Genomic DNA, 72,089 nt, shown 5'->3' on the forward strand with positions numbered 1-72,089 from the left:
AGTGAGTCAGTAATCCCAGTGGGAGGTTTAATCCATCACACGGACCAGTATTTCTACAGCCAGGCAAGGAACAGTGTTTAGTGACAGCCAAGGGTTTCTGTAAAGAATTTGTTGCCAAATCTCTGGTACACTAAAAGTCTCTGATTATCTGCAGCTGTTCTTCCATCATGGTGGCCCCTCCTTGGCCTGACACAGGATGGGGCAATGCATTAGATCTGTACAAACCCACGGAATTCAGGCAGAGATCATCAAAAGTGTTTTAATGATTAAACCATGTCAAACATTAACAATGAAGTATATTCAGACGAGCCAAGGGTTTATTTCTAGCACATTTAGACAGCCTATTTTGAACATTATAGCTGCTGTACTGAGCTATGTAAAGACTCTGCAAACCAGTACCTAGAAATGAAGACACACGCACAAGCTTTGATAATGTAAACATAAAAGACACTGTCTCCTTCAAAACAAGGAATGAAAATCCAAAAGGCTAGTAGGAGAACTTATTAATTCCTTAAGAGATGTGCAAAAATTTTAAAAAAGATTTAAAAACAATTAAACATGTTAAAACTGGCATTTATATAAATATCAAAAAAACAAATAGTTAAACTTGAGCAATGACCAGCAGAATGTCTTGCACAATTCAATTTTTAAGAGCTTAATGAATAAAATATTCATAAGCCAAACTCCACCATGGCAGATACCAGAATACCAGCAATACCAGATACCAGCAACAGATACTGGCTTTGCAACTGACTCCTCGAATGTGCAAGGCAAGATTTTGCAAGAAGGAGTAACTTTAACCAGCACTCAAACCAAATCCTCAGATAACAAGCCAAAACATTACCAGTGATATATACACAACTCACATTACAGAAACAGACATTTCCAGCACATTTCAGTAACATTTAGAAAACATTAGCTATGACAAACTGTTTAAACTTGCTTGTTTGGGAAAAAACCACCTTTGTGTTAGGCACATTTTAAAAGTGAACATATGCTACATGAAGAACAGTTCAAATACCAACTTAAATACAGTCAACTCCATCAGAAAAGCATCTTTCTGTCTCCACTTTCAAATACGCTTTTGGATATGTCACAGACTTAAACAGTAGCTGCTAAAATGTGGATATGGCTATGGTAATAACACTAGAAACTCTGCCAGTTTCATATTAAAAACCACTCTTCATTTAGCATTTAAGAATACTCAGAAATAAGAAAGAGAAAAAAAAGAAAAAAAAAGTGAAAAGATGGGTCCACCCTGTATATGCTCTAAAACCTTAGAGATAATATTTAAATCTTCCTGGACTGTGTAAGCGCCAATTACTTCTACATTAGTGACATACTTCAAATAAAAAAATAAGATCTATTAAAAAGGTAAAATAACTTTTCCATCTAGTTTGTGACTGTTTAGTCAAAGCCAAATATACAAAACTAAATGCGCCATTTCCAATTTCACTGTCTCGAGTAAGAGATACGTAACATTGTGTATCACATACAGAACAGTAAAATGATCAATGGATTCTTCTAAATGACTTTTTAATAAAAAGTCAGTCAACTGAAAAGTTGAAACATACCCTAATTTTTGAACTGGTAATAAGCTTTGGGCCCTGCTTTTCAATTTAAGGCATGTGTGTTTATCTACTGAAACCAGCATCATACAAATTACCTCTACAATCACATGCATGATCTATAGTAAAAAAAATGGAGGTTTAAATAACAGTGTTTTCAAATTGTGAATCATAATTCAGCACCTATCATATTGACTAGTAAGGCAACAGCAGTGTCAGATAATATGATAATACTCCCTTCCACAGTCTATAGCAGGGTCAGTGACAGCCCAGAATTACTTTTAAACTTTAACCTACTTTTATGTTCTGTATACAGTTTCTAGGGTGTTTGCACTGGTTAAGTCCTACATAAATCACACTATTCTAGGCAGGAATAGTTACAGTAGCCATTAGAGTATTAGTGCACAACTCTCATTGTGCTTTACAATCAGATGATTTTGTTGTTGGGGTTATCAAAATGGTTTTTCAGTTTGGTCTTCAATCCTTCCTTTGTTTCCTTTGTTTCACATTGTTCTCAAGGGAAGAAAAGCTGTTTGTGTACCCGTTTGCAGTGGCCGTAGAGCCATTCTGATACTCTTTCCTCCTCGAGGATGCCTTCTTGTTGTAAGTCTAGAATATAGGGGAACACACATGGTTTTGCTTAATTAGACATAAATAACCACTTCCTCACAGTAACTCTAGAAACACAAAAGTAAACCTGCATTCATCATTTTTAAAGACCTTGTGCTGGTGGTAGAGTCTAAGAAGCTCTACCACTTCTTGTGTATGAGACTATACTACGCCTTTCATTCATCACAGCAGAATTGGTTCACTTGAAAAGAAAAAGGCTTGGCAGTATGATGATAGTGTTATGTTAATTGTAAATCAGAGACAAAGGAAGCGAATTTATGAGTAGACTATGGTATAAGAATATACTTCAAATGACAAGTGAGGAAGGAGGTTTGAGGCACTGCAGGTGACAATAACAAAGCCAGAACAAGAAGTAGGTAAACAAGAACAGTGAGGGAAGTTCAGAGACAGAAATGTGAAACGAATTTCCACTGGCCAACATGAGAATCAAAAACTAATGGGATCAGGGGAACTCTGTCTAAAAAAAAAGTGGAAAAATATACATTAATAAGCTTTTTTCAAAGGGGCTCTGTTGCCTGTCAAGATCATGTTTACCAAAATTTCTGTGTGTGAAAGGAAGTTAAATGGTTAAAAGTTAAAATATGAGTAAAATGAATGAAAAAATTCAAGTAAATTTGGAATACACTATAATGTTTAATTAGCACCTTTGTATGCACAAAATTATAGAAAACCTGGGACTGATTTTAAGAAGTACTCAAGGATCAGGTGGGGAAGCCTGCAGTGTTTCCTGACACAAATCATTCTTACCAGAACCAAAATGCTCAAATCTCTCAAAACACATTTGAAACATGTAACAGAGTTTGCTTGTTTGGGGGCAGCAGGCTGTGCTGGTTTGATTTTCTGAAGGGTACAACTTCCTACAGAGCCCGATTATGAACTGCTCAGAACAACATATACCAAGTCTGGATCTGCTCAGGCACGAAATGAGCTTTGTAGAAACCCAACTCAAAACTCTAATTTGCTGTATGAAAATTCCAAAATACAAACAAATGCCTGTAAAGGGGAATCAGAACCAGATTCCCCTGCTTACTAAAACTACTGATCATTCTGAATTACAGATACAAAACACTGGAAGATTTGAAAATAGGGAGCAGGTCAACAAGTGTAGTACTTCATGAACCACATGCATGTTAGTGGAAGATAGCAAAAGGACATTTCAAGTGTATCTTTCTGATACATGAGATACAGCCAGAAGAATGCTAGAAAGAGTTGACAAATGTTAATTTTACCTGAATATAGAAATTTGTGAAGAGGATAATCAAAGAAATCATATAAGAAATCTGAAAATACAGCCACCCCTGAGGAAATGCACATGGCCAAACAACACCACAGCTGGTCTGGAAGATTGTCAGGACGAACTGAATCTGGGGAGAGGAAAAAAAAAAAGAGAAATGGAACATATCAATGGAAGGAAAAAAAAAAATTTGTGACCAAGATATCACCAGTTATTTCCAAAACAAGTAAAAAATACATAACATTATGCCTTTAACAAGTTTATCTTTTCTGTAAAGCTGAGTTAGCAGACATTCAGACTGTGGTATTCTGTCCTTTAAGCCTGTTTATTTGATTAATATTGTTACATTTTATAGCAGTAGAGTAAGTAATACAGAATTGACTTATAAATATCCTAAGAAGCATGACCACCTTATTCCTAGTGAGAGCTCAATGGGGTTTAACTCTACCATCCTAATGAAGTTGATCTGCACCTCCCTGCTTTAGTGGCAAAAGATTTGGGGTCACTTGGTCTACACATAGACCATGCAATCCTGTCCCACAGACAGGAACTGTCTGACATGCCTCCAGTGGAAGAATTTTTGGTAAGGGCTGCAGGGAAGATGGGGGGGAGTCAGAGAGGAGGACTGGGGTCCAGTTATCCTCAATTATCTCTTTTGGAAAAACAGAGTTTGGGCTTAAGTGCTGTGAAAGACCTTAAGCAAAATTCATTCTTACATGAAGGCTACCAGATTAGGGAATGTTTATTTAAAAAGGGAAAGACTGTTTGTTCTGCTCTGCTATTTTGCTGCCCCAACAGCTATGCATGAAGAGCAGGCAAGGAAGTGAAAGCAGCTATGACAATAGCCAGGGTAGCAACCAAAGCACTGAGACACTGCACTGTGTAGCACTTGAACAACCAGGATGAAGAACTGAGCCTAAATCTGGAAGGAAAAACAAAAACAAATCCCAAACCAAGGCAACTGCCCCACCCCTCCCAGGAAAAAAATGAGCCCACAGCTAAAACACTTAGCCATTCTTTAGAGAGGAGAGTGTTAAAAAAATGACGAGGTTGAGAATCAACACTTCTGAATTGCTGGCAGCAAATGATATTAATCATCACCAGAAAATGTTATTAAAAGAATTCACAACTCTGAGAGGATGCTAACGGAGGATGGGTGGGAGGGAGATAACAAAAAAGTCTATCCCTAGGCTTCAGCTTTCTCCCCTACAAAATGGGCAAGACACAACACTAATGCACATTTCTTTGTGGTGCTCTGATATGTTGCACACATGGAAACCTGCTTCTTGTGCAGTATCACTACAACATGTGCCATGTATCTGAATTTCACTGCTCTTTTCACATCCACTACATAGCATTCAGGCTTCATCACTGTATATGTGAGAAACAATGCAAATGGATACAAGGAGTCCAACACAGAACTGCAAGAGAAAAAAATCTGCCCATTTGAAGTGCAGAAAGAGAGCAGAAATATTGAATAGTTTTTAGTAAACCATTTGCTACTGCATGCAAAAGTGAGACAGAAAAGCATTGTCCCAAAGGACTAGAATAGGCCTTGGTAGTTGTGGACTGCATTGCACTTGATTTCTGGTCTGTCATGAGCCTGACCAACCAAGCACAGGGAACAGCATGTTAGCTCAAGTGGGCCTGGAAGAAAAACTTCTCCCCCATCCCTGGCTACTGAGTCCCAGAAAATCCAGCACTGCAACTCCCAAATACATCTAGCCATACAACATGGTGAAGTGAAGAAAGATCCCACAGATCTCAGCACTGATTCATGTACATCGTCAGTCCCCAGCTCCGATGGTCTTGAAAACAGGAGCAAACAGATGTGCAGAACTGCATTTCTAAGGTGATTTAAGCACTACAGGATGTAGAAGGTACTAACCCTCATTCTCCCTTCTACCCCCTGCCAAAATTTCCTAACTCAGTGAAGACCAAAGGACCTCATCACGAATACAAGAGCCTGCTGAAGCACTGAAGAGCAAATCACTCACCAGCTGCCCCTGAGTGATGTACTTCTTCCACCACAGATAAGGACGCATTGCTGGAACAGCAGACAATCCGTAGTAGGAGTACATGAGGACATGGATAAAGCTGTTCAGTGTGGCACCAAAGTAAGCTAAAAAAAGGGCAGGGGAAAAAGAAAGTACACTGCATTATCAGGAGGGAACATGCTGTTTCATGGAACTACAAAAATAACAAGTTCAAAATGTTACTATTTAAAATATGATTTCTCTTACAAGAAAAGCAAGAGGGGTTTTTTTCCACTTTGATTTTTATTCTGCTCACCCAGTAGAGTAGCTGAGCTACTTTACAGCTGCATACTTTATACCAGCTTTCTGGTTTATTTCCTTGAGTCAATCTTTCACATCTACATTATGGTTTCTCAAGGGAACTGAAGAAGCTGGTAAAAAGGAGGCACACACATACCCAACAACTGATAGCTTCACCCATCTACTTTTAGGCTTATTTCACTTCCTTCTATGCAGGAGCATATTTTGTTATTTATAACCAAAAACCATAGGTATCTTCACAAATGCAAGTTAGCTATTTTATTTGTCCTTGTTTACAGCACCTTTAATCATTAAAGAAACTTTTAGCTTAAACTGAACTGCATAGAACTGTGATGACCAAGCATAATAAAAAGCTTGGAAGAAGAAAAACACATGCCTAGAAAAGTAGCACAAAAGTATTTTCAAGACCACACAAACACAAAACAGACTCTTAAGTGTCTGCAGTTTTCACTGCTATATAAACAGGGACTGACTTCCTTGGAGAAGAATATGTTTCCAGATGCACACTTTTTATAAGTTCAGCATTACTCACTGTTGTGCTGACAACACAAAACAAATACGAGTTTCTATGTTGTTTGGCTCAGAGAGCAGACTTCTGAGGAACACAACCTCTTGGGCTGCACTGCCAGTAGTTCACATCCATTGATTTGAAAAGGTTTCTCTTTGAGGGAGTGTTCAACAAAGCCAGTATCTATAAACTGCACATCTGAACCACAACTAAGTCATGCTAATGCAGCTCGGAATCTGGATGCCTGCTCAGTGCAATGAAAGTAGAGAATCAAAGCCAGATTGCCAGAGGTTAGCAGAATTTAGACAGGAGAGACATGGAAATCTTTCACTGAAGATGCACTTGGTCATATTCATTAGTGCTCAGGGAACAAGATTTTAAGTGAAATAACTAGTTAGTGGTATAATGAGATTAAATTAAGAAAGTAACATCTCAAGTGAACTTGACAGATACAGGGACAAGAGTCACTAATAGCCATCCTGCAGCTGAAACAACCTTCCAGTCCTGACTTCCAAAAGAGTGACTTCATTAAGAGAGTCTGCAACTACCACAAAAACAGAGAGCGCAACATTAATGGCTATCTGACCTGGGCTACTGCAGCTGACAAATGCCACACAAATTCTTCAAACTATGTAAGACATTCATTTTCTAGATGCTGTGCTGGCAGTTTAATTCCTGCAACTGTCTGCAATAGTTGCAATTCAGCAAAGCAGCTTAATATGAGACAGAACAAATCCTGCAGCTGAAGGTACCAGAGATGCTTGGTTTGACCACAAGAAAACCAAAACAAAGCCTGTGTTGCAGACATTCCCCACCATAACACAGTACTTACAGTGACCACAAGGCACCCAGTTCATAACAAACCACCAGATGTTCAGCATCGTTGCATGGTGGTAGACATGCAGAACAGTGATTTGATGATTATTTTTCCTCAAAATGAAAAAGAAGGTATCCATGAACTCAATGAGTTTGGAGAAATAGTACCACCAGAGGACACGTATGATCTGGAAAGGAGAAAGTAAGTTTTAGAACCACTTCACATTGTGGGGGCTTTCAATCCTTCTGCTATCTAAGTAATTAAAATCCATATTCTGTCCAGCACTACACTGCTGGGATGTTCTGTAATGCTTCTACCTCAGGTCTCTCTGTAGGAGATCCAAGTACAACCCCATAGCTACAGCTGAACACAGGATGACAGATTGTTTTATCAGACTGTTGCTGTGCACCTGAGGTGTCCTGGGAGAAGCAAGAAAGTATTTAACCAGAGCTGGTGCTACAGTGCTCTCTGTAAAGGAGAGGGCAGAAGTATGACTTGAAGAAATTGTGACATCTCAGAAAGAAAAGGAAAGTCATAACACACCGTGGTTGGACACAGTCTGAAGACCAGGTCCTTGTTTTTTGACCTGGGAATACTTCAAAATTTACACATAATCACCCACAAAAATACCAGTCTTGAATATACTGTAGATTAATTATTATGTTTGGCAGTGCACTGTTCATTGTATTGCAAAAGGAGAAAAAAAAGCACATAGTTTAAGCAAAATCTGCATAATCAATGATGTTCTGCTCTTCAATTACACTCAAGTGGACAATTTGAAATGTTACCAGCTCTAAGTCTAGATTATGGTACCTTCATATCAGCTTCTCCTCCACTGTGTGTATCCTGACAGAAGAAATTGTATCCTCCTTCCAATACTCCTGTCACCAGCTGAGGAAATTAAAAAAATAAACTGTTATTTGGGGAGAAGGTTGAACCCCACAACACCTGTAAACCTCCACAGTGGCTCTACCCAGACATCTGGTGTTGAGAGATGCATGGGCACTAGAGTGTGGCACTAGGTTGAACTCAAGTTCCAAGCTGTGATCCAATCATAGTGGAGGGTGAATTAATAAATTCTTCCAATTGGGTTATACCAGAGTATAAACAGGAGGCAGCACCTTATGGCCACTTATCCCACACAGATTCTCAAGAAATCTTCTTGGCTGATGATCTCATTGTTGGAGAAAGTAAACTACCAAAGTAAAGTAAATATACTTTTCTTCTGATTATTTTTGGAAATAAAAAGCTATATTTTTAAGAAATTTTAAACACAGAGATGTGACTACAATTTTCTCAGCTATGTAACACAGCAAATCTTCACGTTTGCTATCCTTAACAACTAACAATGGATGTTTCACTGCACTGTGATTCTTCCAAGATCTTTTCCAGCAATTCACTCATCCCAAGCACATTACATCCTTCCCAGTATAAGTAACTTCCTCTGCAGGATATGCCACTGTCTGCCTGACTTCCTGGCATAACAAGTAACACCTCAAACATAATGGAATTACTTTTAATAAGAGTAACAACTAGCTATTAGTCATGAGAGGATGACAGGGTGCCTGTTGTGGAGGGGCTAGCTGAAATCTCCAGAGAAGCAAGATGCAAGTTGGATATTCACATCTCACCCTTTCATGCATAGGAGATGAAGGGAGAGGCTGAGGGTGGAATGGGAGGAGGGAGCACCTGCAAGGACATAAGCAAGTTCCCCTTTAATATCTCAGCCAAAGGGATCACTGGACATAGTTTATAAAGATATTTTTCCTCTTGAGAATAGAATGAAGAGAGGAGTAGCAACTTTAGAGAATTCCTAAGTGAAAAGAAGAATTTCTAGGTATCCAAAAAAAACAGGTGAAAGGCAGGAACAGATCCTGCACAAGCAGCCTGTCTGTTTTTCACCTCATCTATGCTCCTGCAGGATGAAAAACCAGCTTTGCAAAGCTACAGTGGAAACACCCTGTACCATAAGTCATTTAAAATGATCATTTGATTAAAGGACTACAAAAACTGGTATGACTAAATCTTGCTCAGAACCGTGAATAGGAAGCTAATTTTAAAAGGTACAATAAAGGTTATCACTCAAATGATCTACCTTTGCCTAATGTTATTTCTTTCATGCCTCATTTTCCCCCTAAATTAGCTTTTAAAATACCCAGTCAGCCTAAGTCATTATTTTTGACCTTCTGAGATAGAATTATTACCACTATTCAGGGGGGGAAAAAAAAGACATCCAATTGTATCATAACATACAGGCTTGGAATTACCTCCTGTATTAGGGATAAATCAGTAGCACCCAGCCACAGGGAGAGCAGGGCACACCAGGAGTAGACCCAGGCAGTTTCTTTACCCAAGCAGCAAAGGCAAGGGAGGCATGGAAGGACTCCTCTCCCAGCCACAGGGCAGGCATGTCTGTGCAAAGGACACCAGTTTAAGACTGCTACCTTTCTGAAGCACCAGCCACGTCCTGGAGGAAGCTTTGCACCAAGCAACTCTCAGGGCACTGAGGGAAAGATTGTGCCCTTGCAAGTGCCCACCAGTCCCTCAGACAGAAGACCACATTGTGCTGTCACATGTTGTCAAGAGCTTACACGTTTTCATACAGTTCTCGGAAGTGTTAGAAATAGAAGGATACTCACATTGTTTATATTGTAATTAATCCAAACAGCATCCATCACTAATGCTGCATTCCATCAACTTCTCTCTCTTCTTACAGTGAAACCAAAAGTGCTTTTCTTGCAAGCAATATAGGTTCACCACCCAAAGTATAACACAACCACAGGTGTCTGCACGGATCCCGCCTCTTTGAAGGGAATGGCACCAGAGTGGCTGTAAGCAGTAGCTTCAGCTAAACCTGAATACTCCCTTGTTTCCAAAAGAATGTATTACATGCTCGGAGCTGTAAACCTCTCATAGCCATGGGGGTTTAAAAGACAGAAGCAAAGCAACATTTGTAGAAAATGCTAACAATTTTTATCATATAAAGAGTCATTATAGTTACAAAAATAACTTAATCCCTCCCTTTCCAGAAGGCAACTGATAGAATTCTGATTGGTAAAAAGCTGCTACAGCTGCCCACAAACTTGGTTGGTGCAATATGCAAGTAATTATTTTCCTCTGTTACCCAGCTGCTCCTTTGCCTGGCTCCACTGTTTCTTGCACCCACAATACTTCCAGCACATGCTGGAAAGCTTTGGAAAACCAATCCAGTGGGTCACTCTGAGACATGACCATGAATGGCTCCCAAATAGCTCCATTATGCACATGTGTAGCAGCCACAGGGCGGTGCTCACCTGCCACCACAAAACCAATAAGGAGGGGTCAGACATTGCCAGCTAGTGCATTCAAGTTCTTGCTCATGCTTGTGGTGGGTCTGCTCCATCGATGGCCATAGTTTCCAATGCCATCTTATAGCCACTGTACAGCAGGTCTGAAACTTGCCCAACAACAGCCTGGTGGCTCCTCAGCCAACCCACCCTTGAGATAACCTTTTCCTGCCTGCTGTCCCGAGGAAGTCCTCCATCTCCAGGTTGGCAGGAGCCCAGGCTCGAGGTCACTTTTATGCTCAAGCAACTCACCTTTCTTCCCCTGCACTGAAATGTTCTTTTTTCATTATTATTTTCATTTTGCAATTCCATTGCTGAATTCTTTAAAACACTGCGGCATGATTTTTATCACCTCTGCTATCAAAATAAACCAGCACACTAACACCAGTCTGACTGGGCTGTAGGAGAGGTGCTACTGGGGAGGATTTTGTTTTTTCTCATGATAGGACTGAAGTATGAGCCTCACTGGAGACAGGCAGATAAGGGACCCAGCACTGCATCACTCTGTCAAGGCATGATGGGTTTATGAGCTTCAAAATAGAGCTAGATTAGAGTGAAGAGAAACAGAAGTTCACATGTCTGATCAGAGAAAGCAAATGCCTGCAGAGATATGAGTTTTATCTTTACATGAACGCAGTTGTTCCAGGACAGAGATAAGGTAGACAAAGAAAGCGGAGAGGAAAGAGCAGCCTAGCTGCCACCTGTGGCTCATGTGCCATGGCACCTCTTCACAGAGTCCCATCTTTCCTAAAACAGGGTGTGGATCTTCGGATGCTTTTCCTAGAGCATATGCAACACCTCCCTCCCTCATCAAGAAAACCCAAGACTTTTCTCAGACCAATTCAGTGGGGAATTAATTTTTCAGATGAAGAAAAAAGACAGTAAAGAGATCACTTAAGAGCTCATTCACCTGTTTTCCCTGATATAAGCCTTGGTGGTTCAGATCACTTGGTTAGTTTTACTGACAAAAATCCCCCAAATAACATAGGTCTCTGTGCCATGTAACTGGGTAGCTGGCACTCTGTGGCTAAATTACCCAGGTGAGACCTGAGCAGAGGCACAGGCTTTACTTACAGACTTGCAGGACAACTTGACTCGTGATCTCGACACAGAGCAGCGACACAGAGCAGCGACACAGGTGGAAGCAGCGTTACCTCTGCTGTTTCAGCTGCTCTCACGGCTCCTTGAGACACAGCCATGCCAGCCAGCAGGAGATCAGCCCATCATCTCCTGTAGCCCCTCTGCCAGCTGCCCTGCCACACACCTTCTCTGCCGCACAAGAGGCCACCTCTGCTGCCCCTGCCTGACACAGGAGTGTTATTTCTCCTCAACACCCAAGCACTGCAGATTTTTACATAATGAAACATGGTTTGTCCCTAAAGAACACTTCCTCCTCCTGAAGTATGGGGAGTGACAGATCAGCCTGGAGAAGACTCTCACACTGCCCTAGACCTGCCTTGCCTTTTATACTGCCTGGGACAAGTGCAGTCCACTACTTTGTTCTGCTAGTCCCAAAGCCTGGTCATTAAATACCCAAACAAGTTACAGCAAGTACACACAGAAACTATTAGGAATTCCAAATAAGTGGTCTATGTTTTCTAGTGATTTTAGTACAAGGTTGCATTATTTTTCATCGGTAGGCCAAATGGTGCAAGTATACAATACCTAGAATTATATAAATCCTACAATGCAAATTCTCCCCATGTTATTGTTTACAAACATTCAGATGTAATAATCAGAAAACCAAGCGGATCATCCTTTTAATCCTAGATGGGAGGATGCCTCACTAGAACATCTTGTTTTGGTCATATAATATGTAAACTAAGCTGTGATGCCATGAATCATGATCTGAATCACCACAGCTGTAACTCAGGAAAAACTCCAAAGCTGGGTTTCAGGTGTATTGTACAGAAGCTATTAAAGCAACCTCTTTTTAGACAGGCTACTAAACAAGTTCCTAAATGGTGATGTTTTATGACTTTCCTCAGTAGGACTGAAAAAAATTTAATCAAACTGAAACTCAAAATAACAAGAAAGAGAACAGGGAGATACATAAATTTTTTGAATGCTGCTCATCACCATTTTGTTTTAAAAGCAAGTAAGTGCCCAGTAAAGTGCTACTGATACATGGCTAATCCTTTAAATCTGAATTTCCAAGACGGAATAGATCAGAGTGAGGGCATCACATGCTGTGTGTGCACTAACAGAGGTAACTGTGTAGGCACTTCAGCTACAGAATACACCTGAAGGTTCAAGAACCTGATTTTTTCCCTATGCCCTTTGGCTCTCTCCCTGCAAACATCAAGCAACGTGGTGCTATGCCAGCACAAGACTCTGCTTTGCAGCATTTTTAGGGGATCAGTACCTTGTTGCAGAGCATTGATTGTCCTCATATCCAGCTGGTAAGTGCTGCCAACCACATTTCATTGCTACAATCATGAGTTTAATAATCTTCATAATGCTCTGGCTTCACATATGCCCATTTAAAAGAACAATACTAATGAACACATCCATGTGGATGTTAGATTAAGAGCAACACTCACTTTGATGTAAAGCATTTCATTATATAGGAAGAAGGAGCTTTAATATTCACTGTATTTTAGTTGTCTCACTGCTTCACATATAAAAGCTATTCATCTGGTTACAAGTATGAGGACTTCTTTGGCATATAATAGTAAACAGTTCTTTCTTGGTAACCAGCAGTTTAATGTTAGCAAAAAAAAGGCATTTATAAAATCAACAGTTCAGGTATTTCCTCTTATTTAAATTTATCAGAAGGTTTTGTAACATGGCAAAATGTTACAGTAATTTGGAAACTATGAGTGCTATTCCAAGTATTCAAAGAAAAAAGATTGGCTGTCCTGAGAGTTCTATCCACACTTGGTACAACTGAGGGAAAGTCTACACTTATAAACCCTAAGTAATATAACTGGAGGTTAAAACAATAGATTATTACATAATTGTAAATAATATCTGCATAAAATAATGCAAATGTACATTGAAGTCCACATTAACACTAAGTTTAGACAAGTTAAATACATTGACAAGTATTTTTTTCTGCATTTTAACATCCTGACAGGGAGGTTAGAAAGGTAAGCACACCAAGAAAACAAGTTGTTCCAAGTACCTACTGAATTCAAACCTGCTCCCAATGTAACAATGAGATATCAAAGTTCTTAATAACCCAACTCAGTAATTGCTGATTAGACAATTCACTACACAAGAGAAGTAACATCACATTTAAATCACTTCGTCTCTCAACACTCACCTTGCAAGCACTGTAGAATTAACTACAAACTTAAAGGAGAATTATAGCTTATATACACTTCTAGTTTTAGCACCAGCTTGTATTCGAAAGGAGCATATTGAAAGAATTGAACAGAGGATGTTGAAAATTAAATATCTCCTTACAGGAAGGAGAAACACTTTGGTTAAAAGCAGTCCAGAGTATTCTGTACATTAAAGCAACACAGTAATTTTCTGACCACATTGTTATTTAGACTACCATAGTTTTTCATTATCACTTGAATACGAACATACGGTTTTGAGTAAATGCAGCTAAAGGGCTCTCTGAGAAGTGGAAAACTTTACATTGCCTAAATCTTTGGGTTTTTATGAAAGAAAATAAGTCCACAGAAAGTTCAATTCATTTGTATGTTTAGATTTTAAGTTCCAAGAAACATGAATCACAACGAGGTCATTTCAGCAACTTTTTTTTCCCAGCAAGAGTATGCAAAACAAGCTATTGAGAGCTTACTTAAATAGATGTGAGGAGTGCATGATTAAACACAAGCAATAAAACACGTTTTCCTGTCCAGATCAAGCTACAGTTTTGCTATGAAGTACTTTGCACAGTCCACCAGCACAATCACATTGAACAAGACTTCTAAGACTGAGGGAGCAGCCAGATTCATGCTGAAGGATCAGGCCTTCACTTCCATTGAGGAAAATGCATTTCAAACATTGTAACCAAAGTCAGCAAGGACGTTTAAGGCAAGGTTTCACACCATCCTTACAGGAAACACTACGACTACAGTTTTCTCCCCAGAGAAGTGACACTGAAAACAGCTGCAATACTGCAAATGCTACACCAAGTTTAGGAGCACTGTCCTCAACAAGTCAATATAATTAAAACAGATACTGCAAAATAGCCCAACCCCTTCTCTTCTCTTACCTCATAAAACATATACAGAGAAAGCAGTGTAAGTCCAAGGTTGTAGACCACTAGAATACCCCTGCATGAGAATGGCTGCTTATTCCTCATGTATTTTGGTCCCAGCCAAACAATTAGTAAGTACAAGACTGAGAAGATAAAGGTAGGTGTGTAGTTTTCCAGAAGAGGCCATCCTTTTACTCTGGGGTCTGAAACGAACAAACAAAAACACACAAACACTTAAGATTTTGTAAGGGGAAGAATTCAAAGCATACAAAAAGAGCTGTAGCCAAAATGCTTCCAGCACTGCAATACCAGAGAAAGATGATGGAAGTACAGCAAGCCCTTTTGTTAAGGGCCACATTGCTAATTGCAAACAATAAGATTTTAGTTGTACAGTTGTTAAAGAAAGCAGAAATAATTCTCTTCCTAAGGCAGAAACATTCTGAAGTTATTATCACTATTATTTTTAAATACTCATTACCATTCAGAACTGTCATCCACTTGAATACTGCAGATGAGCTTAAACTACAAAGAAAAGCTTCAACAAATCTTTGCCCCAACCCTTCCCAGTGGTGCTCCCCTCATTTCCTACAGAATCAGCAAACCTAGGAGTGAAGCAGATACCTTTGTGGTTATCAGTGCATGATCCCAATTATTATTTTCTAATCATTACTAACACAATTAGACTTACTATGTGCTATTAGAAAGAATTAAGTTTAGGAGTCAGTGCATAAGCAACGAAGCACAGAGCAGTGGGTCCAGTCTGAGTACCCAGTCCAGCTAGCAACACATTGACCTGTCAGGGACAGCATGTAAACCACACAGAATGAGAGGGTTTCAAGGGAACACTTGGAACAACTGTGTGATTCTTTTGAACTACAACTGTGTTGTCCATATCCAGCAACAGCGCAGTATTTCACTCCTCTCACTGAAGTCAGCCCAAAGTACTGAAACAAAGTTCACCAAACTATAAATTAATGATTCAAGTATTGCTGGCATTCAGTCCTGACTTCATTTTAAAGCAGTCACACGTGGATCCTGAATGTAAGAAACAAGGCCTTAAAATGAAGGTTGGGTCTGGAAATTGTTTGGATTTGTCACCTTTATGGTTCATTATTTTTAACATACAGAAAATAGAGATATCAGAACACCCAGACTAATTTAAACAGGCTTAGTATGAAGAGAGGGGCAACAAGGGCACCAAAGATACTAACATAAGCAAATAGAAAACACACTTTGAAGAATTAGATGCTTGTTTCACCTCCTGTGGAGTTGTGTCCTGCAAACAAGAGGCACCACCACTGGAGCCTCACTGGGACAAAGAGCGAGCCAGGAAAGGCATTACTGCAGCAGAAGAAAGCACCAGGCTCTGTGCAGCACTGCCATGCACACTCCACATGAGATGCTGACACTTAATCCTCCCTGGTCAGGACCAAGAGGAAGGGAGCCATCCCTACCCAAGCCCTCAGCATGAAGCCTGTCCAGGTCCCACCACGTCTCCCTTTCTCATGCTGACCAGGATTGCTGTTCTCCACCTGTAGACTTTTTCCCAGTGAAAAACCTACCAAGCACATTGCCTCTTTGAAACAGAATGGTTTCAAAGCAGCAATGCTCTCCAAAAGCTACAGATACTTGTACTGAAAAATTTCGGAGCAGCTCTAGTTATGAGGGCAAGAGTATGTTTATTTAATTAAATGCAAATTGAAACGGTTTCTTTAATAAAAGCTATTATTAAAATCTAAAAAAAAAAGCAGCAAAGAACTGAGTGAGGTAATTCAGTCACTAAGAGGAACAACAGGATCTTAACTGATAGAAGAACAGCACCTCTAATGGACATAGCTGAAAAATTAGCAGGTCTTCAGGTCAAAAGATCAGAAGCACCGAATGGACTTTTGTTTATCACACTGACATGCATTTTGATGCTTTGCAATCTTAAAGTAGTCACCTGTCAATGTCAAGTTAGAGGGAAGATCTTTCTTATGTTCCAGTAAGATCAGTTTTATTTATGTGTTCATCCTCTGAGAAATCTTACCTCTGGGTCCAAGCCAAACATCAAAGTAACTATTGATTGTTTTATCCAGAACTTCCATTCTACAACCTATTGAAATGGAAAGAAGAGGACAAAGTTAGTTCTTCTGCTCTCGAAAATAGTTTAATTATCTGAACACCATCTGTTAGGGTTAACAAAGAAAATACTAGCATGCAAAAATTCCAGCAAACATGCTGGACTTTCTCAGCAGATACTAAGTACATAATGCTTATTTCAATCTCAGAGTCACTGGTGTGTGAGCTGTACTTCCCATAAAGTATTTAATTGTAGATCTAGATACACAGAAGCTTAAAATAATGAGTACAGATTGACCTGAAGTTCTTTTTAATTCTGTATTTTCTCAAATAAAAAATGGAATCTTGAAAAATCCCTCAGTGAAAAGGAGGATTGGACTTTGAGAAAGCCAGCAACATTGAAATTTTCAAATAAATACTATGAAACTTTTAACAACCTCAAATAGCTGGCAACACTAGCTGGGGAGAAGCAGGGAAGGGAAAAAAGTGAAAACTGGCTCCGTTATCACTTGCAGATAGGTGACTGATTACAGCCCTGATTAACAGCCCATAAAACCAAAGGATCAACAGTCACCGACCTACAGAGAGGGCTGAGAGGCGAGGGAGGAAACAATGTAGGTCGTGGCATGAGCACTTTCAGTTCCAGAAACTGCTTACTGGTAAAACACTACCAGATAAAACTCATCCAGCATTAGTAGAGTGAATTCAAATGTCATCTGTCAGCTTCTCACATGGCCAGTATCATACCCGACCAACACACCGGGGTACTTGAACTGCTGCAGCTCCCTAAGGGTAAAGAAGGAAAGCAGCAACACTTTCCACCAGCAGAGACAACTGTGCACGAAGCTGTTCTCAAGAGAACAGGAAGTAATTTTCTTCTTTATTAAGAAAAAAACAAAAAAATCCCAACCCTTTCAATTCCTCTTTTCTACCCAGAACTGCATTAAGCTTTCACTAATTAAATTTTATCCATTTTTAACAGGATGGTTTTCACTGATTCGTGTTTCTCCTTTCCTAAAGTAATAATATTAACAGCAACTTTTAGTTATGGGGAAGTAACATAAGCAATGCAAGCTGTCAGCATACTCACAGCTCAAACCAAAACAATTACACCAGTTAACCTCCAATTTTTTTCAGTTCTAGCTAAACAAACATCCCTCTTCCACCTGTGAAAACCCTGCCTCTAGGGCTTTTCTGAGTTATACAAGTCAAATTAATAGTATGTCCTCTGGTTTCAGTCAGCCAGGACTGAAAGCTCCATTTCTTCCAGGTCCACCAAGAAAAGCCAGTAAGAATGCAAAGAGTGGTCTCTCCCCAGTCCAAAGCAGGACCAGGAGCCTCCCAGCAACCACAGGGGCTTTGACCTCCCATGGGACCAAGAAAACACAAGGGGCTTAGACATATGCATTTATATCATGTGGGCTTCGATAGGGAAGTACATCCCTTCCACCGCAGGGCCCCAGGCAGGAGGCTGATCTGCTCCTAAGGACTTCTGGAGCACCACAACCCACGGTTCTTCCCTGCAGGGCTCTCAGGGGCACACAGAATAGACTTTCCACTCTGTGTTGAACCGCTCTGGACCACACAAAGCCACAGAAACATCCCCGGAATCTGGTCACCAGGCACAAACAAAAGAGCTAGATTAAAATAAGCAGAAGTGTTAAAACTATTTTGTAGTTCCAATTCATGCCGGTTTTATTCTCTGACTGAAGAAGTCCAGCCCAAGTAAGTAAACACTTTGCAAGAAAGTGCATTTTTGGGATTACCTCACCTCACCAGCTATGGTACACAAACTGTGAGCATTTGTGTGAATGGCCACAGCACTGGCACACTGGTGTCCCAGGATTAAGGAAATTTAAGTGAGACAGCCTATGCTGTGTTATCAGAAGCAGGAATATCAGAAAGGCTGTGAGAAATGAGTAATTCCGAGGAGAAGAAAGACAGCTAGAGAAAGAACCTTTTTCTTCTTTCACTCCACCTCTTTTTTTTCCTCTACAATCTGTCAGCTATTAAATATTGCCAGGAAAAGCACTCCATGGCGGATAACTAACTTGGTTGTTTGAAATCCCCACTTACTCTATTTGTCTGTTGCTCCTTTGATCCAGTACCCATTGATCTGGTTACTCAGCGCTGCATCAGCCAATAATCTGCATCTGACTTCAACTCCCCTTCTCACAGGGGAAGGCTTCAGACTGGGGAGTTTCAAAAACAAGGGCTCACTACATAAAAATGTATAAAACCTTCTCAATTCAGAACTGACTTGCTGCATACTGTTGTTTCCTTGACACTAAAAATGCATATAATGTAAATGAGACAAATAAGAAAGCAAAAACAAACTCTGCCTAGCTATAGCAAAGATAGGAAGAATGAAACTCCATGTTCAACCCTTCCATAAAATTGGAAATAAAACTCATTCTCCAACAGAATGAGTCTTTCTGCAGAGGTCTCAGCTTTTTTGGGCTGGTACCCCAAAGCGCCTTTTTGAGCCAGCATTATCAGACAGCATACTGTAAAAGGCACAGCAAAGGAAAAATTACTCCTGGTGTCGATTTCCAGAATTTGCAGAAATTGTTTCAAAAGGAACTCATTTGTGTAACAGAAAAACAGAAGGAAACAATCTGCTTTTGTTCCAGAGGGGGTCATGTGAAAATGCATCAAGTCTCCTGCCAACAGCCACACAACATTAAACACTGCTTCAACGGCAGCAACTACAAGGGTTCTTTTTTAATTGGAATAGTTAACCAATTCAGAGGAACATCGACTCCCAGAAAAATTAAACCACTGGCCATTTGAAACACTGCAATCGACATGTTTCCTAATACTGAAAGTAAAGCAAATTCTGCAGCCGATCACATGTACAAGCAGATCAGCAGCAATGCCCCTTTACCTGGGAGTCATCCCATAGCAAGGCACACTATTCACAGACTCACAGAATTGTTTGTGTTGGACAGGAGCTTTAGAGGTCATCTAGTCCAACCACCCCAACCACAGGTGGGACATCTACTCAATGAGGTTGCTCAGAGCCCCACCCAACCTGAGCTTGAATGTTTTCAGGAATGGGCATTTACCACTTCTCTGGGCAGCCTGTTCCAGTGGTTCAACACTCTCACTGTAAAAACCTTCTTTACATCTAGTCTAAATCTGCCCTCTTTTAGTCTAAAACCATTGCCCCTTGTCCTATCACTACAGTCTCTATCAAAAAGTTTGTCCCCATTTTTCTTGTAGGCCCCCTTCAGGTACTGGAATGCCACAATAAGGTCTCCCTAGAGCCTTCTCTTCTCCAGGCTGATCAGCCCCAACTCTCTCAGCCTGTCTCCATAGGAGAGGTGCTCCAGCCCTATGATCTCCTCTAGACTCACTCTTGTAAGTCCCTTTCTTTCTTGTCTTGGGATCTCCAGAGCTGAATGCAGTACCCCTGGCGGGGGTCTTACAAGAGCAGAGTAGAGGGGGAGAATCACATCCCTTGACTTGCTGGCTTTGTTCCTTTTGATGCAGCCCAGGATACAATTGGCACTCTGGGTTGTGAGCACACATTGCCAGCTCATGTCCAGCCCCTCATCCACCAGCAGCCAAAGTTCTTCTCAGCAGGGCTGCTTTCAATCTTCATGCTGTGGATTGCCCCTACCCAGGTGCAGGACCTTATACTTGGTCTTGTCGAACCTCATGAGGTTCCCATGGGCCTATTTCTTGAGCTTCTCCAGGTCCCTTGGGACACCAACCCGGGCATGTCAACCACCCCACTCAGCTGGTGATGCTGCCAAAATTGCTGCAGGTGCACTTGATCCTGCTGTCTGTGTCACTGAGGGAGACACTAAACAGTACTGGTCCTGTATGGACCTCTGAGGGACACCACTTGTCCATCAGGGCTCTGAGCTGCTGACCACTACCCTCTGGATGTGATCATCCAACCAATTCCTTATCCACCAAACAGCCCACCCATCAAACCCGTATCTCTCCAACTCAGAAGAAGGATGTTGTTGGGGGACCATGTCAAAGGCCTTACAGGAGAGCAGACAGAGGATGTCTGTAGTCTTATTCAGTGCCTACAGTCAGAAAGAAAAGATGACCCAATTATGACAGACAGTACTTTTTAAAACATGTACCTCTATATGCACCAGTATTTTTTTCTTACCTGAGTTTCTACAGTGCACAGGAAAAAAATCATTCTCTCTGCTCCCAAATTTTACCAGTGCAGTAAGGCCTCTGAAACCAAGTTGGATCAGAGTCTGGAAGCACTCGGGCTTACCACCTAAAGATTTCACTCCTCCAACCCAGAAAAAAACACCTATCTGATGTTTTAAACAAAACAAGATTACTGGACTTCAGTTCTGCAACACAAACATAACAAAGGCTAAAACTTGCACCTTGCCCCAACAAAGTCAAGCCCCACCATTAAAGTTATTACTTTTTCAATAATCCTCTGGACTTTGACAGACAGTATTTTTTGGACATCCATAGGTCATTTTGCATCCTTGCTTCACTTCTGGCTTTATGGGCTGGGACAAGCCTCATGCTCCAGCAGCCAGCCATGTGTCTGGGCAGAAGATGCGAGCTCTGCCCTGGCTGCTCAGTCCAGGCACGGATGGCTCTGGTGCTTTTTGGTGTGACAATCAAAAATACACTACAAAGCCTTTTCTTGCAATATATGTTTTTTAAAGTTCATTTATAAAAAGCATTTCCTACAGGCTACAAGTATTGACAACTCGCTCTTCTAATGCATACCAATACTGTTTGAGGAGAGGGCTACCAAATACTGAAGGATGTCAATCAGCTCCTGCCCTCCAAAAGGAAAGTCTCTCCTATACTTTCCATAGAAAACACATCCTGGGGAGTTTATGCCAAAATGGAACTTAAGAATTCTTGGTCACATTTTAATGTTGTTTCTTGAGTTTCTTCTTGGAGTAACAGGTGCAAAGATGATGCACAAAAATATAAATGTTTGCCCTTTGCTCCATGGCCCACTTTTTAAGCAAATCAAACAGCAGCAAAACCCCATTTTGAGCTGAAAGTTCAAAGCAGCACTAGGAGCTTGCTCCCTTTAAGCAGGATCCTCCAGCTCTCCCCCTGCTGCTCAAGAACTCCCTGAAACAGATCCCAGCTTTCACATCTAAGTGCCTGAACTTGAGTTCCAAAAAAAAATCCCCAAAATAGGCATCTAAATAATTGTGCTGGCTTCTGAGAGCAACCCGCTGTCAGGCCTGGCTGCTCAACCTTCTTGGAAAACAGCCACTTTCACCGTTCTTAAATTAGGACTTTCAAAGCTAATTTTAGGCACTTGTTTTTGGAAATTTGGTTTGTGTTTTCTTGTTTAAGTGATGTTTCCCAGCCCCTGACACTGCAGAGGTGACTCCTCTTTTTCCTCCTCCAAACGCACAAAGCTCTTCTAAAAAAACCCAATGATCACTCTGCTGTTTGCTTTTGTAGATGTACTGGAATTGAAAATGCTCAGCTGCTTGAGAGCTGGAAGACAGCACTGATAATCAAAGCTGTCAACCATTTTCTGTCCATTTGCCAAAGCTGTCCAGTTTCTCCTTTCTATTCCCAAAGTGTTAACCACCCCTTGTATGTATTCCCTTTGCCTTTCAACTTCCTGCCAACCCCAGATTATCCTTTTTTCCCCTTTCTGAATACCCTCTTAGGTCCCAAGCACGATAAATGTTAGCAATAAAAAAGCAGATCAGAATAAATTATAGTGCATGTTGATCTGAAAGTGTAGGTACATTTCTTTTATGGGAAACCAGGTGAAGTGTATGTGCTGTGGGTTTTGCACTTTAGTTTTCTTAAAATACAAGAAACTATTTTTAAACTTTATTTTGCATCTGCATCTCTAGCAAAGGGATGCAGATTTTTGGCCCCCTTGCATCAGCAGCAAACCCTCCAGCTTGCTGCTGACACATCGGGACCCGCAGTGCTGAGCTTTCACACTGCCTTGCAGCACCAGCATAAGGAAGTTGAGAAATAAATCATTTGTATAAAATTCAGGTAAGCATAAAAACTGCAGGACAAAGGAGAGAAGCAAGTTTTGAACAGTTTAACCTCAATGGGATTTCAAACCATTTGGAAATGCAGAGGGTAAAGAAGACTTGGACAGTTAACTACAGGGAGGCAATTTCATGCCATTACTTTTCCTATCATTCCACCCCCCAACAAATCCTTCAGTAACAGTTCCCTTCATACATAAAGACAGTTGTAATTACTTTACAGAATAGAAACAAATACAAGAAAGAATACTGCAAAACAGAGTAACTAGTTGTGCTCCATACCCAGTAACTCATTAAATCAGAATCTAATGATCTTTACATAGAAGAGTTAAGAAAAATTGTAGGTCCTTGCAGTTTTATTCACACTTTCAGCAGATCTAAACTAGCTTGAGCATCCTACAATTGGGATGTTCACACAAAATTCATTCCCTTGCAGTAAACAGCACTTGATACGGCAAGGGATTATTTCAAGCAGTGGGAAAAGACCAAAGGCAATGGCCAAGCAGGAAGAGCAAGCTGGAACCAATCACACAAAGACATCCACGGACGTACTAAGAATCAGTGGAAAATCACAGAATCATAGAATTGATTGGGTTGGAAAAGACCTCCGAGATCATCGAGTACAACCCTTGGTCCAACTCCAGTCCATTTACTAGATCATGGCACTCGGTGCCACGTCCAATCTCAGTTTAAAAACCTTCAGGGATGGTGAATCCACCACCTCTCTGGGCAGCCCATTCCAATGCCTGATTTTACTCTCTCTGGGAAGAATTTTTTTCTAATATCCAACTTAAATTTCCCCTGGTAGAGCTTAAGCCCGTGCCCCTTGTCCTATTGCTGAGTGCCTGGGAGAAGAGACCAACCCCCACCTGGCTAGAACTTCCCTTCAGGTAGCTCTAGACAGTGATGAGGTCACCTCTGAGCCTCCTCTTCTCCAGGCTAAACATCCCCAGCTCCCTCAGCCTCTCCCCATAGGACTTGTGCTCCAGTCCCTTCACCAGCCTTGTTGCTCTTCTCTGGACTTGCTCCAGAACCTCAATATCTTTCCTGAACTGAAGGGCCCAGAACTGAACACAATACTCAAGGTGTGGCCTCACCAACACAGAGTACAGGGGAAGGATCACTTCCCTGGTCCTGCTGGCCACGCTATTTTTGATACAGGACAGGATCCCATTGGCCTTCTTGGCCACCTGGGCACACTGTTGGCTCATGTTGAGCTTCCTGTCAATTAGTACCCCAAGGTCCCTTTCTGCCTGGCTGCTCTCCAGCCACTCTGTGCCCAGCCTGTATCGCTGCAGGGGGTTGTTGTGGCCAAAGTGCAGGATCCGGGTCATCACTGTCTCTCCATCCCAGAAGGATGCATCCAGCATCCACCTACAAATAAGGATCTTCCATTATTGCAAAGCCCACCCTGGCAGCAGTAGAACTGGCAACCCTCAGCACTACAGTTTTCTCAACACATACATTTTCCTGGAATAAAGTGTTCATTGGTGTATTCTGTGCCCAGACACTGCACCCACATCCCAGCACCGCGACAGCGTAAACTTCCCTGGTGCTGCCACCTTATACCCCGGTACTGTTAGAGCAACACCGTGCAGATTGCAGAAGTATTTACAGAAATAAAACATGGAGGGAGAAAAGTCAAAGCATGCAGGTTTTTTCAACTGCTGTGTTTGTAACAGCTTGAAACTGTAAAATGTGCAAGGATGCTGCACAGACAACTCCTGTGTGTAGTTAAAGAACTGCTTCCATTCTTTTTATTTGTTGTTTTTTTTTAAATGGGAAAGAAACAGAAGAGAGGCTCTGTAGCAAACTAGGTTAGATGGAAACAGGGAGAATATGTACATGGCACAAGAGTGACAAGTTGACTCTTTTGTAAGGAAAGCCAAAGCAGAGCATTTGCTACATAGTTTTGCCCCACAGCTAGGCTCCCAAGCAGGATGGCAGTGTTTATTAACAGCTACTCAGAATCTGAAACTCACTCCTTTTAGTGCAACTCACAATGGAAAATCAGCCTCAGGAAGCCTGGGAAGCTAAAGAGAGCTCAGAAGGTGAAGGAGTGAAAAGCTAAGTCCAAAGGGCCATAAGGACCTCAGCTTTCATTTCTGGTCTCATTTCTCTTATTCAAGTGCCACCTGCAAGATGGTCTGAAAAACTCTTCTCCCCTTAAATAACAGGACACCTGTAATCTCTGTCTGTGTACGTCACTGAAATCAGCTTTCTACTTCCACAGGAGAAAAATAAAGTTACAGTCCCAAAGCCTACTTTAATGAGCTTTCTTGATCAAAAGACTGCATTTTTTAACAACAGAGCTGATGAGACCACAGCCAGCAAGATCAAAGGATAGGGAAGCCCAGCCTTGAATGATCATTACCAATAGCAGAGCTCAAGAGCACTGCGTACCTTCAAGACAGTAAGCGTCAATTTACCTTTCCTTTAAATGCCCACATCTCACAATTGAACAAAATTTAGAAAGCAAGAAGGAGAGAAAAAAAAAGTTACAAGTGGGACTGTTCCTTCACATGAACCCTCATTTCCTCCAACATGGTGCAGCTCTGGCACTGAATCTGAGCACTGAGAGAGCCTTTGCCACCAGCTTGCCCCTTCCTCCTGCCAAAATCCTGCTGCATTGAGCTCTGAACCCAGGGGACATCTCGAGAATAAAACTGGAAGTATAGGACAGATCTACAATTCCTGGTTATCTTTTTGCATTTAATAGCTTGACACATGAAATTTACTATCTAACCCAAAGAAGTACTTTACATTCTTCTGCATATGTGAAACACTGTACAAAGCAGAAAATGCCTGCATGCAGCTACCCAGGAAACAAGGTTTAGCCATAAAAAGGTTATCTCAGGGTCACATGCTGACCAGACAGAGCAATCAAATAGAAAGTGGAGAAATTTAAAAAATATCACGAAGCTGAGGGTGACAGTCACAAAGGTAATGCTACACCATGCAAATCTGACCAGTACAGGGATAAACACACACAAAACCTGAATTAAGATGCCCTGCTAAGATGTGAAACTACAACCCCTGTGTTCAGGTAGGTAACCGATACCTTTCGGAGAACCACTCGTGTTTTGGAAACCAGATCACATTGAAACAGCACACAAGTCACCCTTAGGTAAGTTACAGTATGTTAAGTATTTACACATAAAATTACAAGTAATACACTGAATTAGTTACATTCTTCAACAGAAGTGAAGTGAATTTCTACACTTTTACCTAAAGGAAGAAAAGATACAAACTGACAAATGTAAATGCACTCACTTGCTTTGCTGCTATTTCTTCATATGGCCAGCCATGCTAAGCTAAGGCAACCTTAAGACTTTTCTATTTTCCTGCTGTACTCCCGTGAGACATGAGTTGCAGCTGTACTAATACCTGGTGCCATCATTTTAAGATGCTGAACATCATGCCAGACAGTACCATCATCCACAATTAACAATAATAACAAAAGTCAGGCAAGTATGAAACACAGAATCACAAAATTGGAAGGGTTAGAATCGGTCTCTGGAGTTCATCCAGTCCAACTCCCCTGCCAAGGCAGGTCACCTAGAGCAGGTGACATAGGAACGCAACCAGGTGGGGTTGGAATGTTTCCAGAGGGAGACTCCTTGACCTCCCTGGGCAGTCAGTTTCAGTGCTCTGCCACCCTCAGTGGAAAGAAGATCTTCCTCACTGAGGTGAAACTTCTTGTGGTTTAGTTTATGGCCACTGTTCCTTGTCTCATCACTGGGCACCACCAAAAAGAGTATGGCATCATCCTCTTGGCACTCGCCTTTGAGATACTTACATGCATTAACGAGACCCCCTCTCAGTCTAGGATAAACAGGTCCAGCTCCTCCAATCTCTCCTCATAAGGGAGGTGGCTCCAGACGCCTCATCATCTTTGTGGCCTCTGCTGGACCCTCTCCAGCAGTTCCTTGTCCTCCTTGTACAGAGGAGCCCAGAACTGGACAAGGTACTACTGATATGACCTCACTAGAGCAGAATAGAGGGGAAGGATCACCTCTGTCGACCAGCTGGCCACACTCTTCCCAAGGCACCCCAGGATACCATTTGCCCTCCTGGCCACAAGGGCACAATGCCAGCTCATGAGCAATGTCTCATCCACCAGAATTCCCAGATCCTTCTGTACAGAGCTGCTTTCCAGTAGGTCAGCCCCCAACCCATACTAGTACTTGGCGTTATTCTTCACCAGGTGCAGTACGCTACGTTCTGGGGAACACCACGAACTACAAGCCTCCAGCTGGATTCTACTGCACTCATCATGACCCTCTGAGCTCTGCTATTCAGCCAGTTCTTGATCCACCTCACTATCCATTCCTCTAACCCATATTTCCTGGTTTTACTACACTTGCTTCATACATTCAAAAGCACTGCAGCAAGGGCATGGTCAATACTCGAATTTGAAGTAATGTATCTGCTTTCAATACAGGGACAAACCAATATCCACACCAACAGCAGGCAACAGGTTTCCTGCCCAACCCTGCAGCTATCCTGTCCTCTGCAGGGCAGCAGTCTCCTGGGAAAGGGAGCACCAGATATGCATCCTCTGCCTCACTGCTTGTGCAAAGTCTGTCTTGAACATCTTCAGCAACTTCCTCATTCCTAAAGATAAGCATCTCTGTTCACATGGCATTTTTGCTACTCACTCCAGTTGTGGTGTTGGCTCGTGCCCATCAGGAACCATCAGGCTAACAGCCACCACCACATCATCTGTGCCCCTCAGTTCAGGAAAGATATTGAGGTGCTGGAGCGAGTCCAGAGAAGAGCAACGAGACTGATGAAGGGACTGGAGCATAAGTTCTATGGGGAGAGGCTAAGGAAGCTGGGATTGGTTAGCCTGGAGAAGAGGAGGCTCAGAGGTGACCTCATCACTGTCTAGAGCTACCTGAAGGGAAGTTCTAGCCAGGTGGGGGTTGGTCCCTTCTCCCAGGCACTCAGCAGTAGGACAAGGGGCACAGGCTTAAGCTCTGCCAGGGGAAATTTAAGTTGGATATCAGGAAAAAATTCTTTCCAGAGAGAGTGCTCAGGCATTGGAATGGCATGCCCAGAAAGGGGGTGGATTCACCATCCCTGAAGGTTTTTAAACTGAGATTGGACGTGGCGCTGAGTGCCATGATCTAGTAAATGGACTGGAGTTGGACCAAGGGTTGGACTTGATGATCTCGGAGGTCTTTTCCAACCCAATCGATTCTATGATCTCATCCTTCCTCTAACTTCTCCATTCATCCAGGTCCATAGCTATAAACCCATACCTAAGGCATGTGAGGTGTCAACGAGCAACGAAGAACAGATCTGACACCGCTGCAAAGGCTGCTTTCATTCCTTCCCTACTCTCCATCCTGTTTGAGTGAAGAGAACCTGGAAAAATTGAGGTAGACCCAAAGAAACCAACCAAGATCAGCTTTCAGCTGGGTCCATCCCACTGCCTGATCCACTGCAGGAGAAGCACAAGGCAGGCAGGTGGGTGACAAAAGAGGTTTTGCCCGACTGCAGAGCCATCACATTGCACCCAGCAAGGACCCGTAGCAAAAAGAAAGGCAAATAAAACAGACAGACAAAATGTTTAAACCAGAATTCTGAAAAGCTACTAAGAAAAGGCCAGAATAAAACACAAGAATTGAAGAAAAAATAAAAATAACAAAAGATCATACAGGAAAGGTTATGAAAAGCTGACTTACAGAGATTTCTTAAATATAATTGTAGTAGCATGAACTGATAGATTATTGCACTGTAAAGGGCAAACAATGAAAAAAGCCCCCAACCCTTAAATGTTCAAGGCAGGTCAGATGGAAAAAGGCAAGGGGGATATGGGACAGGAGACCATCAAGAGACCCAACAGACAGATCAGCAATAGGGGTGTTTTCAAAACAAGGCAACCCGAATGTTTTATTACGTTTAAACACAGCAAAATTATTCCAACAGAAACAGAGCTAATGAAAATTGATACACAGAAAAAGATTGAACTAAAAAGCTAAACAGACAGTGAGTATGACCAAAACCTCCTGCTACATACTGGCCAGCCTGCAGCTGAGGGCTGTGAGGATAGAGAGGAAGAACTCCCTTTGATTCTCAGCCTTAAAGCATGTTATACGGTGAGATATAACACACAACTTACTAGTGATTTGAGACACATCTTGAGCACAGTAGCGCAAGACTAAATTTCAATGCAAAGTTTGATTCTCTGATAATATCAAGCATTTTTTACTTAATGCTCAGAGCTTATAATTAAATTTGTTATATGAGAAAAATATGCTGCTATATAATTTGTGATTTACATATGGAAAACCAAACTTTTTTCATTACGCTGCTCATTTCCGGAAAGTGAAAACCTGCCTTGAAGTGCATTTTTAAATGCTCATGTTTTTTCAGAAGTGAAAGATAGGACAGAATTAAGTTGTGATTCACCAGCCACACTTGTAAAGCAACTCTTTACCCTCTATAGCAAGACTCTGTGCACAATAATTATAAAGATGACAACACATTAAAAGTTGCTCAGCAGGTAAATCCAAACTTTTACGTTCTGAGTGCACCTATTTCACACATGTTTTGTACAGATTGTGTAGGATACAGAATAATGATTCAGGCAATGAAATTGCTTATTCATGTTGGCAGCTCTCTGAATGCTTTCCCCTCTGGAATCTCAGCACCACCACAACTCTGTTTTTACTGTATGCTAAAAGCAAAACATGCTTTTGTGCAAAAAACTGTTCCATGAACCAATTTTTCAAGTATCAAAGACAATTCCAGTGGCTGCAGGTTATTCTTCCACTATGTTTTTATTTCCCTGTAATATAAGCCCTCCACACTGATGTGTCATCTCTAAACAAACAGCTGCAAAGGGACTCTTCATTTAAATAGATGTGCTATTCTGGACCAGGGAAGGTAAATGCTCGAGTTCATATCCCCATGCAGGAACTGGTGCATGGTGGAAGAATAGGGTATGAAAACTAAAATCCCACCAAACTCCCAGATTTTGCTAACATTCTTCTCTCAGCTTAGGTGGGAACTGGGTAAGAGTCAGAACAGCGATGATGCTGCAAGGGAGGAAGTGTCAAAAGCCACTGATGGCTGATTAGGGTTTCTTCATTGGCTCAGCACAAAACCCAGCCCTGCTCCTCTGTTCTGCAAAACAACCTCTCAGGGCATTGGATGAATTAGATTTTTAAAAAGCAAAGCCTGAAAAATAGATAGAAACAGAAATATGGAAGTGTGAAAAGGCACAGCAAGGAAAAACAAAGTGAGGGGAAGGGTGAAAACCCCCTTAACTTCATTGCTAAGCTCTTTCACAGATGCAACTGGCAACTCACAGTCCCTCACTGCAGGTTCAAAGACGGTCACCTTCTCCAAAGGCCACGCATCTCCTTTGGAGGCAACACAGCCCGAAAGGATGTAAATAAAGCACTTACTCTGAAATGATCATTTTTCATACACTGTAAGCAGTGGTTAAAACTTGGATACAGCCCTGTGTTCTCATGAAGTGCATACTTCGGGACTCAAATCTGTATTTTACCAGCTTCATAAATGTGTATTTTAATACACAAAGCCAAATCCCATGAACACATAGAAACTGCACTGTGCGATAGGCAATTGATACTTGCTTTGGTGCATTGTGTGAGCCTGACATGTTTTGTGAAACCAATAAGTATTCAGTCTGCACAACCTGAAATCATGATAGCTTTGCAATTGTTCAACCAGAGTTTATATCTGAATATTTGAACTAAACAAGTTCAGCACTGAATTCAGAAGGAATGAGCCAATCAAGATGGACTTAAAAAAAAAAGCGAGAAAAACCCCTGAAAACAACATTAGCAGTCTCTTCCTGTACCATAATGCAAACCACTTAGCACTGGTGATAGAATAAGAAATCAATACAACAAAGTACCAAAGGATATTATTTTTGTTCTGCAAGGCACAGCCAGACTTGCAGCCTTCTTTCTTGTGCTTCCAAGGGAGATGATGGCAGTTTGAAAGAGCAACAGAAAAGGTAGGGAAGTTACAGGTTCTGGGAACCTGTCAAGTAAAAGAGGAGGATCAAGTATGGCCTCTGGAGAATTGCCTGGGAACCTAATGAAGGCTGCAAAAGCTGAGGACAGAGGGTCACGGTTTGACCCTGGCTGGCAACTGCTGCTGCTTGCTCACCCCTGGTGGGATGGGGGAGAGAATCGGAAAAAAGTAAAGCCTGTGGGTCCAGGTAAGAACAGTTTAATAAATGAACTAAAGTTAATCATCATCATCAATACAACAACAAAACCACAGTAACAAAACAACCACAACCACAACACCACCACCTTGCTCTCTGCCTCTGTCTAAGGGTTCTGTCACCCTCTATATTGCTGGGGTTGTTCCCTTGCACTTGTGTTTTCCTCTAGCCCTTACACTGCATTTCAACCTCTGCAGACGGTGATAGGGATGCTCATCCCAAATTTCCCAGCCCACAGCTTAGGCTGATTGCTAGGGCCAGGCAAGCCCAGCCATCCCTTCTAGAGCTGGAGCAAACAAGGGGCCTGCAGTGGAGACCATGGTCTAACCTGCACCTTCTGAGTGGCACACAAGTCAGAATTCAATAAAATATGAAAAAACCTGCTTAAATCTTTTGCAAGAGGCTTTTCTGCTTAGACCTGTTAAAGAGGCAGAGAAAACCCCTAAGTAGCCAGGCCTGGTGGACTGGCAGCTTATTTTGTGACACTACATCACCTATGTTAATAAAAAAGAACATTCTGCACTGCATAACAAGTGCAGGTATTTCCCCATTAGTGAGGCTTCATGCCTGCAATAAGTCAAGCTCACAAGACTAATGTAAACCTTAACAACACACCAAAAGGCCACTGTACATGCAAGAACAGAGAGGATAAACTACAACGGATCAATGCACGACTGCAACTAGGACAGCCAGCCGAGAGTCTGCACCAATTCACAGGGTCTGTGAGCAGCTAAGACCAACCTCTCCATGCCACTACAGCAAGAGAGAAGTGAACCACCAAACTGCAATCAGACACTCACCATAGCCATCTACTACCCCACAATCCACAAGACACATACACACAAAAATGCAAGCACAACTATCACTGTGTCCTTCAAAGCCAAATCCTGAACTGTGTACCTCTACCAACACTGTCCTGGAGCCATAACATGAGTTCTTGCTCAAAAGCACACAAGCAGCCACATGAAAGAACTGAACCTGTAGATGCTTTCTGGTAAGCACACGTGCCATGCACCCGAAGTAGCATATCACTTGAACTTCAACATGCAAAAAGGTTTCTCAGGTTTCTTTCTCTAAAGGGCAGGGCGATGTTAAACATTGGAGAATGTCATCCTTCTAACTGGTTAAAGGTTTAATTATTGTTATTTAAGTCAAAGGTTCTTCCTACTGTTTGGCAAGGATATGATTCTCAAAATGATCATTCAAAACACTAGTATTTTTAGAAGGAACGCGAGAGCAGGAAATACTCCTTCAGGAAAAGGTTAACAGAACCTTTCTGCTTCAATTATCTGCATAGAAATAGCATATCTAAGGGGAAGCCTGTATAGATTAAGGTATAAAGGCCTATAGTTCCTCAAGTCTTCATCAGCTCAAGTGAACCAACCTGAGGACACAAGACCAGCTCAAGAACTAGGCCCCCACATTCCAACAATTAGTTGACAATTGATACAGTAATGGCAAACATAAGACTAGGTTTCCTTTTTTCCACTTCTAACAGCTTCAAGATCTCTATTTGAATATGGATGCCATGGTTTTCACTCAGCTGCTCCTCCATGAAGTTATGGTCTGCTCCAGGGAAGAAGGCATTTTCCCGTAACTAGCACTTGCTAAGGGCTCCTTAGTCAGCATGGGCACAGCAGAAATATTGCTTTAATCCAAAATTATTTCCAGCAGGTTTATAACAGCATGAAGGTAAGGGGAGGGGGAAACAAAAGGGAGCAATCCAAACTAGCTTAAGAATTAACTAACTAAACATATGGATCAAGACCATAGGACACTTTGAGGTGTATGATGTGGTTTAATAAGCTAAACCACATTATTCTGCAAATTAACACTTGTTAGTTTTTGTCTAACACTGGTAGCATCCTTAAGATGACATAACAAAAACGTCCATCAACAGGCATAAAAGCTGAAGTGTTACCTGAAACAAGGACATCGTCCTTTGTGAACTCAAGTATATGTTTTACAGCAGGGAGCCTGGACAGGCGCATACAAAGAAAGCAATTACCCTCCAGTCACTGCAGAGACAACTGGCAAGAGGAGAATCAGTTTTCTCAAGGTCACAGAGGGAGAGGAGCACTTTTAGGTGATAACAGAAGAACGGTCACTGTTCATATCACTAACCCAGTGTCTCAAAGGGGAGGGTTATGTGAGGATCAAAGAGCAGGGCAGAATTTGAGAAAGTAGCAAAAGTTTTCTTCCATATTTGCTGTAGCTATGAACAAGCAAGTTTTATCTCCTGTAAATATTAGTGCAACTCATCGTATTTAGTCATCGCCCAAAGCATCTCACCTGGCAGGCAAATGTTCAGTACAAAGTTTTGACATGGAGGTCAATCAAATCCAGACAACTTTAGCATAAATACAAGTTCATGAAATGTTTTTATATTTCTACCTGCTCTATAGGGTACTAGTCATTAACAAAGTTATCATAAACGAAGCACAACCCCCATAGCTAATGCATCTGTAAAATCTCTACACCTGGTAAGGGAGTTTATTTGACTAGCACTGTGCTTTCTAAATGCACACTGGTTTGTGTTTCACAGGAGTCAATCATTTCACCAAGGAATTGAAATAATTCTCCAACACATCCAATACAGCAGGAAAACATTTACTGACAACATCCTTCAGGCAAGTTTGCTCTTGTGCTCTTATTTACCCTGTAAGATAATGTGTCCTAAATGCCAAAACACAAAGAGAAAACAAGGCAATAAATTTCAGGAGATTAATTTCAATTGACACATCTAAGGAGAGCCACTCTGTACACAACAACTCTGCGAGTTATTTTCCCTAGTTAGTTCAGAGGCAGCATTTCCTTGTCAATCAAAAAATCGATTCATGTCACTGTTTGCATTATCTTTATCAAACAGATATAACTGCTGTCCTGTTGGATGATGGGGACAGGTTTCAGTGCCTTCAGGAATCCAGATATAAATCACTTCTGCGAGTCAGCATTTAGGAACTGCAGGGATGTCAGCCTAGGCAATGCCCTCTTAACCGTATTGCTGCAATATCAAATTGAAACAGCCTTAGGAAAGGTCACAGCAAAGCAATCTGACCTGGAAATGAGTTTTTAAACAGACCAATTTGTATGTAATTCATTGATTACCCTTTTTATTTGTCCCTGTATTTGTTCTTCCATTTAAGGAAAAAAGCATTTCCAATGCAAGGTGTTTGTATTGCAGGATTCTTCTGATTTTAACACATTTAAGAATCACAAATTAGCAACTATATTACATATGACAAACAGCTACAGATTACAAGGATTATTGTCAGTTTTGTGAAGTGTCTGGATGCACATGGAGCAGCGAGCTCCGACTGTCATGCAGAAAGCATCAACTTCAGTCTATTATGTAGTCAAACAGCTTAGAAAAGCTTATGCTGCATCCTGGAAGAACATGATTTTGTACATTATAAAAACAGGAAAACAAAAGCATGACTGCAAAGAGCTGAGGCAAACAGCACCCAAAGTATTCCTATGGCTGAACAGTTTCATAGATCTCACCCCTACACAAGTAATTCGAGACAGGGCAATGAAAGAGGATTGGGATTAAGAGGACAAAACAAATGATTTGTTCAGTTATACAGTGGAGGTTACAGTAAACAGCATCATTACCTATACATGCCTTCACAAACTATAAGAGCTGCCTAATCTAAGCGGACCTTAGCTGTGAAGAGTCAACATTTCCCTTGTGATCCATTTTAAGACAGCATGCCACACACAGAAGTGAAACAACATGCCAAGAAATAACAAGCAGAGGTTTTTGAGGCTCTGCTCTTCATCAATGAAAGAACACCCCTGCCTCTCTTTCTCCGAAGTCAGAAAACCCTCCCGTCTGGAATTAAAAAACACATGCCACTGTGAACCCATTTCCTTCAAAAGGCTTTCCCAGTCCAAAAGGGCCTTTCTGGCATGACTTGTCCCAAGGGATGGCTCTGTGCACAGGACAGGAGCTCTGGCTTCCTGCTGCTGTGAGAGGAACTCCAGATCCAGAGAGCTGACTAGGCCACCTCCTGTGTCAGTTGGAAGGTGACACCTGACATGTCACTGAGCCCACCCTCCCACTCAGTCACTGCCCTACAACCACCACACCGCTCCTGCCCTGCCTGTTGAGCAGGAGCAAGGACAAACACCCCTTGGTGACAGTCTTTTAGTGCTGGCTCCAAGAGGGACAGAAGGACAACAGTACACAGAGGCACAACACCATGTTAACAGGGCACTGTAGCCAATTGCTGTTTCTCTCCCAAAAATTTGTCTCAGGTGGGATGCAGACAGTGTTAACTGGGAGATTTGCTTTGTGTGCCACGGATGAGGGCTGCTGAGAGTACCAGAAGGCAGAAGACATTTTAACCTTGTGCTCTGTATGGGTGGTTTTTTTCTCCTGAGCTCAGCAGAAACAGGAGATTTTGATGTTGCAATGTTTACTGCCCAAAAATGAGGAAGGTAAAGGAGTGAGGTCAGCTCAGTACTTGAGAGCATTTAACCAATTACCAACCGAATGTCACTTACAAGGAATATGCTTTCCCAAGGGGATAGTTCTGGATCAGGCTCAGCACTGGGGCTTTCCATCTATGGCTGCCAGACTCAAGCACCAGGTCAGCCTGAAATCCTCAAATATTGTCAGTTCGCCCATCATTCCCAAAAGTCTGAATCTTCAAACACATTTCCAAAATTCTGTTCCTAACAAGTTGCAAAAGAATGAGCAATTAAAGGAATTGTCTGGAGGCCTGATGGACTTACAGTATTATTTCCATTTTTTTGTTCTGTTAATCTTACCTTCTTTAATGCCTCTTGTAAACAACAAAAAACAAAGGTCAAAAAGCAAATAAGAGATTAGACCAGAGAATTCAAAACATTTTATTTCAATTCTGGCTGTACAAAAGGCAAGGAAAACAACATGAAAAATTCTTGCTCAGAAATGTAAGAACAATATCAACTTACTAAAAATATTGCAATACATAAACCCAGGTCAGATAGCACATAAACTAAGTATCATTAATGATGCTATATTTAAGTACCAAGTATGCATGAGCTTTAATCAAAGATACTCCATCTGATCAGCTACTGCTCTATAAAAGGCACTAACTCACAAAAAGTGTCACTGCTTTTTAAAAAGCAGAGTGAGGCACGCAGACTATCAGCCAGACCCCTTCCCAGCTTGCAAGACAAAGCCACACTGCATATGCATTTCACTGCTGCTCTCTCTGGTTTCATTTGAATGCTAAAACACAAGAGATTTAAGGTAGATGACTTATCATAGTACTTACTGATAAACCCCAAAAGTAGGGTGTCCAGCGCACATTAAGTACACAACGTGTACCTTGTAATAAGTTCAGTAAAATCAAGCAAAATTTTGGCATGTCTTTTAGGGCTCTTGACCCATGTCAGCTGGCAACAGCATCCTCGAAGGCAAATCCACTCTTAACTTCAGCAAACTCAGCACAGTGGTCCTTTTCATTTGCTCCTCAGTTCACATAAAGCTGGCAAGGGATCTCCATCCAGCTAACCCCAGCCATCTCCAGGTACCACAAGTTTGCTGGTGAAATACTCCCTCTGTGCATACAAATACAGCTTCCCCCCAGGCAGCGTAGATGCCTTGGCTACTTGCTGTTCTGAAAACAGACTACGTTTAGTGCACCCTAAATACATGAATACTTTTATAAAAAACTCTAGCTTTTATAAGCAGGATCAGACCATCACGTGTGCCACAGGCTTACTCTCCCTGACACAGCTTCCACTGCTGTTAGCAGCGGTAAGAATGCACCAGTACTTATCTCTAGCAATGGAGTATTTTAACAGCAGAGAAAAATCTCAGGCTGCAACTGCACGGAAGGAACAAAAGTTCAGAGTGAAATATACTGCAAAACTCCTCAGTGTTCTTCACAAGTTCTTATTAAAACTAACTAAATCCCCTCTTTTTACACTAGCAGCTTAATACTGATGCAGCAGCACCGTCTACCCACATCGACAAAAACTTCGCGGCTGCAAACCCTCCACCCAGCCACGGCCACCGGCGATAATTTAAATCGGAGGCTTAAGGCAGGCCCGCAGCTGCCAGGTCCTGGCAGGGAGCTGCTCTGGCAGAGATATCCTCACCCCGGAATCAACCTGGCCCAAAACTCTGGCGAAAGGCTGTGCCGCCCCGGGAGCCGCCTGCACGCCTGTCCTCCTATGGTTTCAGCTGCAGGGCGTGTTTCCATTTGCACTGAGCGGTTTCGCAGACTTCCTGATCGGAAGCATCCCAACTGCAGCCATGCCCCTGCCTTGTTTTCGCTCACCATCGCTGGCAGCCGGCTGAACTCTTGGCTGGCGTTTTTCCTCACTACCCCGAGTACTCTGCCATGGCACTGAATCCCAGAGCATCAGAGATCACCCAAGCACTGAGAATACAAATGAGCCGTACGGGGCACTGCCGTTCAGCTGTGGCTGAGCCATGCATGGAGCAGGCGGTGCACCCACCCAGCTGCCGGAGCGAGAAACGCCTCGTGTCCCCTGCCAGGAGCCCTTCTTGCTGAGCAAGCCAAGGCGCTGCTATTCCTGCTCAGGTCTGCAAAACTGGCCTTTTGTCTGCAGACTCACAGCACAGACTGGTGCCGGAAAACTCTCTGGGGTCAGACCCTCAGCTGCTTCATCCCTGGGAATCAGGGCAAGGGAATGAGGGCAGAAAAACAGCACGCGCAGGCAGGGAAGGAGAAAACGCTTATCAACTGCCCAAGACAATACTTCGCATAATCCCGAGCACTGCCGACTTCTAATGCTGCTCGTGCTCAAGGGCTTCCAGGAGATGGAAGAGATAAAAGCAGTCAAAGTTTTTAAGAAAGTCTCTGCACAGGCATCTGACATACTGACACATTTCTATCGCATGCCCTGCTCATTCCCTAATGCTTGTACCCTTTAAGCACCTGGATTTAAAAACGGGCCGGCACCTTTCAGAAGCACCGCACATCTCCATGGCGCTGCTTTAACGCGGCGCCTGCCCCATCCCACACACAGACCCGGGAATTACCCGTGCCAGTGCCTCCAGCTCCAAACCAACAACGCGGTCAGGGGCTCTGGGCAAGAGCTCAGGGAGAGAGAAGGAGTCTTCCCTCCCGCGCCCGACAAGTCGCTGCGCTGCCCCGTGCCGGGCTGTTCCGCTGCCCCCGCCGGCAGTGGCTCCTCTGCGGGGCCGGGCTGGCGGGATGCGCACCCCGCACGGCCGCCACGGCGGGGAAAGCGAGTCAGAGGTTCTGTCCGGAACCGTGGCCGCGCTCAGCCCTCCCCAAGCTCCCCGGGGAAGCAGCCCACGCCGAGGATAGAGGCTGAGGTGCGGGTCTCCTCCCTTCCTGCCCGTTACTTCTCCCCACCCCATGCCCCGCCACGGCGGAAGGCGCTGCCGCCGCCCGGGATGCAGTATCCATGGCAATGCGGGATTGCATCATGCTCTCGAACTGCACCGGGGGAAAGACGCTCCCGGCGAGAGCCCCGGCCCTTCCGCCGCCCCGTCCCCTCCCTCCCCCGGCCTCCCCGCCACTGCCGGCCCCGGCCCTGGCCCCAGCCCGGTCGCTCCCTGCCGGATGCCGAGCCCTCCGCTCCGCCGGCGCTGCCCCGCACTTGTTGCGCGCCCCGCGGAGCGGCGCCCCCCGCCCGCCGCGGCCCCCGCCCGGTACCGACCCCCCCCTGTACCCCGCATCCCCCTGCGGGCCCGGGCGGCCGCGCCGCATCCCGCCGCGGGGCGGGGGGCGCCGGCACTGCCCTGGCTGCCACCCGGGGACGCGGCCCTACCTGGCGGCGGCGGCGGTGGCGCTGGGGGCGGCGGGCGGCACCGGCCGGTCTGTCCCGCTGCGGCGCCGCGGGGCGGGGCCGGGGGCGGGCGCGGGGCGGGGGGTCCCGCCCCACTGCCGGCCGTGGGCTGACCGTGACGTCAGAGTGGTGCGGGGGGCTCACGGGCAGCGGCCGAGGGGCGCTATGACGTCACGGGGTGTCGGGAGCCAATGCGGTGGCGGGGGAAGGCCCGGGAGCGGCCGCGCGCGCCGTTCCCGCCGCCCCGCGAGCGGCTCCGAGCGCGTCCCGCGGGTCGGACCCGCGCCCGGGCCGGGACAGCAGCGGCGCCGCGGGCGGGCGGGCAGCGGACCCCGTGAAACACAATAGGGCCATGTAATTAAAGACTGCCGTAATGAGCGGAGCCACGGGCCCACATTAAAGGTCCCGGGCAGGTACAGCTGATTTGTTCCCTGTGTTTTGAAGTAGTGGGCTTTGCAACGATACAGCGTTGCTGAATACAACCTCTTGCTGCAATAAATATGATTTTAACTTGGTCGTATAACAAAACCACTGGTTTTGTTGTGTAATTTACATGTGTATGTTGAGCCCATCCCCAGTGTCGGGTGTCTGAGGAAGGAATGTCAAAGCATCCTCTTTGACTTCTCTCCAAGGGTCTGGATGCTCCAGAGTGGAAGAAAAGTCCTGTTCACCGTCTCCATACACTTCATTACCTCCACAAGGGCCTAACAGGGCAATAGCAAGGGTGCCTTGGCATTGGTGTGGCCAACAGCAAGAAAGTAGTCTGTTACTTTCCCTCCATCACATACTCCCCAATGGTGGAAGGTGACCTTTTAATTTCCACCCCTAAGAGTTTGTACCATCTCTTTGCTAATTAAATGAAAATGTTACATAAATAAAGAGCAGCTTTGCTTTGCAAAGGAGAGGAGTCAAACAGCAATTTGCATGGGGTTTATTTAAGATCAAGTATCTGCACTCCATGGGAAGCAGTTAGCAATTTTAGAAAGCTGGAGTAAAAAAAGGGTTTCCTGGAGCTTTCTCTTGGCTGTAGAAGGCAGCCATATAGGTGAAGCCATTAAGACTAGCTATGCCAATCCAGTGTCCAGTAGCTTCTTTGAGGCAGTAATACACTGGTCCCACATCCATGGTCATTTAGCTGAAGCAGCATGTTGCGGCCTCACCTCACCTCACCTGGTTGAAGCTCAGTGTGCAGAGTCCCCAGAGGTGATGCTGTGCAACATGATAACACAGCATGTTTCCTAGTGGGATCAGAAATGATCTTCCTTAAGCTCTTACTGGGACAAGAAAAAGATCTCTCTCCGAAGCACACATCGAAGCTATGCCATAGTTGTTTAATCTTATTTCTTTATTAGAGTAAGATGGTAATAGGAATGCCGTTTGATTTGTTGGAGCTTTTTCATAGAATCACAGAATATGCCAAGTTGGAAGGCACTGACAAGGATCATTGCCCTGCACAGGACCATTCCCAAGAGTCACACCATGTGTCTGAGAGTATCATCCAAATACTTCTTGAACTCTGTCAGCCTTGGTGCTGTGACCACTTCCCTGGGGAGTCTGTTCCAGCAACAACAACCCTCTGGGTGAAGAACTTTTTTCCAATATCCAACCCAAACCTCCTCTGACACAACTTCAGGCTCTTCCCTGGGGTCCTATTATTGATCACCACAGAGAAGAGATCAGTGCCTGCCCCACCTCTGCCCCTCACAAGGAAGTTGTAACTGCAATGAGGTCTCCCCTCGGTGTCCTCTTCTCCAGGCTGAACACACCAAGTACCTTCAGCTGCTCCCCATATGACTTCCCCTCAAGGATCTTCATCATCTTCACTGCCCTTTTTTGGTCACTCTCTAAGAGCTTAATATCTTTCTTATATTGCAGTGACCCAAACTGCACACAATATTCAAGAGGCCACACCAGTGCAGAGCAGAAAGGGGCCATCAACTCCCTTGACCAGCTGGTGATGTTTTGTCTCCTTTTTTCAGCCTCTTTTTGTTTAAAAGCCCAAATCTCAATTTCCCTGAGGAATCAAACCCCTGTATGATTTGTGTGTGTGTGTGATTTGAGGCTTTCTTGCAGGTTTCAGTAAGGTGTGAGCACTCACAACTGTTCTTGCCTCAACATTTTGAGGATTAAAAAAAAAAAACAACAGAACCCCCCCCCCAAAAAAAAAAAAAGAAAAAACCCCACTCTCAAGTGAGTGTGCCTTTCTGAAAGCCCTTTGCCAAGATTATTTTGGATATTTCCAAGGTATCCATTCTTTCTTGAGGGAAGTCAAGCCATCTTGCTTATAGTAAAATTAGTGGAATAAGGCGCAAATTCCCTTTTTTCTCACTTGAGCTAAAATGTTCTGAGGTCACTGAAACCTGATCAGCATTAGGTCTTTTCACATCTTTCACACTTTATTTAAAGCTCTTTTCAATGTGCTCTAAATAAAGTTCCTTCCCAACACTTTTGTTGAGTACACATTTGTTTCCATGGTTTATTGATGAGAGATGATTGCACTGAGTGTTACTTTCACAGCCAAAACAGCTTTCTGAATCTGGAAGGTGCTTAAATAATTAAGACTCAATCTGGCTGTTTAAACATAAAAAATAAGACTTGAGATGCAAGGGATGGAGCAGGGCATAGGAAGTGTAAGCAGAGAGGCTGGTGGTAGCTGGGGAATGAGTAGCACCCTGTGCAGGGGAGGGATGTGCTGCTTCCTGGTCCCAGTGCTGTGTCCCACTGGCTGGGGAGTGTGCCCCAAGCCCACTAGAGGCTGGCACATACCTGCAGCAGCTCCCTTTACTGTGAAGATTCCTTTTCGTGCTTGGTGGTGGGTTTTAGTGAGGCTCTGTATGCCTGTGGTGTCAAGCAGCTGACACTGGAGAGGGAAGACACAGGTGCCGATGGGGGAAGGGATGAGGCTGGGGTGGAATTTTGGCCTTGCCAGCCTGTCTCCAGCATGAGACTTTCTGCCTGCCTGCTGGGCTGCTGGTTCTTCCATCTCCTGGCCTCTCCAAAGTGCTCATGCTGTTACTAGTCAGAGAACAAAGGCAAGGTCACAGCATGGGAAATGTAATTTCAGAATTATACATCTGGGACAACTAAGCAAACAATGCCAAATGTTTTGGCACTAAACTTTTGGCATTTAATGAGGGGTAGGAGCTGGCTAGTGTCATTCTGAGCTGCAGATGTGCTGAGTCCCAGCATCACCCCCATTCTCTTAGAGCATTTGCAGGTTTGTTAGGAGTAAAGGCAAAGCCATTGACCTATTCACTGAACACTGATGAAATTGCTGCTGGTGTATTTGCTCAGGATGGGCTTCAGAGACCTCATTATCAGAGTGGAATCAAGGAGGCTGGAGTTCAGAGAAGGGCAAATTAAACATTATCAGGGATTTAGACAGAAGGGTTGCTAGGGCAGATATAAGTTATACCTTGCATTTAATTTTTACCTATGTCTCATGGCTGTTATATTCCTGCCTTTGGAGAGAGAAGAGGCAGAATCTGAGCACTGGGGAAAGCCAAGTCCTAAGTGACCCAGCCGAGGCAGCAGCAGCGGAGGTGACAGAGGCCTCAGCAGATATGGTTGTCCTTGCTAAATTGATGGTAATCAAAGGAAAGAGGTTAAATGGTGCTAGTGTTGAGAGTATGGTAGGAAGTGAACAGCTGGAACACCTGAAAGTAGAGAGGAAAGTCAGTAAGGGCTACAACACTGGGAAGATGAAAGAGCTTAGAGTAGAAGGCCTATCAGCATGGTGTTTGAAATCAGCCTGGATAAATGGGTAGAAGTGCGTGTTCCAGGGAAATTATCCCAAATGATCTTCTTTTGGGGGAGTGAGCTACCAAATCTGTATTCTTTTTAAAGAAATCTATTTGAAATCCTAGCTATGCCTATTTAGTAGTGGTTTGTCATACACACTGTAATGAATAGGTCCTTCTTTTGATGAGAAACAAATTAATTGGAATAAATAACCATAATTTGCCACTCAGTCGTCTTATTGGGATTTTTCAGTTCTGCCTGGGTTTGCCTTGGCATCCATCCAAGTGGGCTGTGGCAGTTCCATGTTCTTTATCAAAGAGATAAGTGGGATGAGATTACTGTTCTTAATCAAACAGTGGACTAAAGAATCAGCCTTGAAATTTCAGCATCTGCCTCTTCTGAATATGGTGTTTTCTTCTGTTGTGCAGACCACAAATGCTTCATGCTGTTTGTACAGCTTTGTCTAAATTTAAGTACTTCATCTTCATAGAAAAACTTCTAACTGAGGTTTTCTTTGCAATTTTGTACGTGACAGGTCTCATAATCAAGTGGCTGGATGAAGCTGCTATTTTGAGATTCCAACACAGAACTGGTGTGAACATTCTCACCCTCCGTTCTGAGGTATGATCACGTTACAGACTGGTGTTAACTTTTGAGGGTGCTTTTTTTGCTTTCTGTCATTGAGGGCAAGCTAGATGGAAGCAAATTTTTGGCTCTATGTTTTTAATCCAATTTCATGCATATTAGATTAACAGCAGTTACTTTCCTGCATTTCCTCTTCCTCTCGCATCTCCTTGCAGCATGCAGTGCTGTAGGGAAATAATTAAATAGAATTGAAGACCCACACTGAATCTCCAAACTTGCAGTGTATCTTAAGAGCCAGATTTACCTCAGTGTCCCACAAGATCAAAATATTTTGTTTCTTGCCAAATAATTATGGAATTTTCTCTGTCATTGCTGTTTATAATCTCAGAGAGAGAAAATGTGATTAAAGTTCACTCTTGTCAATGCTGCTAAAGATTTAATTACCATGAGCTGAGAAAATAACAAGCCTAGGAATCTTGTGGCTATATGCCAGCTGATTTACCCCTATGGCTTTGCTGGGGCTGCTAGTAGGAGACACGTGGAGGATAACATGATGTTTCTGAAGAGGAAGTAGTAAAGGAGATAGCTGGTTTCAAAATGGCCATGAAGAAAATGGTCACTTAACTCAGAGGTACCCAGAGGCTAGTTCAGGTAACCCATGTGGGTAGTGCCCATGTGTCCTCCTCAGTCTGTGTTCTCTTTTTCAGTGTCTGCAGTAGGAGTGGCAATCAGTAGTGTCTTGTTTATAACCCTGTAGTCAAATCATACCCCTCTGTCTGGAGAGGCTTTGACAAGGCACAATCCACCTTAGCCCTGGGCTTTTGCTGATGGCTGTAGTGTGCCAGGGAGGGAGCAGGTTGTCAGGGTCACCATGGTACACCTCTGTCCCACTGCTCTAGTGTGACCCAGAGAGTTCTGTGAGCCCAGACCTGCTCTCTCCTTCCCTGCCTACTTTTGGGTATTCCCCTCATGATTTGAGGCATATCTGCAGTTAAGAGCAGAAGCTGTTTTGGAGGAAAGTGTATTGTCACTTCAAGCAGCTTCTGCTGCAGTACAGTGATTTTATAAAAGGTAATGGTAATCACAGTAGGTGAACAGAGTATGAACTGCATTATTTTGCATTATTAATTGAGTGCTTGCTCCTTGCCTGTTCCTACTATAACAACTTTTTTTGACTTACTATACATGTTACATCTAATCCTTGAAAACAATGTGTTCTTCCAAAGCATCATGGATCCGTCATTGTCCACGGCAGCCTGTCACCAGTTTTCTACTTTATCTCAAACCTAGTGGGACTGGGATTTGGAGCTGTCATGTTACACAGTATAAGCTGGTAGGGGTACAACTCTGTATTTCTATTAAAAGTATTAGATGTTCTGCTTTGAGAAGCTGTTAAGGGCAGCATTTGCAGTCCCTCTTTATGTGTCATGCTCCCTATCCTTTTCTCTTTAATCACAGACCGTGTAAACTGTTTGAGATAATCCTGCTGTTGAGAGAAAACATTGTCTTACAGCTTAGAGCACACAGTAAATCATGCTGTCTTAAAACAAAATAGGGGCCTGGTGGTCTTGAGACCTCCACTCACATGGTCTGAGCAAAAAAAGAGAAGGTTGGGAATATATTTTACAGGCAATTGGTAAAAAAAATGCCAAGGCAAAGATTAAACATTCAAAATAACTGTCTTTTTAGGGTTTTTTACCTTCTCACTGACCATCTTCAGAGAGCCCTCTGCAGATGTGCAGCTGGAAAGCAAGCAACCCAAAGCAGGGACTGCTGTTGATGTTCCAGCCCTGCTTCTGTGCTCGTATGAGGGAGCCCTGTGTTGGTTCCTCTGATGCCGAAAGGGTTTTTGTTCTGATTTTCACATTTTGTAGATTTTAGGAACACAGTAGTTGTAGATTTTTAGAGGGTTAATATTTCTAACAGTTTAATGCCTTTCTATCACTACCCCTGTCCCAGAACAGGGAGCTCAAATTCCTTTAGTTAATTAATCTTGTTTAGACTCCTTTCCAAGGTAAAGAGCTGAAGGATATCAGAAGGCCTACAGAATGAAACATAAACATAGGTCAGAGTGACCCAAAAGCCAGAATTGGATGAGCTCCAAGAGACCTTTGTGTGCCTGAGGAAGAAGAGCTGATGAAGACAGAGGGTCCTGATGACCCCAGACCCAATTCCAGGGGGTTGGACCAGGGGTGGGACTGGGGCTGGACTGAGTAATGTGTAAAGCAATGATTGGAGGGATCTTATTATAAAAGCCATGGAAAGAAGAACTAAGACACATGCATGTCATCCTGTATTCCTGTGGGCTGTAGGCCCTGTGTTATTAAAGGACCTTTACTTTTTATCTTACCCTACACTAACGTGGCTCGAAGTCCTGTTTTTGGGGGGAAGGGTCATTCACGGCATCACCTCAAATGTAAACTACCAGCAGCACACCACCATATATTGAAAAAAATCTTTGGTGAGTGATATAGCACCTAATCCAGGTCAGGTTTTGTGTAGGAGGCATTTTAACATCAGCTTGCTTCTTGTTAGAGGAAAAGTATTTTTTTTTCCTTGAGAACGAGGAGTGATTTGGGTTTTTTTTTTCCCAAGGAATATATTTTTTTCCCAGCTATGAACAACGTTGAATTTAGGTAGACACTAAAATAAATGGTGGTGGATATTCCTCTCTTGCTCTCTCATTCTTTGCTTGTTTTGACCACTTAGGCTGTAAACTCAGGGCAGGGACTCTTTCCCACTATGTGCATGAAGAGTATACCCCAAATATTTAGGAGATATAGAAGGGTATGGAAATGTAACACCCCTCTGGAGTAATTTTAATAATGACCCAAGGAGCTCTAAGGGAAGACTGGGTACATTCCTGATCACTTTTCAGAGAAGCCTCATGGGCTCATCACATAATTAAGTGAAAGTCTTAAAGGCAAATGAATCCATTCCCTCACCCTTAGACATAGTGAGATTTTCTTAGGAATATCTAAAGATACTAAACTATTCCTGCTGTGCAAGGTTAGCAGCCAAAAAGAACATCTCCAGCCATGCAGATCACCATGTCCCAAGTGTATAGGTTGAGATTGTGCCTGCCAACCAAAGCCATGTTAAAGTCCACAGGAGGTCGTGATGGGGTCCTGGGAAAGAAAAGGAGTTCTTGCTTCGAGCAGAGGCTGCTGTCTCTGGGGACCGGGTACTGCTGATCTTCAAAGGAACAAGCCTGATTTACACTTTAGAAAATAAATTATATTAAAAACACTGCTCTGGTCAGTCTTATTCCTTTCTTCTTGAACTCCTTGCCTTTCACCAACTCTTTCTAAACAAAGTATCTACTTGTGATTTCAGCATGAAAATAATATTTAATATACTTGGGTTTGCTTCCAAAACTATTTTTTTCATGCTGCTGGGGTGACATTTCTCCAAAGGCTCTTATGAATAAATGAACGTGAGTTTACAGTCCTGTCTTCTGGCTTTACTGTTTTTTTTAGCCTTACACCTATTTTGATGACACAACATTTTTCTTGTGCCTCTGCTAAATAATTTGGTCTATACTCTTAATTCCAACTTCTTGCTTTCATAATTTAATAATTCATACCATTTCCAAGCTGCAGTCTGCTAAAACCTGTTTATTTGTCTGCCGTACTTTTTGTTTCCAGTCCTTTGACACAAATTTTCATGACTAACAATTATTAGGGTTCCTTGCATGTACTGGCCTATTGGAAAAGGAGGATGGCATGATTACAGTATTGTCAGAAACCAGGTGTTGGCCTTTTCCATCCATATCCACCCTACTCAGCTGCAGGATGCTGATAATGTGGTGTGGGTTGTATTGACTGTTTGCCTGAGTAGTACATCCATTCCTGTAAGCAGCCACTTTTAGGAAAGTATTAAAATTATGAGATCCAGTCCTTGTTTTTTGTCTGTTCTTGTTTCTCTCACATAACTCCATTTTAAATGAGGCAAGTTCCTCTTTTTGAGTCGTGTTACAGTTTTGTCTCCTGCATTTAAGGTTTGTTTTTTGGTGATTTCTGTTTTTGAACTTGATCTCATTTTCTGTTTTGGCCGCATCACTGTCTAATAGATGTACTGTTATGATTTGATAACTTTAAATACTAAGTTTCTATCAAATTTAGGGGCATCCTGTATTCTTGTAATTGTCTTTTTCTCTTTTAAAAGGAAGATATTTGTGATGGTTGGATGAGAGACTTTTTATTTTATGGTTGGAGTAATTTTATGCACTGATGTTTTCTAAAATTGAAAGTTGCTGTGGCTTGTTCACTGCTGCCCCCAGCCTCTGTGTGGGAATGGCTGTTGTGGGATGTCCCCGAACCCTTTTATTTTCAAGATGACTTCTCTGTGCCAGGACAAAACAGCTGTAACTCAGAAATGCCAAGTGAATTACCACTTCAATCAGAGAATCAAGTTGATTGTGCTCTTACTTCCTGTTGGAAATGAGAAATGAGGTGCATTGGCCTAAACCTTTCAGATCAAAGATATTATGCTCTACTTTTCCTGGGGATTGAGAGCTTTTAGCTCCTGCTCCTGCCAGGCCCTTGGTCAGCTACAGGTATCTCAGACCTTACATATATTTTAACAAGAAGTAAATAAGTTCAGTGTATATTGAGGACATGTAGTGCTGCTACCAAGCTCTCTTGGCACCAACAGCTCTTCTAGGCATATACATGAGGGTGCTTCTGTCCTCATAATTATAGTATCACTACCAACATGCTATAATTAGACATGTTAAAAATTGTCTGAGCTCCTACTTACTGTTGAAACATGCTAAATTCCAGATACAGTTATCACTGAGAAAAACTGCTCTGAAGCTGTAGCTCCAGTATAGGTGATATCCTCACACCCTCCTCAGCTTTCACTTGAACGGAGCTTTTTATGTGAACTTAATGCATGGATGGTCTTTATAAACAGCTCTTCTTCTCATTTTATTATATACCAGGAGAAGCTTTAGAAACTGTTTGGAGTGTATTTTTTTACATAATTCCTTTATGCCACCTGCCAGCCTTACATATTATGGTTATTTTATTTTATTTTATTTTATTTTATTTTATTTTATTTTATTTTATTTTATTTTATTTTATTTTATTTTATTTTATTTCTATAGTTCCTCACTGAATATGTGTATTTTCTGTGTTGAGGGCTACATAGAAAATCCTTTGAAAATCAGGAAGAATAATCAGTTCACTCCTTCATTCTGTGTAAAGTGTCTGTGTTCCTTGTTCCTTACCTTTTACAGATAGTGGGTGTGAGCTCTACTTAACATGGGCAAGAGGTTCTGGCTTTGAACTACTGGCAAATTCAATGAACTGTCAGCTTTGATGTATCTGGGTTTCTTCAGCCTACTTTTATGAAGGAAAAAAAACATCACCGAGGCTTATTTTCTTTTTTCTATAACTGCTCCTCCTTGTATCATTTTGACTAGGTAGTTGTCTTGTTATATCCCTTGTATGGATCATTGATCATGTCACTTTTTATAACCATCGCATTTTTGCTCCAGCCTTGCAGTGAGAGCATGGATGACAAAAAAAGGCAGCTCAGAGCTCAGACATCTGCCCTGTTCTCATGAATGCAGTAGCAGGAGATTCATCATCAGAGTCTCTCATCAGAAATCCCCATTCTTCACATAGTTTGGAAGCTCTCGGCAGACTTTCTGCTTCCACCCACACGGTTAAGGCTTGTCTAATAACAGCAACAGCGTGAAGCCCATTAATATCAGAATGGCAGACTAACTGAGCCCAGCTCCTCCTTTTGATTGTGGAGAGTTGTCTTCTTTAAAGGAAAACAGAAAAGTGGGTTTCAGTTAATAAAGCTAGATGGTTTCTGACACTGAAGCAGCATTGTCCCTGTGAGTGCCTGGACCCTAAGGCAGGCTGAGGTGGTGCATCTTTTCCTCAGCACTAGCCTGCTGCAGCAATGTCCTGCCCTATCCACAAGGAGTTCCCATGGCAGCAAGACTACTAACCACTCCTCCTGTTTCCAATAGATAGCTTTGTTATGCTTGGAGCCTGCATTTTATTTCCAGATACGGGGCTTGCCTTTCCCCTACCCTTTCCTCAACTGTAGCCTCTGCCAGACTGACTTAAAAGCTGCTGCAGTCATCTGATTTCTTCTGGAACATTGCTCTGATGAGGAGGCTTAGCATTCCCAGTGCGGGGGCTTAAGAGGATGACTGTCCCCAGGGGTGGCAGGATGGGCCACACAGGCACTGAAAGGCTTTGAACTCTACTCTGTATGTGTTAGCACCACAGACTAGTGCCTGTGTTTAATATATTAATCAGTGTTTCTTACTGCACTGTTGTACTCTACAGTATGTAAAATTGATTTGACATGAATCAGCGGGGGCAGCTTAGGCTTCTTAAGTGAATGATGTGCATAATGTTAACTTTATAAAATACTCATCCCTAGTTCATGATTGCAGCACAGCTTTGTGCACTTCATAGCCCATATGCAGATCTGTGCCAGCAGCCTGCCCGGGTTGGGTGCAGTAAAGATATTCACCTGATGCCCAGATCCTGTTTTATCCTAAACAGGGGGCAAAGGCTCCTAAGAAAATGAAGCTTGGCTATTTGAACTCAGTTTCTGCCTGATGGACTGTGTGTGAATAGTTTTCATTCCTGATAAACCCCAGAATGCATCAAGCAGACCACAAGTCAGTAAGATGGATTGCTTACCTTGAAAGTCAACAACTTCCATGGGCATCCTGATAACTGAAAGACAAAGAAGGGGCTGGAATAAGTGACTGTGGGCTTAAAGCGGCACAGGTTACCTCAAGAGCTGGTCGATGCTCCATCTCTGGAAACATTCATTGGAGGGGACTCTGACCAATCTGATCTAGTTGAAGACATTGCTGCTCACTGCAGGGACATTGGACTAGATGACTTTTAAAGGTCAAGTGTGATTCAAAGGAGAGGATGGGAATGAGGCCTGGAAGCTGAGGGAAGACTGGACCACTCCTTCCAGCGTGAGTAAGTGCTTGTGCTGGGTTAAGAGATCATGGAACTACAGTGTCAGTTGTTGCTGCAGGCACAGGTGTGGATGCTGTGTGCTTACCACAATTTGCTCCTGCTGATGGTCTCCTTTTCTAGGGATTAGACCTCTCATTTCCACCTCTTGTTTCAAGCAGGCATTTGAAAATATTGACTTATTTTTCTGCTTTAATTGCCTGCAGTCTCTCAAAAACAGACACTTAATAAATTTTCTTCTTTTATATTTGGTACTGTTTTCTTCTCCCACCCCCTCCAAAGGTTTATTTCCCGTCATTAGCTCCTCTTTCTTTGACTGAATGTTCATGGAGGAAGAAAACAATGCTGTCAGATCTTGTACAACTACAGCTGAAGGAAAGTAGCTCTACAACAGCATGTATTGACCAGATCGCTATCAGTTAAACCATTTTTTCTATTTGTCAGTGAAATCTGAGAGAAAATTAGTGCCGTGACTGGCCCCTGCAGATTGCAGCATGTCCATAGGTGGTGTGACACAGTGGATCTTCTTCCCAGAGTCTCAGAAATGTTCCTGAGGCTTGTTAGATGCAAAGGATAAGAGACCCCAGAGTCATACAGCCACCAAAACCCACCTAAATAAAAGCTGTCAAGTCTTGCTACTTTGGGGGATTAATATACAGTTGCTGAAACATCACAGAACCATCTCTATGGGTAATGTGATATAAAGGAAACACTTCAGTCAAAAGAGTGAAATATTTTTTGAAACTTATTTAGAAACATATATTTAGAAGAGAGAGAAACTAACATGGTGTAGGTTGATGGGTTTCTTTTTTTTAAAAAGAGCTGGGCCAAGAGGGTAAGATTTGGTTTATATTTTTACAGTGCCAGGGTCCAGCTTGTTCTGAAACTCAAATTGCCATTGATTTTAACAACAGAAGGAATGAGCCTCACATTGATTTAGGCAACAACTAAAAATTGGATTTCATGTGGCAAACTGTTCTGGGATCATGACTAATTACATCACTTTGGGTAAAAGCTGTTAAAAACCCTGTAGATATCATGTTCCCTTTTTAAATGCCATTTTATCTGAAAAACACATCTTGTTAAGAGAAAAACCCAAATTCTGTATTCAGTTCAGTTTTATCCACTGGACAACACTTCTGCATTCTGTAAAAACTGTAAGCAGATGAGTGAAATTGCACATACCAGGAATGATGGCTGGGGAGCAGGGTCACCCTGGCTTTGCAAGTTAGTGCTTGCTAGTAGAATCCCAATGCAGGGAGCAGCTCTCCCCCGTGGTATCTGCTCAGAGGGCAGCCACGGTGACTGAGGTGCCGGCATTTGGCCCAGCCCTTCCAGGGAAGTTTGTGTTTTGTTTTCCACAGCTTAGTCAGTGCTGCCTCATGGCCTCTTGCCTCAGGCTGTGCTGTTGTGGGCCACTCCCTGAGGTACTTCAAGGCATATTTTTTTTGCTGGTGAGGCAAAAGATTTTGGTTAAAGGCAGGGACAGGCTGGGCTTGGCTTGGTTCATGCTCCCACCTCTTCTGAGAATGCCTGGGAAGGTGCCAGTGGCATAGCTTGAGTTTCTGATAACATCCCAGTAGATCTGTAGGGACTAATTATTTATGTCATGCCCTCTTAACATTGCTTTAGCCTTAGCTGAGGTGCTTGAGGCAAGTGGTGCCAGGGCACAGCAAGCATATCTTTGGGGTGCATGGCAGAGAAAGGAAGGCAGCACAGGGTGAACAGAAGGGGTGAAGTCCTGAACATGGTTTTAAATGGAAAATAAGGCCTGGAAAGGAGGTGTCTTATGGACTTCTGCAGACCTTCTGGACCTTAACGGAGAAAACCAGTTGCCATTATTCAGAGTCTTCTCCCTCTGCTGAGCACAGTATTTGTACAGTAGGTATAATTAGCAGAAGCTTTGGTTGATGAGAGAGCTACAAGTCTCTGCTTGTGTTTAAATGGTACAGACTTTTGTTATAATTTAATTATTTTAATTCTATCAGCCAGTGCTAGACGTGGCTGTCCCAATGCCACACCTGGCACAGCATCTCAGCCTGCACCACTATGGAGATTTGCTCTTACCTGTCAGGAAGGGTAGTGGGCTGGGATTGAATGGACATGAGCCAAATAAAAATCTGGGACCCACACTGTTTCCATTCTTGTCTAGTACCTAACCTGTTGGTCCCACCTGTGTACAGGTCAGTTTTGTGTTAGTAACATGAATCTCTGCTTAGGATTTTTGACCCCCACTGACTGTCCCACCGACAGATACTTCTTCCAGTCTCTGTCTGTACTCTTCTGACCATGCCCGTTGAGTGCACCCTTAACAGCCCAGCACAGGGATGTTTGTGCGTCGTGCACCAGGGGAACACAGAAATCTCTTTGGTCACACTGTATTTGCATGGTCATGTTGTCATCTTAAATTAAGGACAGACTGATCCCTGTGGTCAAGACCAAAGTTCCTTTGTCAGACCAGTCTGATCCCTCAGATAAATCCAGATCATAAAAGCATTCACCCATTGCATGTGCATTTTTTTTCAACACCAGTACAAGCATTGCTGGTATCTCTCTGCAGGTACTTTCAGAACATCCTCTTCTTCTTCTAAAAATATGTACTTCCTTCCTGTTCCTCCTTTTTACATTATACACTATCGCTAAAATCACAAATATTTATGGTGTTGGCTGTTTGCTTTAGTTAGCTGAGAAAAAGAATCGAAAAAGAATCAAAAACACGGTCAGAAAGTAAAACTGAAGTCTGGTAGAACACAGGAAAGAAAACAAAAGGAGGTTATCTTAAGGGCAAAGCTGAGGAGTAGAAAGAAATCAGGTAAGGTTTGAAGATATGGTAACAGGGAAATGCTGCCTGGAAAAGGTGACATTTTGAACAGTCTAAATAAACTGTCAAACTATAACAAATACAATCATTCATATAAGTCTATCATAACATTCTGTTTTTGAAAAAGCAGTGGCAAACCCTAGAACTGTATCTTATTTTAAATCAGCAACAGAAGCTGCAAGCTTAACTTTCTTGGAAACATTTGCTAGCGCCAGCAGTCCAGCCAGCTGAAGACCAACCATCTCCCTGACTTCACCAAATACCCGAATCCTCCTGCTGCCAAAGAAAGGCAAAAGATCAGAAGGGAAAAATACCAGGGACTATCACCACTTCTGTTTAGCTCTCCGGCTGGTCATGGTGCAAAGGGCAAAGGGTGGGAGAGCTGCTGAGCATGGTGGGAAGCACAGCACCCTGTGCTCCGAGCCCAGAGGCAGCTCATCAAATAGCCCCCATCATTACTGATCCCTGGTGCCTTTTTTGTGGAGTGATAATCATTGTCTTGGCGGTTTTCCAGCCCATGTGATTGCAAACTGCTTGCTGAAATTATCTTCAGGAGTTTGAACTGAATTTGGTATCTTTCTGCATGTCCTAGGAGTGTGAGGAGATGTGTTCACACCATGTCATGACTGTAGCTCCCGACTGAAGGCATGTAGGTGATGCCCTCCTCCCTGTACCTCTGTCATTTTTTTCATGTCTTAGAGCAAGGGGGCTATAATGTTGCTGTGGTTTCAGATCACACAACTGGAAATTACTTTCAAGGACCAAAATATGGCAGTAACTTTATTAAAAGCTATGTGCTTCCAGACAGAAGAGATCCCTGCATATAAGTGCTAACCAATATTTAAGGAAGCGTGTGTGCAGGGAATTTGACAGAAGTGCCTTGGCAGCTTCCCAGGTGACAGCTTCCAGCCTGTTTGCTGTCAGCCCGCGGGACGATCATGTAAAACCTGTTGCCTACAGGGATGTAAATAAGAACTCTTCTCTCACAACTGCCACAGGCAGGGAAAGACAGGGCAGGACTCATTGATGCTGCACGCAAGGCCCAGCAGTGGCCCGTGGCAGCAAGCCAGGGGAGCCATGGGCTGCCTGCCTCAGCTGCAGTCACTCCCAAAATCCTGGCACCTGGGTACTCTGGTCCTACTTTGCTCTTACACCTCTTCCCAGGACCAAAAGCAGAGTGTCTACATGCTTGAATCTTGTTTATGGTGATGAAAAATCTTCAGCAACTGTCACGTGCTCTGTCAGATGACAAATGTTAACTCATCAATCACAGTAATTTACTCTGAGCATACCACTGCAAGCAAAGGGATCAAATCCTTCTCCCAGCTCTGTTTGGGCAGTTTCACAACTTCCAGATTAGATGAGGGCAGGATCTGTCCCCTAATCTACCGGGAGAGTCACAGTTGCTGTTCAGAGCTCCTCCTCCCAAATCCTCTCAGCTCTCTGCAGTTTTCCTGTTGCAAATTGCCTTGAAAGTATAAAAAAAGAGTAATCTGTTGAGGCAAGCTTGGCTGAATGCTTCATTGTTCCTTTGTTTCTAAACACGTGGAAGCTGATTTACTTGTTCTGCTATCCAGTTAGAGAGGAACAACTGCTTAAAAAAAATTCCTGGGAAACACAAGGGAGACCAACTCGGATTTAAGCACGAATGGCCGTAAGTCCAAATAGGGCTATGTCTGACATAGAAGAAAAGCTAAATGGATTTATTCCTGCTATCTATAAAGCAAACTGTATTTTTAAAAATCCGTAAGAACAGACATCCTTTGTTTTCAATGCATATTCAAAGACAGTGGCTTTGGTAGGGAGAAACAGTTTTAATGCTTTGCTGGGGGAAAATGGCAATGGCACTTTGTGTCTTTGTCAACAAACCATTCCCCTACTGTGGCAAGCAGGCAGGCATGGCTGGGACATGCTTGCACTTCTGCCAAAAGCCACGTTTCCCACTTTTCCCTCCCAGCTGTAGAGTTCAGTGCTTGCTCCGAGGTCACTGAGTAAGCCTGTTAGACAAGCACAAGGTATTATTAACACTGAAATATTCCTGAGCAGTTCTTGTGATTTTTTATGGTGCTACCAAGGAATTGCTAGAGTGCAATATTTCTTTTCCAGCATCCACTGCAGAAGCCAAATGCACGATGATAACTACAAAGATATTTTACATCCACATAGAGCTTTACAGAAAGTACAAGAATGAGCTCTAATGACTGCTCGTTTCTTACTGTGTTCCAGGATCCACCAGAAATTTAGCTTGAGGTAAGAGGTAATTTGAGGTTTGCTAGGAAAACAGGACAAAACAATAGTTTTCACCTTAAAATCAAATTGTTTGCTAATCTTAACTACCAGAAGGTGAGACTCATTTAAGAGAGACGACTTAAAACACTTTGCAACTTAATTGCACTTTTATATCCTCTGGCAGTGGGAAGAGGCTTTAAAATGTGGATACACTGCAGGCTATTTGACCTTGCCAGAAAGATGTGTGTCTTAAGTGCATGTGCCAGTAGTGCAATAACCACTGTCTTCTGTTGTAGTAATTTGAAATTTTATGCCATTCTGTTACACCTTCTGCAAAAGGGACTATTAAGGACAGGGCCTAAATGAAACAAAGTCACCTACTGTATTTTCTAGATTTTGTAAATTTTTTATCAAAATTAAGATTTTTGTGGCTTTTATATTGCTTTTCCTGCTCTTTTAAAATGCACAATTCAAATGCAGCATTCAAAAGGGGTAAATGCTCCTCAGAAACAGCTTTCTCTCTACACACACCTGATAGTAATACTTGATAGTAATACCTGCTGTATTGAGAAGGACTGGGCAGCAGGCAAGCATGCTGTTCTCTTGGTCTGCCCTCCTCTTTAAAAAATGATAAACAAACTTTTCGTCAATATATATTCAGTGTATTTGCAAAGGACTTTAAGGATATTGCCTTTATACATTTAAACAAACCCTGAATGCAAGTATATGTTATATAACATCACCAGGAAATGGATAAGCAGACAAGAACAACAAAAGATAATCTGTTTATTCATTCCAATTGCAAAACCCTCCCACTGGATGACTCTCTGCTGTCACTTATTGTCTGTGTAATGCTGAGGTAACCACAGTGCTGTAACTCTGCATCCATAGCAACACAGGTGAGGAAACCCACATTTGGCAGCCTATCTCATGTTGATTTAAAATGCTCTAGACATCCTTTACTGTCAGGCAATGGTTTCCATGGCTCTGCACAGTCTTTATAGGTTACACATCTCTGCTTTGAGGTGTGATATTTCTTAAACAAATGTCATATTAGATCAAAGTTGAGGAGCAAAACATGAGGTCAGTAGCATTGGAAACATGTCTTTCACTGGAAATCCCTGTGAAGGAAGAGAAGTGCATTTGTGCCTCAAAGATCAGGAGGGTTTCTCCAAGTACTGCACATGATCTAGGAAAAGGGCATCAAACTGGATGCTGAAAGAAGCATCAGCAGAAATGAGGATATGAGGACATTGCTCATCACAAATTTGAAATATAAGGAGATCCTCTGTTCTGAGTCAGCTAAAACCAAATTTTTGATGTGACTACCTGTCTCTCATCTGACACAGGTAAAGACCCCACAAAACATGGATACAATCAAGTTAGATGGTACAAATTTGAAGGAAGCATGATAACTCATATTAAAATTTCTTTGTCTTCTGTCCTTTCTCCTCCCCTCTGGGCTCTTCCTTCTCTCTTTGTTTCTCCTGTTCATCATCTTTGCACCTCAGGCCTTCTGAGGAAGGAATATCTTCTTTTCTGCTGCCAGCTGCTGTCTTATCCTTGGCTGCAGGTTGGTACCAGAGGTAAAAGGTGTGAACTGCTGGCAGTCCTGCAGCTTTCCAAAGGTGCTGAGGTTTTCTGTGGGTCCCAAGTACACCTAGAAACAGAGGAGCAGGGAGTCAAGGACTAGGGACACCCTTCCTGGAGATATCCACCTTCTAAACCTCAGGATATGTTCCTTACATTGTCTCCCAACTTCCTGATGCAGTATTTAGGGCCCACCAAACTTTTTCTTGGAGATGATCCTTTTCTGCTTTTAGTCTGAGATCTCTTTTAGTCTGAGATATTCAGAGCAGACCTATGATGCTCCATCATACACAGCAGTGTTCTGGATGCCTAATCTCAAAAAGCAACATCGTCCTCTGCACCAAGCATGATACAACATTTTATGATCTTTTCCTCTCCCTGTTTGTGTATGTCTGTGCCACAACTTTGTCCATTGGCCTAAATTAGAAACCTGAATGAAGCTGAATTATCATTCATTTTGTACTAATGGACAGACCAACTTAGGTTACATTGTTGTAGGTATCTCAGATTGGGAAGAAGTAATAATTGAGGTCTTCTGGTAACTGGAAGAAGCCTCACTGGATCAAAGTGATTTGGAATAGCCAAAATGGATTTATGAAGGGGAAATTGTACTTACCCAACTTCATAGCCTTCTATGATGAGATGAGTGGCTTGGGAGAGGAGTGGATATTCTTTTCCTTGACGTTAGCCAGTTTCAAGACTGTCACCTGGAACATCCTCACAGACAAGCAGGGATAAGTGGATGATGAGGTGGACCAAAAACTGGCTGAATTCCCAAGCTCAGCGGGTTGTGATCAGTGGCACAAAGTCCATCTGGAGCCCAGTTACTAGGGGCGTACCCAAAGGTTGATATTAAGGAAAATATTGCTTAACATCTTCCTTAATGACTTGGGTGATGGGTGAGGGGACAAACTCAGCAAGTTTGTCAGTGATACAAAACTGTGAGGAGTAGCTGATGCTGTTCAGAGGGACTTGGACAGCCTGGGGAAAGAGCAGAGAAGAGTATCATGAAGCTCAGCAAGGAAAAATACAAAGTCCTACATGTGGGGAGGAATAACTCCATGCTCCAGTACAGACTGAGGGCCAACCAGCTGGAAAACCACATTGCAGAAAAAGGCCCTGAGTATCTTGGTGAACAAGCTGACCATGAGCCATCAATTCTTCCTCTTGTCAAAGAAGGCTAATAGTATCCTGGGCTGCATTAGACAGAGTGTTCCCAGCGTGTTGAGGGAAGTGACATTTCCCCTCTGCTCAGCACTGTTGAGACCACAGCTGTCATGTTGTGTGCAGTGCTGGGCTTTCCCGGACAAGAAAGGTATGACCTTACTGGAGTGGGTGCATGAAGTGTCTGAGACATGATTAAAGGACAGGAGCATCTGTCTTATAAGGAAAGGCAGAGAGAGCTGGGACTGTTCGGACTGGAGAAAAGAAAGTGCAGGGGGCATCTTGTTGGTGGGTATAAATGGCTGATGCGAGGGTATGAAGAAGGCAGAACGTCTTCTCAGGTGTGCCCACTGACAGAGCAAGAGCATTAGGTATGTATTCAAGCACAGGTAATTATATCTGAGATAAGAAAACACTTTTTCACTGTGAGGGTAGTCAGTCAAACACTGTCACGGGTGCCCTGGAGAGATTGTGGAGTTTCCATCTCTGGAGATACTCAAAAGCCAGTAGGACATAGTTCTGGGTGGCCTGTTCTGGGTGGCCTGTTCTAGCTGACCCTGCCTTGAGAAGCGGGACCCAGGGTAGATTAAATGATGTTCAGAGGTCTCTTCCAACCCTAACTGTTGTGAGCTTTTGTTCTGTAATTTCCAAATGGCTATGCATTTGAACTGCACTTTCTTTCATGAGGAAAGCAAATCAGTTCTCTCCCACTACAGGGAAAAGGCAGTGATATTAGACCCTCTCCATGCATGAGAACATCTGTTTTGTATTTTAGACACAAAGTCAGGATGCAGCTTTCGGATGTTTTACAAAAAGTTGGACTTGAAGACAGAGTGTGTAAAAAACACATTTGTTATATGAAACTCAAATGCTGCTTGATTTTCATGAGGTTGAATCATAAATTTCTGAGGCTTTGCCATTGCCTGGAGCTGCAGTGCTTGACCAGCCTCCTCATCTGTGAAGGGCTCCTTTGGTCCTGTATAGTACATGATGTACCACCAAGTACTGCAGGATGTAACCACAAAGGCATAACATTCCTCTAGTTCTGTAGAGAGTCTGGTAGCAAAATCAAGAAAATATTTGGGTACGTGGAATTTAAGATGTCATTCTGTGTAATTTGTAGATATAACCTGGTTTGGCCAGTGGGAAGTTGGTGGGAGGCACATATGCTATATCTGTTGTAGTAAATGAAACAGTTCAAGGGGGCCAACACATCTTAAAGCCAGTTCAACCTGTATCCATGTGCTGGTTTTAGCTGGGGTGATGTTCTTCACAGTTGCTAGTATGGGGCTGAGTTTTGAATTTGTGTTGAACACAGGACTGATAATATAGAGATGGTTTTGTTATTGCTGAGAGTGCTTACATGGAGCCAAGGCCTTTTCTGCTTTTCCTACTGCCACACTGGCAAGGAGGCTGGGGGTGCATGGAAAGCTGGGAGGAGACACAGCCAGGACAAATGACTCCAACTAATCAAAGGCATATTCCACACTGTATGACATACTCAGTATATAAAGCAGGGGAAGAAGGAGGATGGAAGGCACATTTGGAGTGATGGCATTTGTCTCCCCAAGTAACTGTTACACATGATGGGGCCCTGCTCTCCTGGAGATGGCTGAACACCTGCCTGCCCATGAGAAGCAGTGAATTAATTCCTTGGTTTTCTTTGCTTGAGTGCATGGCTTTCGCTTTCTCTATTAAACTGTCTTTATCTCAACCCATGAGTTTTCCAGCTTTTACCCTTCTGACTGTCTCCTTGATTCCACTGGTGGGAGAGTGAGTGAGCAGCTGCATGGGGTTTGTTTACTACCTGGTCTTAAACCACAATAGGCCTTTCTGGCACCCAGCTCGGAACATGAAGTGTTTGAAATAATGATAGATTTGATTCGAATGCACTAGGTTGAATTTATAGGTGTTAGTGCTGCCTAGCTAGTTAATTAGCAGGCTCCTGTACTTGCCATGGGGCTCGCTTTCCTGGCTGTGTATCAGTCCAGTGCTCATTAGTGGCTGCTTTTTGCTTTCTCTGCTTGCTGTAGTGCTGTACTGCTTATCACCTTACTGTATGGTGCCTGGGAATGTTTTGGTAACAGCCATGGTGATGCGCTTGGACTGGCAGGTGGCCAGGGCATTGCTGTTTCTGTGCCGTTGCTGTACTGGACAGTCTGGAATGGGCACCAAGAGCTTTCTGTAGAGCACGGAATTTTAAAAGAGGTCTTCTGAGCTTCTGTTTGCTTACAGTTATGTTTTTAACAAAGGAACATTCTCCTTCTCATCGGCTGAAGGTAGTTCTTCTGAGAATTCTGGATGTAGTGCTATCATCTCTAATATCAACCTCCTTCCACTTGATGGCTCTGGTCTTGGACCACTTCCCTGACATGCAGGGCCAGTCCATGTTCACCACATTCCCCTTCACTTGAAGGATTGAGCCATTGCTCCATGGGATGTTAGTGACATGTGTGGGGCAGACATTGTGGTAGAGGTGGGAGTCCATGGCATTGGCACAGAGAGAGTTGCAGCAGCAGTGGTGGTGATATCCACCCCACCCCAGCAGCGAAACCCTTACCTGGGATGAGGATATGACCTTGGGAGAAGCGCATGCTGGAGCAGTTTTACTGGCTGGATTTGTGACTACACGGGGGCCCACACTGGAGCCGTTTGTGAAGAACTGCAGCCTGCAGGAAAGATCTGCATTGGAGAAGTTCAAAGAGGACTGTCTGCCTTAAGTGGGACCCCATGTTGGAGCAGAGAAGCAGAAATTCCCCTGCAGCCCTGCAACCCCTGCAGTGGGGAAGACCACGGTGAAGCAGACTGTCCCCCTGCAGCCCATGGAGGACTATGATGTGGAGTACACCCATGGTGAATTATAGCAGGAACCCCTTGTAGCGAGGCTGGGAACAAGGGTAGGATTCATTGCTATGTTAAATCCTATAACCTGCCCCAAAAGGACTAGGGGTGGAGTTTGTAATGGATGCGCCTTTAAATTTTTCTAAGCTGTTATTTGAGTTGTATGTTATGAGAATTGCTGTAACAGTGAACCAACGGAGGAGAAGCCTTACAAGAAGCAGTTGCAGTGCAGCAGTGACCTGAGCTGAGCTGGCTTTGGTGCCCAGTAAGTCCACACACACACACTCTCCTGTCTTGCGTCACCATCATAACAGATGGAGCCCTAAGTCAAGGACATTTTGTGGATATGTTATGGACATTTTTGCAGGGGTAGCCCATAGACTTTTGGGATGACATTTGTGTATTGTACCAAAGAATGGTGAAGGGAAGGTGGTGGTCAATGAGGTTGTCTTGAATAGTGTGGAACCTGAGCATGATGTAAAGGGTATGAAATAAGAGGTGGAATGTGCTGATTTTTTCTGTGATAGCATTAATTTTCTTCACAATGGATGGCATGGGGCTGTGTTTTGGATTTGTGCTGAACACAGGGTAGATGCTGAGCAGGACTTACACAGAGCCAAGGCCTTTTCTGCTTTCTGTACTTTCATACTGGCAAGAAAGTTGGGTGTGCATGGGAAATTGAGAGGAGACACAGCCAGGACAGGTGACCTAAACTGTTCAAAGGGATATTCCAGACCATATGACATCAGGCTCAGTAAATTAAGGGGGGTGGAGGGGGGATAAGGAGGAAGAGTGGAACATTTAAAGTGGCATCATTTGTCTTCCCAAGTAATGGTTGCATGTGAAGGGGCTCTGCTCTCCTGGAGATGGCTGAACACCTGCCTGCGCATGGGAAGCAGTGAATTAATTCAGTGTTTTGCTTAGGTGTGTAGCTTTTGCTCCCCTATTAAACTGTCTTTATCTCAACCCATGAGTTTTCCAGCTTTTACCTTTCCAATTCTTTCCCCCATCCCACTGGTGGGGGAGTGAGTAAGCAGATGTGTGGGGCTGAGTTGCTGGCTGGGGTTAAACCTTGACACCACACAACTAAATTCTCCCCTCACTCTGAGCAGTGTGGCTGCATCCTGCCTGCCTCTGTGACTATTGGGCCATGCCTGCAGAGTGCAGGACCATGCAGGGAATTAGCTGACCATGTGTTTCTTGTGCATATATGGCCAGCCAGGATGGTTTGCTTTCCTTGGACTGTTACCCACCTAATGGTAGGGCTAGGTATCCATTCCATGGTTCCCAGCAACCACTAATTCTATTGAAGTGGCTAGTTAATATTAACAGGCTGTTAGAGCAGTGTTGCCCAAGATGTGCCCTGAACCCATTAACCAGGTTATAAGATATGATTGGGAAGGTAGTTTGGGCATGAGAAAAAGCAAGTAGAGGTAGATTAATACATTACTTGAGTAGTTAGGGAGAAGGATATGAATGACTCAGTTCACCTAGAGCAGGAGCATGGAGCAAAACAGTTGAAAATGCCACTGTGTAGCAATGTCAATACGGAATACAGGTTTTCCTTATATCCTGCCTAGTCAAGGATGTGAGAGAGGTAGTCCTATGAAAGCTCTCCTTCATCTCAAGAGAGAAAGCACTTACCTGTTCAGTGTGACTGCTGAGAGGGCTGTATAGGCTTCTCCCTGCTGTCAAGGAACAGAGTAACATAGCTGCATCTGGTTTAGTTATCTCCTGTGCAGTGCTACTGTGTGTGAAGGGCTCATCTAGAAAGCTGAGGACTAATTCAGGTGCATGCTCAGCTGCTGACAGACAGCACGGGAGCAGCCACTAGGCATGGGCAAGGCTCCCAGCATAGAAGGGCATATGCATGCTGGTGATTGGGAGTTTATCTGCAAGGGGACCTCTCCTAAGTAGCCCAAATTCTCTTCTTCTTTACTCTACTAGTGACTGCTTGAATTTTGATCCAGCTCCCAAATCCCAGGATTCTTAACCTAATGCCTATCTGGTAGGCTGAAGTCTGTTCTTTCTCCTAGCCTGCTTCCCAAATAACACTGAATTTTGTAAGAACATAACTCAGTCAGACCACAGAACCAATGTTTTCTCCCTGGCAGATATGGATGCTTAGGGAAAGAACACAAGAAACAACCCGTAGAAAATGATCCTTCCCTCACATACTTACCAAGTTCCAGCAGCCTGTGTTTGTGGATTTCCTTAGACAGAGATTGCACTTAGACAATTGTAAACAGAACACTGAATATTAAACCAGATACTACCAATAATAATAATAGTAATGAAAATGAATGATTATGATGATACCACTATGCTAGATACTGTAGCCATGTATTTTCCATTAATTTGGTTGATCACCTGGCAAACCATTTTATAATTTGGCCTTATCTTTCAATGATCAATCCCACAATTAACTTAGATTTTTTAATTATATGTACCCCTATCATTTTTACACCCCCACCTCCCCCAACACCTCTTTTCCAGGACAACAATTTCTAACTTACTTTGTCTCCCTCATTATGAAAAATCTTCCATTTTTGTGAAAATTCCCTTTTGGCCTTGGCCATATATTGCTTTGTTTCATGTATTTTGAGATTAGGCAGCAAGAAGTGAAGATACAGTGGTGAAGATGTCAGCACAATGTGGAAACAAATGTCAACATAAGCAGACTTTTATCCCTCCCAATCTAGCTAAAAAATTGCTGTAAGCCTGCAAAAGCCTAAATTCCTGTTAGGATCACTGCCTCAAGCAATGTAAAAGCTTCACCTGCTGTCCCATGGCTGCAGGACACAGCCATCAGCACAGTGCTGCATTTGTTGTGTTGCACCAGCTGCTTCCCAGCCTCACCATGAGAAGCTGCATCTCCTCAACACCAAGTCCTGACATTTTGACTGAGGCCATTCCCATTTTATCTCAGAAATGCTTCATTCTTTTTTGGGTTCCTATCTGCTACACAGAAAGAAACAGAGGGAGGATGGAAATCCCAGCTTTTCTTGGGGGAAAGGAATTGCTAGGTTCTTTCAGCCTAGAAAAGAGTTGCCAATTGCATACCCAAAACCGGTTCCACAGTAGTCAGACGCAGAGAACTTCCCGCGTGCCTCACTGCGTGCCAAAGCTAACGAGCTAAGAATATGAAAGCATTCCTTGGCAATCACTTGATGATGTCTGAACTGGAAGAAGTGGCTGAAAATCAGAGGTTTTGGGGGTTTGGTTTGTTTTTTCTTTTAAAGATAAAATTTTGCAAACACAAAAGGGCCTTCCATCCCAAAGTACATGCCAACCTTATATACCTTAAACTATCAGGTTCTACAGACACTGCCAAACTCTCCCTGCTATCTACATCTTCTCTGCCTTTCTCCTCTTCTGCCCACTCTTGGGTAGGCTCCTGATTATCTCCTTGATTTATCAGGTGTATTAACCCTTGGGTGGGTTATCCTCATGTTCTCACCACTCCTATGCATCCTGTGGGTCTCCATTTCATCTGTCTGTTCTCCTGTCTCTGAATAAAAACAGAATTTCCTTTGCCAGATAATTTACAGCTCACTCACTCTTTTGGCCAGACCTGATTTCTTCTGCATACACTGAAATCTGAGCTGCCAGATAAACTAAGCTTGGACAAACTGGAGCTCTTCATCACCTCCCTCTTGTGCTTCTTCCTACTTTTTTTTTGTAACCATGAACAAAAAAAAAAGCACACATAAGCCTGTAGCTTGTGTACTCAGTCCTCAGGTCTAGGCTGCCCAAGCCTTGCAGAGTCTTCCTTCATAATGACAAGTAATGAGGCATTTTTAGAGGACTATTGTGTGGTTCATGCCCTGTCTGGCTTCACAAGTGTTTTGTGTCTCTTCCACCACTTGGGCAGTGGAAGCAGGCACAGCCATCACTTTGCATCCTATGGGTGCAGGGCTGCTGACATGGAGCTACAGAGGGACAGGTGGGGTAAAATCAGAAGTCAGAGCTTATGCAGGAGCAAAAGAAGCACTTGGACAGGAGATGCAACCATAGAGACGTGCTGTCTGGGAGAGGAGCAGGAAGGCAAAGTGTGAACCTGAAGAAGAGGAGGAGGCTGTCAAAGAGAGAAATAGTAATTAAACTAGCCTTTTCCCCTGGAAACCATTTTTGCAGTGGCTCTCAACTAGGTGTAGCTTTGCTTTTTCAAGGTGGCAGATCTCATGGACACACTAGAACAGAACAGCTGGAATATGATGGGCATGTGTGATTCAGATTTTTTTTCTAATTCCTATCCCCACAGAAATCATCAGGCAAGTCACAGAACCGGGAACTTGGTGTTAGGTCAGTGTTTCCTGCCCCAGGGAAAATGTTTTTGAAAGTAGCTGTTAAACCACCAGCTCCTGTTGTAGGGCCTGTCACAGCAGCTGATCTCCAACTGGAGGTATGCCATGGAGACACAGCACTAGCATTTAGTGATTTCAGTACTGTCTGTAATGCCTCCTAAGAGGTAAATTCCACCTATGGTGTCCCAGAACACAGCCCATAGATGTCTTTTCATGACAGGTATCAGGGAAACATAAATCTGGCTGATTTTGAGCAAGTGGGCTTCACCAGTAAAAGTTATTTACAAGGAAGTAGCTAGTACAGACCAAGTTTATCCACGCTCTGTAATTGTTGATGATAAAAGATAGAAAATGGTTGTGCAAGGCTGTCACTATGACATCTCAAACTCTGGGCACAGCTGAGGAAAAATTGTAAAGACAGAGCAGTTTGATGACAAAATCTTTCATAATGCTTTTCCCTTTAATTGCAATTAGAGCATCAGACTCACCACATCACATCATTCTGTGGGCACAGCTAGAACAGCATCATGCCTTTGGTTGCCATACATCTGCTGTATGGTGTTGTAGCATGTCATTGCAACAGCAAACTGGGCACCAAAGTTTTCACACTATGAAACTCTGTTGGCTGCATCAGACAAAAGGGAGATAAAACCTCCCTTTTAGGATGGAAGCAGAGCTGGAAAGAGAAAACCATTTTGCTGGTGTCCTGACCGCTGATGTGCCTGGCAGACGATCCTCTCTGGACAGCATGGTCCTGGAGGAAGTGCTTTTCTCCTCTGGAGAACAGCTTGCCCTGGTATATGTTGAAAACCAGTACAGAGCTTTGTACAAATGTACAAGCACAGAAGGTACCCAGTCAGAAACATGTCAGTTTGCAAAGCTTTTCCCTGGATACTCTTGTTGGACACTTGGAATCCTCTGAGTTTTCTTTCTGTCCTGTAGGTTTTACTTTTCCAAGACAGGATGAGAATGGTTTCATTCTAGAAGTGGGTTGGGATTCAGGGCAAGCATCACACTTTATCAGCTCAAGGCAAGGCCAGACATGACACGTTGTTGGAAGCTGGAGTCACAGCTGGAGGGACTGAAGTGGGTGCATGGCTGTCTTCTCCCCTCCTGGCCATGCCACCCCTTTGAACCCCTGTGGCCTGAGTGGGAATGGACAGACACTGATGATACCACGTGTCTTGGGATGAGTGGGAAGTGTAAAGCCAGGGACAGTAAAGACAGTCCCTTCCGGAGCTCTGCTTTTTGCATGCGCCCCTGGGAATGGCCACATCCCTCCCCCAGTAGAAGTTTTGGGATGTGTGCTAGTCGGGCTGCAAGAAAAGGGTAAAAGACAAAAATCTGAACTATGTTGGTTTGTCTCTCTCTCTGAGGAGGCCAGAACAGATTTTAAAACAGTGAAGTTTGTTGTCTAGAATGATTATTTTAAAAGCAAGAGTTAACTGCATTTAAAAAAGGGGGAATTCTCCACCTCACATGGTTGTTCAGGATGTGTCATGTCTAGAAGCACTGGGATGTTACATGTTTTAACTTGGACCGTGGTAGTTTTGCTCTCAGCAGTGTAATCGTGTGACTGAAACAAATATTGGACAGGCTGGTCTCTTTTCCAGCCTGTGCTATGGAGTGCCTTTAAACACACCCGGAAGGTCTACCCTGCTCGTAGACAGCACCCGGCTGGGGTGTGCCCCAGGTAGCCTCACCTCCAGCTTTAGGTCCCCTTCGCCCCTTCCCAGTGGGAATGCAGCAGGCGAGGGTTGCGGAGTCCCAGTGGCTGCTCTGCTGAGTGACGGCACCAGGACGGGAGGAGTTCGCACCGGCTGCGCGGGCTGGGGCTAAGCCCATGAGTAGCAATTTGGTGATAAATCCACAGAGGATTTTGCCCTGGAATACCGCTGTGCTTCTGGCTCCTTTCCCCCTTTATTCCCCCGAGAACAGCTATTTTCTTTCCCAGCTCACTGCACTGCCTACCTTAGGAGGACACCTAGGGCTGGCCTTGGGTTCAGCAATGAGCTTTGTCCGACCTCATCCCCGTGCTACGAGCACACCCCAGCGAGGACCCTGCCTGGTTTTCTGCTCTCTGAGGCGGGGTCTGGAGAGCTGACTGCCAGCTTGGCCTGCCTCCAGTAACATCCCATGCCATCCTCTCTCCTACTGCTCTTTTATAGCAGATGCCCTGTAGCTGATACTAGGGGGATGAGTAATGCAGAGGAATGCTGCAGGGTGGGATGAAGGGTAGGAAATGTGGTTGATGCCAAGCCTTGCTTCTCCTCAGCAGAGAGGTTTGTTTTTTAGTTTTGTTTTTTGTTTTTTTTTTTTTCTGGAAGGCTCTCCTGTTTTTCATTAGGCAGCTGTGTGATTGTCTCTGGGCGAGGAGTCCTGGTCCCTTACACTGCCAAGAAAAACACTGCAAGTTCTTGGCCTCTGAATGCCCATGTTGTGAGTAAGCTGGCAAGAATTAGATGTCCAGCTCTGCCTGTGCATGCATGGATGGGAACAGACAGGAAGGCATATAGTCCAACCTAGAAAAAGGCTGAAGGGAAGGAAGAAACCTAACTGAAAAATGTTGGAGCATTTGAGGTCATCTTGGCAAAGATGCTTTCCCAGCACAAATCAAAGAGTGGGGAGAAAAAGGGACATCTCAGAGATGGTAATAGGCTTCTCTCTTCCATTCTTTCCTCCTCTCTGCCCCAGGCACTTCTTCTGAACATACCTGAACAAGCATCTGCCAGAGCAACACACAGCGACTCCTTGCTGCCACACAGACTGGCTGTAGTCAGACAGCAAAGCTCTCTTTCAGATCTTCCATCAAAATCTATACCATCATCAGTACTATCAGATAAAAGTCTGCTTACTTTTGATCTAATTGCATTTAATAGGTGCTTGGACTTTTTCCAAAGTAAGAACAGTTGTTGTTGCTTAAATATTTTATAAACTAGCATTTTTCCAGCCAGAACACAAACTCTTAGAAGTCAACGATGAAGAGCCATCATGCACCAACACTTTTTTGAGCTCAATGTGTCACTGGGTATTACCCTCTTTCCTTCTCTGGAAAGGGAAGGAAATGTCACTTTTTACCTTCTCACTTTCAGCACGATTTTAGATTTCCCTTTGGGTCATGTCACAGGGGTAGTTTTTTGGAGTAACTTTGAGATCATAACTAAATTGAAGGGCTAAATTAACAGATGGTTTTCTAAGACTGAGAAAGTATAGCAATTTCTTGCTTAGCATAAGCCATAGTATCTCACCCATCAGTTTGTAGCTAGCACCCACAGACAGTTACACTTTTCCTCTGGAAAGATGCTGGGTTGTTCAAATGAAGATGAGATGCTGCCACTCCCATCTCTAAGCTGTCGCAGCAGGGATGGCAGGATGAGTGGTGCAGGCAGCAGGACCCCCACAGCTGCAGGACACTCCCTGGGGCTGCTGCAGCACCTTGGAACCTGCCAGCAACTCAGGCCAAGTATGGTGCTAGGGGAGGCCTTGTTATTTCTGTTCAGGACAGTGGTATCTTAGGACCCAGAAACACCCCAAAGTGGAGTGTGGCTCAGCAGTGCTGCCTGTAGCTCTCTGGGGTTCACCTTCAGGGCTGCCCAGCTTACAGCTTTCACACTCCCCTAGTTTACACAACCTAGTGGGGAGGGTGTAAATAAAATAAATCAGGGATATTTTCAGGAAAAAATTTCCAATATAATTTGCCAATATGGTCAGAATAAATATTTGATAAAGTCCTGCAAGAAACCAGGTGGGCTTCTGTCTGCAAACATGCTTGTCTCAGGCATTGATGCCTGAGCAGCACCGTAAGTTGCAGTGCAGCCACCTTGTTGATTTGGGCTTCAGGCAAAGCAGTGGGAGAAGAGTATGTCTAAGAGTTTCCAAACAAGCTGTAGAAATCTGCATTTACTGCTCCCACTGCTGTACAGAGTGTATCCTCATGCTTGAGTGGGAATGGACCGAGAGTGCCATAGTCTGCAAAGCCTTCCTAACTTTATCTGTCTAGGAGAATCTTACAAGAAGGGAGTTTCCCACTTCTACAAGACTCTTATTCCAGGGAATAGTGTATTGGGTTTATGTGGCAACATTTTGGTATTAGGGAGGCTACAGGGGTGGCTTCTGTGAGAAGCTGTTGGAAGTTTCCCCCCATGTGTGACAGAGGCAATACCAGCTGGCTCCAGTGCTGGCCAAGGCTGAGCCCATCAGCTATGGCAGTAGCACCTCTGGGATAATATACTTAAGAAGAAGGGAAAAAACTGCACAACAGCACTGCAGCCAGAAAACAGGAGTGAAAATATGTGAGATGCACAGCTCTGCAGACACCAAGGTCAGAAAAGGAGGGGGGGGAGGTGCTGAAGGTGTGGAAGCAGAGCTTCCCTTCCAACCTGTTGTGAAGACCATGGTGAAGAAAGGCTATCCCCCTGTAGCCCATGGAGGTCCACAGTGGAGCAGATATCCACATGCAGCTCCTGGAGGACTCCACAGTGAAGCAGATGGATGCCCAAAGGAGGCTGTGACCCCATGGGAAGCCCACACTGGAGCAGGCTGCTGATAATCCAGTTTATTAAGCTTTGTGAGTTTGAAGGCCTAGCACATTGAATCCTCAGAAATACTGGGCTTTAGTAAATACTAGTGCCCAATGTACTTTAATGCCATTGAAGCATAAAAGTACAAAAGCTGTTTCTATTTCTGAAATAGAGGGAAGTTGGTGAGATTGTATTTTGCCAGTTTTTTGAGGGTTTTGATTATAGTTGTCTGTTCTGTTTCTGTTTTGTCCCTCTGTTGTCCCTGTTTCCCATTCCCTTTTCCCTATTGTATGTACAATTGTATATATAATTGTAAACATCTGAAATATATATATATATTCTGAATTAATTCAGTTTCTTTCAAGTTTTTGGTTTTCTTTCAGTTTTTTTTCCTTTGCTTAGAAGAGCAGGAGAAGAGGGAGGGGGAGCAGCTTAAGCTTGGCAAAGAAGCAAAGTCAAACCGAAACATGCCCCATGGAGAGAGTAGCCCATGCTGGAGCAGGTTTCCTGGCAGGACTTATGACTCCACAGGAGACCCACACCGGAGCACTCAATTTTGAGATTTAGTTTTTTATTTCTCATTACCCTACTCTGATTTGATTGGTAATAAATTAATTTTTAATGTGTTGTTACCTACAAGCCCATCATTTGGGGAGTGTCATTGGGTTTTTAGTACCCATCCAAGTTCATTGGAGCTCTACTGGCATTTTTACTGCTGTTCTACAGCTCAGAAGGATCCCAAGGTAAAGCAAGATAAACTGAGACATTGTCCCTGAGAGAAGGTGGCACAAATTCACTGAGGCACAGTAGGGCATTTATATTGCATGCAACTATTTGTAGCAGAAAAGGAGGGAGGTTTGAGGCCAGAAGTTTGGGAAACTGCACCTTGCTTTTAATGCAAACATCATAATTCACATTAAACTTCAAGACCCTGGGGAAAAGCACAATAGAGCAGAAGTGCATAGGGTTTAGCCTCAGTGGCAGGGAGAGGTAAAAGTTCTGATGCTGCCATCTCCAGAGGTTTGCTTGATGGCTGCAGGAACGGCAGCCAGAAGGCACCAGGGACAAGCATCCACACACCAAAACCCAGAGAGATCTTGATACTAGTCCACAGCCATCAAGCAAAGCTATTTGGTAGCACTCACAAGGATTTGAGATCCACTGCGTTGTTTGACTCTGTACACACAGGCATTGCTGTGGCCTTTAAAAGAAGGTACAGATAACACCTTAAATTTTTCCTCAGTGAAGTTGATGGAAAAAAGCTGTGGAAATCCCTATTGCAGTCATACCTATGTACAGGGAGCGCTGCACAAGTAGGGAGAAGAAGCTGGATCAAACCCAGAGAAATACTAAGGTTGGATGCTCTTACTGGGGATTACTGCCTACCTTTGCCACCTGCAGACCCTGGAGCTCTAGCTCTGTCTAGGCTTTAAGCAGCTCTGGCTCTTAGTGCAGCCAGTCCCATCCAGCACCAAATTCTTGTGCCACCTCTTCCAGAGTCAGCCCATGGCTCCATCATGGTGTCAGAAAAACCAAAATTTTCAGGACTGTCTGCAGAGGGATTTTCACTTCTTTAGTACTACATAACCTTAACAGAGCTGTGCAATTTCTCTTTGCCTCATTGCCCCTTATTCCTCCCTGATTTCTCCTGTAGAATTCAGAAAGCACTTTGCTATCTCATGATTCTTTGGGGTATTTTGGTTATTTTATGCCAGTCCAATATTTTGATTATATGACGTTTTACGTAAGAAAAGGCTAAGGTCCACTTTCCCCTCACTTGAGGAGGGGGGACACAGCACATGGTTGTCATGGGGGAATATCCAGGGCTGCCAACATCTACTCCCACCTGACTTGTATGCCACGGGCACCATTATTCTTAATTTGCAGCTGACTGAATTCTGATAAATATAAAGCACATAAAACATAGTCAGAGGGGGAAAACCCAATATCCCATCCTTATGCTCACAGGGATGCTGTGCAGGCTGCAGGAGAGCAGATGAAGGAACTGGGAAGTGATCTAGCTGTGGAGTACAGCCGCTGCCTGGGGGGGCCTTCTCTCCCCTCCCCTCCCAGATGCTTGCTAGGTGCTCTGCTTCCCACTTGTGGCTAAAAATAGTCAGTGACCCACCAGGGCTGGGGCTGTTGCTCAGCAGGGTCTGCACCGTGGCAAGCCCATCACTGTTTCCCACTGTGTCCCTGGCTCTTGGAAAAGGACAGCAGAAATCGCTTCCTGCTGAAACCCAGCTCACACCATCTAGAAAAATGCTGCAATAACCTCTGCTGTCACTACTCCTGTGACCAGCTTCCTGTGTAGCAGGAGGTGTCTCTCCAATTTGCTGAAAAACCACTTCAGCACATTGAATATAATCCACTTAAAAATAGTAAACAAAATAACCACAATCAAAAGATGAGATAATTTTTCAAGAAACTTCAGTGCAGCTTCCACAAGCTGCATGATGCTCATTTCGGAGGTTGGATTGCTTCTACAGGTCCAAAGTATTGTATGAAGCTCTTGCTGCACCACTCCCAGAAAGGCAAGCTGCTTGCAGATCTCCGTGCACACACAAAAGAGGCCATGTTTTAAGGATATAAGCCATAATAAAAGCATGGCTAAAATAATCCAGAAGTAAAGCCACTTGTCTGACTCTCCAGAAAAAACTGGCAGCAGAGGACTGTTTATAGAATTGAGACCTCTGGAAATCACAACAGGATCTTCTAGCTGAAAATATGCATGAAGCATATTTA

At 43.4% G+C, this 72,089-nt stretch overlaps 1 protein-coding gene across 2 annotated transcripts; it reads right to left on the bottom strand.

Annotated features, from left to right (window-relative positions):
* Positions 1 to 245: 245 nt before the first annotated feature.
* ELOVL5 (ELOVL fatty acid elongase 5) lies at positions 246 to 38,663 on the bottom strand. 2 transcript variants are annotated; one of them, XM_071548479.1, is made up of 8 exons: positions 38,561 to 38,663; positions 16,569 to 16,634; positions 14,555 to 14,742; positions 7,868 to 7,945; positions 7,070 to 7,241; positions 5,430 to 5,554; positions 3,428 to 3,562; positions 246 to 2,177 (listed from the first exon to the last, which is right to left on the bottom strand). In XM_071548479.1, the coding sequence occupies exons 2-8, from the start codon at positions 16,624 to 16,626 to the stop codon at positions 2,046 to 2,048; spliced, it is 888 nt and encodes a 295-aa protein (XP_071404580.1). In that variant the 5' UTR covers positions 16,627 to 16,634; positions 38,561 to 38,663; the 3' UTR covers positions 246 to 2,045. The 2 variants fall into 2 exon arrangements, with proteins under 2 accessions (XP_071404580.1, XP_071404581.1); XM_071548480.1 differs by lacking the exon at positions 38,561 to 38,663 and adding an exon at positions 17,038 to 17,056.
* Between the last annotated feature and the right edge of the window lie 33,426 nt (positions 38,664 to 72,089).

Source organism: Pithys albifrons, chromosome 2 (genome assembly GCF_047495875.1).
Source record: "Pithys albifrons albifrons isolate INPA30051 chromosome 2, PitAlb_v1, whole genome shotgun sequence".
Classification (NCBI taxonomy): Eukaryota; Metazoa; Chordata; class Aves; order Passeriformes; family Thamnophilidae; genus Pithys; species Pithys albifrons.

Excerpts from the sequence above, each read along its gene's own strand:
- ELOVL5 (XM_071548479.1), bottom strand. The coding sequence starts at position 16,626 with ATGGAAGTTCTGGATAAAACAATCAATAGTTACTTTGATGTTTGGCTT. Across the intron at positions 3,563-5,429 it reads ACATCACTCAGGGGCAGCTG|ATTCAGTTCGTCCTGACAAT; the intron begins GTGAGTGATTTG and ends TCCTCTCCCCAG. Across the intron at positions 2,178-3,427 it reads TCACAAATTTCTATATTCAG|ACTTACAACAAGAAGGCATC; the intron begins GTAAAATTAACA and ends CCTATATTCTAG.